Here is a 72,089-nt window from a genome sequence, read left to right as displayed (position 1 = left end):
GGGACAGTCGAGCATCTGGAACCAGGCATGGAAAGATGGTGAGGACCTGCAGCTTGATCAGAGATGGTGGTGTGACTGGTCTACTTTCACTCATGAACTTGTTCGCTCAAATGTGAGAATATCAGATTCCCCAGACAGTCTGATCTGGGCTCACGGAGAAACAGGAGATTACTCCCCCAAAGAAGGATACAAGTTTATCCAATCTAGGAAAGGTTGCGACAATCCAGAGTGGTGGGTCACTCATATTTGGAAACTCAAATGCCCTGCAAAGGCTAGACTCTTTCTATGGTGTCTCCTTAAAAGGAAAGTTCCTACCTGGGACATCCTTTAGGCTAGATTCATGCATGGTCCGGGAAGGTGTTCCCTCTGTAAAGCTGCAGAGGATTCTATAACCCATCTGTTCTTACAATGTTCAGAAACTGTCAAAATCTGGAGGGAGGCCGAAAAGCTAATGAATAAAAAGTTTCAATGGGGAAATGGGAATCTGGATGAGGCCTGGTCAAGTTGGTGGCAGCACTATCCGGATGGGAACCTAAGGAATCTCCCACCTCTCATTTGTTGGGGAGTCTGGCTGGCTAGAAACAGGTCCATTTTTCAAGACAAGGATACACAGGCCTCCAACATAGCCATCCAAGTTGTATCCATTTACGATTCAATTCCAAAACCTGAAGAAAAAAGACCACAAAACCATGACAAAACTGTCCAAATCAAAGCCGGTATCCCTTGGGCGTTTTTTGATGGTGCCTCTCAAAATAACTCAGCAGGTGCAGGAATTGTTATTCACATCAATGCTGATCATTCCCTCAAAGCTTCAATTGGTCTGGGGTCTGGCACAAACAACTTTGCTGAACTATCAGCCTTAAGGCTTCTCCTTTGTTGGCTCATTCAAAAGAACACCTTCACTATTCAGATCTTTGGAGACTCTCTCAACGTTATTAACTGGGTCAATGGAAAAAGTACTTGCAGAAATCTTTTATTGAAACCCATGCTTCAGGAAATACAGGTTTTAAAATCATCTTTTAACTCTTTCTCCATATGTCATATCTACAGGGACAACAACGATGACGCGGACAAACTTTCTAAGGAAGGTTTGCAGCAAGTTCTGGGAGGGTGGAAAATAGTTGAAGTCTGTCAAGGACAGACAGTTATCTCAGATGTTCCGCCATATATTTAAATTTTTCAGCTGCTGTTTTTTGCTTTCTGTACTATAGACTATACATATTTTTTGCACAGACTTCTTATTACACAGACTTATTTCGGTTCCAAAACTCGTGGTTTTATTTTTTGTGGGCTGTTTTCCTCTCTGTTGAGGAGGCTCAAAGGTTGTTTAGATCTTTTGCATACTTTGCTGGTTTGTACATGACGCTCGGTCGTGCTCTCCTTGGGTCTTAGCTGCTTGCAACAGCTGACTGTTACTGCTTTTCTGCTCTGATTTCTGTGTTTCATCAACAGAAAGGAGTCTTTTGTGGTTTTGTATGCTTGGTTCTGCAAGCAGCTACTTATGGAAATGCTCAGCATCTGCAATGTAACTTTTTATTCCCTTAATAAAAAGTTCGCTTTTTCTCCGGAAAAAATTCAAAAACAAACTAAATTTAATAAAAAAATAGAAAATTAACAAAAAAAAAATAAAAAACTACTAAAATTAAGATTAAAATGTTAATTACTTAAAAATATATATATATAAAAAGACAAAAAAAATAAAAAAAGATGTAAAAAAAAAAAAAAGTTATCTCATAAACCATAAAAGAATTAGGAAAAAAAGAACATTAAAAAAACTAGGAAAAAAAATTAAAAACAAAGTAGATTAAAAAAAAAAAAAAATTAACAAAAGTAAAAATAAAAAACAGGTAAAATTAACATTAAAAACATTTAAAAAAACTAAAAAAATAAAAATAAACTGAAATTAAAACAAAAAAAATCCAAAAAAAATTAAAAATATGTCTTTTCAAATTAAGAAAAAAACCAAAAAATAAAAAAAAAAAAAAATTTTTAAAGAAACATGTATTTTTCTATTTAAAAAATAAAAAAAACATTGATTAAACTTACCTTTTTTATTTAAGACACCAAAAAAAAAATTATTTTTTTTTTAAACAAATTGTTCTTTGTTTTTTTATTTAAAATTATATATATTAAAAAAATTTAAACTAATTGTTAAACAATTTTGTTTTTTTTTATTATTTAAAAAAAGGTAAATATTAAAAAATGTTAATTTTTTTAAACAAGTTTTTGTTTTTGTTTTTGTTTTGTTTTTCTTTTTGTTTTAAACAATTTTTTTAAAGCTATTTATTTGAGAAAAAAATTATTAGAAAAAAAAAAATTTGGCCCTCCTAGCCGCCCGCGGTGAAGTGGCGCCGGGCGGAGGCCTGCACACAGGACCTCCGCCCAGGGCCGCACCACCGCGGGCGGCCGGGAGGGCAGAGGGGCGATTCTAGGAATCGACCCTCCGCCCGGGGCCGCACCACCGTGGGCGGCCGGGAGGGCAGAGGGGTGATTCTCAGTGGGCGGCCGGGAGGGCAGAGGGGTGATTCTCAGTGGGCGGCCGGGAGGGTTGAAATTTTTTCTTTTTGATTATTTTTTTTTATATAATAAAAAACTTTAAAAATTTTTGTTTTAAATAAAAAAAACACTTGTTTAAAAGAATAACATTTTTTAATTTTTTGTTTTAAATAATAAAAAAACTGTTTAACAATTATTTTAAAATTTTTTAATATATATTTTTTTAAATAAAAAGAAAACAATTTGTTTAAAAGATTTTTTTAAATTTTTAAATTTTTTAAATTTATTTATTATTATTATCTTTTTTAAATAAAAAATCTAAGTTTAATCAATTTTGATCTTTACGTTTCTTTAAAAATTTTAAATGTTTTTTAATTTTTTGGTTTTTATTTTTATTTTAAAAGACATATTTATATATATATATATATATATATATATATATATATATATATATATATATATATTTTTTTTTTAATTTCAGTTTATTTTTTAGTTTTTTTAGTTTTTTTAAAATGTTTTTAATGATAATTTTACTAGTTTTTTATTTTTATTTTTGTTGATTTTCTATTTTTTTAATCTAGTTTGTTTTTATTTATTTATTTATTTATTCTTGTTTTTGTTAATGTTTTTTTTTTTTTTTTTTTTTTTTTTTTTTTTTTTTTTTGTTTTTTTTCTATTTTGACTGACTTATATATATATATATATTATGTTTATTTTTATTTTTCCAAATTCTTTTATGGTTTATGAGATAATTTTTCTTTTTATTAACAATTTTTTTGGGGTCATATATATATATATATATATATATATATATATATATATATATATATATATGAGTTTCTTGAAGTAATCAACATTTAAAGAAATAAAAGTATAACAACTTAAAAATTCGTGAAGTAATCATAATTTAAAAAAAATGGACATAATAAATTTTAAAGTGTAAAAAATAAGTCCCTCTACAAAAAAAAATGCATGCTGTATAACACGTTGCATCAACACGTTTCAAAATCAGCATAAAAATCGCTAACATTTAAAAACAAATATTTGTATTTGATACATAAGAATATTTAAATTGTCAAAAATATTGTCCAAAAAATAAGTATTTTATTCTGCATCACCACTTTTCAAAACCGGGTCACGTTTTTACTACCTTTTACTACCTCTACGAAACGGGTAATTGTATCGGTTATTTAAAGTGCAAAAAACTATGTTCTAAAAAAATATGTGTGTTCTGCATCGCCCCTTTTCAAAATTGGGTCAATTTTTTGCTATCTCTACGAAATGGGTAACAGTATCAGTTCTCTTTTCAAAGTTTACATTGTTATAGGTTTTATCATTTGAATCATCCAAGAATTGTTCATTTATGTAAGGTAAAGGAGGTTACTGCCTCGAAGAGGTTGAATTCTAAGGTGTTGATCTATCTTTTCTATCTTTTTGTGAGCTGGTTTCATAACATTTGGTATCAGAGCTTTGGATTCTAGGGTTTCGCTGCTCCAAATAGGTCATAGTGGTATTTTCGCTATAATTTCTTTTTCTGTGATGTTTCAGAAGCTAAAAAACAAAACCATTTGAGAAGAAATTGTATTGAACCTTGGGTCCAAATTTCAGAACTTTTCATGCTATATTTGCGGAGATATGATCTGAGGAAGTTGGTCTTTTTGTAGATTCCTGAATTACATTCCAAACAGGTGACTTGGGGAAAATCATCATAACTTTCTCTCTATGCATCGGATTGAAATTTGATAAGAAGTGGCAGAAAGAGGATAGGCTGTAGTTTCTTGTATATATTTCTTATAGCCAAAGGTTGAAATAGTGACTTGTGGCACGTCGTACAAGTTTGCTCTACTAAACTAGTTTATAATCAGGTCACTGTGGGAGATTTCGTATAACTCTTCCTTGGAGAATCCAATTTGGATCAGACTAGTGGCTTTGGAAAGAGGACACAAAGGGATACTACAGGTCGCAATTTCAGAACTGGATGATCTAAAAATACAGAGATACATTAGAGGCAATATGAAGCTCCTACAAAGTCGAAAAAGATGTGTAGATTTTTTTAAAATTTTTGCTTAAGCTTGGTTTGAAGATTTATTTTGAAGGAATTCAAAGGGAATAATAGAGCATTATTATCGGTAATTGATTCCCCGAGGAAAGAAAATTCAAACACCTAGTAAGCAAACTGAAAGCTCTAGCATGACTCATAAATAAGAGGAAAAAATGCTACATGATATATCAAAATTACAAGACCAAGTGCAACAAATGTCACTCTCACAAAAGCTAACAGAAGCCAAGATAAATGGTGTGGAATCTAAGATAAAGGTAGTGGAAGCTAAGATGGATGATTTGAAGATGGATTTGAAGACAGATTTGAAGAGAGACATGGTAGATTTGAAGACAAACAAGGCAGATTTGAAGACCGATTTGACAAATTTTCTATAAGAAATACTTACTAATGGTGAAAAGGTAGTCAAGGAAACTCATGATGTGGACAAAATAAATGTTTATCATGATTTCATAGACTCTAATGTGGGATCGAAGACCCACCATTTTCCAAAAGTTTATATGAGGAAGTTTGATGGCAAGGATCCCACAACATGGATATTACAGATGGAGCAATTTTTCGATCTCAATAATGTGCAAAACAAACAAAAGGTATGTATTGCAACTTTATATTTGGAACCAAATCAGTTTGTATGGTATCTGTTGACACCTAATCTTCATGATTGGGAATTTTATGTAACTAAATAAATTGGGAAGGTGAACAGTCATCGGGAGATGAACTGAACAATCACTCCCTATTGTATATAAAAATGGGTTACCTATGGAATAATACATCAATCCGTTTTTCTGCCTTTGGAGAGTTACTACCTGGCCTGACATGGTATCAGAGCCAGCTCCTTGTTTTAGCTATTATGCGCCTTGTAACTCCTCTGTCCTAACCTCTCCCTCTGCCTCTGCTTTATTCCCTTCTGTTCTGAAATAATCTGCCTCTGCCACTGCGCTTTGTCCATAACGCTTGTCTCTGACCTGCATAGGCCTGAAGCTGCGCACTTATTCTCATCAGAGAAACTGCAGGAGAAGAAATTTGCGTTGCCGCGGGAAAAGGGAGATGATCTTGTTGTTGAGCATACCTTATTATTGAGGGAGGCACTGTGTGGGTTCCAATTTGTATTAACCCATCTGGATGGTAGGCAACTGCTTATCGAATCAAGTGCGGCTGAAGTTGTCAAGCCGGGTCAGTTCAAGGTTATTAAAGATGAAGGAATACCGGTTTACCATCGGCCTTCTATGAAAGGTAAATTGTATATTCATTTCTCTGTAGATTTTCCAGATTCCTTTACTCCTGAGCAGCGGAAGGCGCTGGAAGCAGTCTTGCCTCAGACAAAGCAGTGAGAACACCTCATCAAAATAAAATCAATGTTTTTTTTGTGAAAAAAAAAAACTGTTTTAAAATATACATATTTATCTGGTCAGCCATGCTATGCTGTCTCCAATCTTGTTCTCTCTTCCCTTGTTCGTGGTGCCTTCAAACAAATGTTGCTGTTTTCAAATAAGTGTTGCCGCTGTGGCTCAATGGTGTAGCACTGTACTGGTTTAAGGTTGGCGGAATGGTGCTGCTGTTTTCAAATAAGTGCTGCTGTTGAGTTGCCCTTTTGAGTGCTGTTTTGAATGCTGCTGACATATATTTTGAATTTTTTCAAATAAATACGCTTGCTGCCTGTTTCAAATAAGTTCCAATGGTATTTTTGACATGCCTGAATGGTATACGATCAAAAGGTGTGGTGAATGGTTTCAATACATTTTGAATAGTTCGAATTTCAAATAAGTTTTGTGCGCTGGCCTCCATAACTTGGTTTAATGCTTTGCTGAAGTTGACCGCTGTAAATTACAGTTCAAAGAATGTGCATGACCATGATATTTATAGGTGAAGTTTTATGAGATTTATATAAGATTTATAAGGTGAAGTTTTATGAGGGTTATATGATGGACTTATATGAAACATTTATGAAGTTTATGTAAGGTGAATTTATACAATGATGGATTTATAGGGGTCACATTGTGGATTTGAAATCTTTTGAGTTGCCCTTTTGAGTACAACTTCATTGTATATCAACAGAAAGTTTTTTATCAGCGGAAGTTTTTTATCAGCAGAAGTTCTTTTTATCAGCAAAAGTTTTTTTTTATCAGCAGAAGTATTTTTTTTTACAGAATGCATTCAATCATCTCTATGGTAGGAATAGTTCTCACTGGCAAGGAGAACTATCCTGAATGGTCCCGGATGATAAAACACACCCTCATCTTCAATGAGTTGTGGAAAGGAGTGTGTGTCGGAGAAGGAGACAATGACCTAGTACAACCTACATTAGACAAAGAGCTCGTCATTTGGGATAACAAGAACAACAAAGCATATGCATTAATCGCAGCATCTGTAAATGAAGAAGTAAGTCGCCATATTTCATCATATTCAACTGCCTTTGAAGCTTTACAAAATCTCAAAGAACTCTATGACTCACATTCTGCACTTGAAGTTGTTCAGCTCATGATTAAACTCTTCACTCTTGAACTGAAAAATAATGATCCTCTTGCTCTTGCATCTGAAGTAAAATCCATAATGCATGATATCAAATCCACTAAGGTTGAGCTAGATATCCCTCTTATTGCTTTTCTCAAGGCACTCTATCCTACTTACTCCAATTATCTTGAGTCTTTACAATCAAATGGAAATCTTAAAGATATAACCTTTGAATCTCTTGTCAAAAAGTTTGTTGAAAGAGAGAAAGCCTTTGGAAAGAAGACAGTCCTTGAATCTTCTGAAGAGACTGTTTGCCTTGCTCATAAAGAAAAGCATCCTGCTCAAGATTCTACAAGAGGAAGAGGTGGACGAAGAGGAAGAGGAAGATACTTCAGAGGCAGGGGGCAGACATTCTCAAGGAGAAAAAGCAGATCTGCATTGCATTCACTGCAAACGAAATGGATCACATGATGCTTCTACATGCAAGCTACCATGGGACAAAATTGAGCAGAAAAGAAACCAGTAGAAAGGTAAAACTGATGATACAGACAAAGGTATTGGAGACAATCTGCTCACTATATTGAGACACAATGTAACATTGGAGTAAATGAAGATTTGTTTAATGCTTCACTTGCTTCTTTGAAAAATGATTGGTTGCTTGATTCAGGAGCAACCTGTCATATGACTCATAGGAAAGATTTTTTTGAAGATTTCACTGACAATGTTGATGGAGCAGTATACTTTGCAGATCAGTCAAAAATTAAGCCATCAGGGCTTGGCAAAATCAGGCTTAAACTGCCTGGTCTTCTAGACTTTCTTCTGGATCATGTTCTATATCTCCCACAACTCAAGAGAAACTTGTTTTCCTTGGTCCACATCCGCAAGCAAGGTCACTCCATTCATATGTTTGATGGCAAGCTTGAGGTAAGAAAAGCATCTGACCACTCACTTGTCATGAGGGGAATAGAAGAAGAAAGGCTTCTCAAACTGCAAGGAACCTCTGCTCATGCACAACATTTCTCATATATTTCTCATCATGAAGAAGGTACACTTCCATCAAGTTTATTATGGCATGCTAGATTTGGACATTTAAACTATGACAGTCTCTGCTTATTGAAGAAAAATGGTGTTGCTGGTTTGCCTACAATTCCTAGGAAACATAAGCAATGTGATGCTTGCATTCTAGGAAAGCATAGCAAACAGTCTTTTCATGATTCACATTCAAGAGCACATAGGAAGCTTGAACTCATTCATTCAGATTTATGTGGTCCAATGCCTGTTCCTTCTGCAAATGGAAATAAATATATCATGGCATTTATTGATGATTACACCAGAATGTGTTGGGTTTATTTATTGAAGAACAAATCTGATGCTTTTCAAACATTTAAGAATTTTCATAAATGGATTGAAAATGATGCACAATCTCATATTGGGTCTATTCGCACTGATAATGGAAAATAATATACATCAAATGAATTTGAAAACTATCTTCGCCAACATGGGATCAAACATCAAACAACTGTGCCTTATAATCCCCAACAGAATGGCGTAGCTGAAAGGATGAATAGAATAATCTTGAATATGGTATGATCCATGCTTTTCTTCAAAAATGTAAAGATAATGTTTTGGGCTGATGCTGTTCTATGTGCTGCATATATAAAGAATAGATGTCCATCTAATGCTATAAGAAACAAGACTCCTTATGAATTGTGGTATGGACATGTTCCTTCGGTAAAACATCTCACGATCTTTGGTTCCACCTGTTATGCTTTGATACCAAAGGTACATAGAAACAAACTTGGTGCTAGAAGTCGTAAGTGTATCTTCCTGGGGTATTCAAACACCTATAAAGCATACCGCTTCTATGATGAAGTAAATAAAAAGTTAGTTGTATCTAGAGATGTCATTTTTCTTGAATCATCCAAATCTGACAATGTTGTTGAACGACAACTTGATCGCTTGGATAGATTCGCAAAAACAAAATCATTTCAAGAATTTGATAATTAGATTCCACATCTTGAAGGGCGGATTCCTATACTAGATCAACATGTGGAATCTTCTTCTGAAGAACAATCTCCTCTGCATGAAACTCCAACAACGGATGATGCTTTAAGTGATGTAATTGATAGAATTGGGAGACTCAATCTTGATTCAGTCCCAACTCAATCAACAGAGCAGCTTGGACCATCTCAGAAAGGTCCCCCAAAGTTGTTGACAAATACACTTGAAAGTGTTCATCCTGATGAAATTGGAAAAACAGGAACCAGAAATTCAAACCGACAAAATGGAGGTGATGTAGATGACTCTAATTCACCTGTTGATATGGATGTTACTTATGATTATGAATTGAACTTGTCTACAGATTTTGAACCAACTTCCATCAAAGAAGCTGCTTCTCATTATGAATGGAAAGAAGCGATGCAAAAGGAGTATGATTCTCTCATTAAGAATGGCACTTGGAAGCTGGTTGATCCTCCATTTGGAACCAAACCAATTGGCTGCAAGTGGGTCTACAAGAACAAGTACAAAGCTGATGGCTCACTTGAAAAGCACAAAGCTAGGCTTGTGGCAAAAGGTTTTGCACAGAAGGAAGGGGTCGATTATGAGGAAACTTTTGCCCCCACAGAAAAATGGGCCACCATCCGGACACTCTTTGCACTAGCAGCTCAGAACAGTTGGAAAGTCCATCAAATGGATGTAAAAACTACCTTCTTGAATGGAGATCTAAAAGAGAATGTTTTTATGTCCCAGCCTAAAGGATTTGCTGTTTAAGGACATGAACATAAAGTATGCAAACTTGTGAAATCCTTGTATGGCCTCAAACAAGCACCGTGAGCCTGGTATGAAAAACTAACTGAGCATCTTCCGAAACTCAGCTTCAATCATTTTGATCTTGATGATGCAACTTTATTTGTCAAGAAAGTTGGCAAAATAGTTGTGTATCTTGTGGTATATGTAGATGATCTTTTAATGACAGGGAACAATGAAAGCTACCTTGCATCCATAAAGAAGGAATTGGGGAAAAGTTTTGAAATCACTGATTTGGGCTATGTTCATTACTATCTTGGCATTGAAGTAACCCAACATCCAAAATCCATATTTCTTTCTCAAAAGAAATACATTGGAGATTTGTTAAACAGATTTGGCATGACAGAGTGCAATCCTCTTTCTACTCCAATGGAACAAAACTTAAAGCTCACATCTATTGAAGGAAAGGAATTTGAGGATGCAACAAAGTATAGACAGCTTGTAGGAAGTCATATCTACCTCACTACTACCAGACCAGACATTTCATTTACTGTTGGAATCCTCTCCAGGTTCATGCAAAACCCTTGTGAGGGACATTGGTCTGCTGCAAAAAGAGTTCTAAGGTACTTGAAAGGAACTCAAGACCTTGGAATCAAGTATACACAGGTGGACGACTTCATCTTGATTGGATACTCTGATTCAGACTTCGATGGAGACAAAGAAACTGGGGTATCTACCTCAGGATATGCTATGAGTCTTGGATCAGGAGTTGTCTCCTGGAGATCATGCAAACAATCAGTTCCAGCAGATTCCACAACAGAAGCAGAATATGTGGCAGCAGCTGAAGAAACGAAAGAAATTGTGTGGCTCAGGAAAATTCTTGAAGATTTGCAGGTAAAACAATTACAATCAACTCCACTCATGATTGATAACACCTCTGCAATAAAACTGGCCAAGAACCTAAAGTTCCATGATCGAACAAAACATATCAATACTAAATATCATCTTATTTGACATCATGTTGAGGCCAAAACAATCCATCTCCGTCATTGTTCCACAAATGAGCAAATTGCAGACATCTTCACCAAAGCACTTGGAAAGGAAAAGCTTGAACGATTCAGAATGATGCTTGGACTCACCAACATCCCTTCAGATTAAGGGGGGGAATGTTGACACCTAATCTTCATGATTGGGAATTTTATGTAACTAAATAAATTGGGAAGGTGAACAGTCATCAGGAGATGAACTGAACAATCACTCCCTATTGTATATAAAAATGGGTTACCTATGGAATAATACATCAATCCATTTTTCTGCCTTTGGAGAGTTGCTGCCTGGCCTGACAGTATCAATGGCTTTGCTCTAGTAAATAAATTATCACTTGGGCAATTTTTACGGAAGAATTGACAACACATTATGAGGATACAAAAAGAAACACCTTTTTTAGCCAATTGATAAGTCTCAAACAAAGGGGTTCAATAATGGAGCACATTAAGGAGTTCCAAAAATTGAACATAAGGGTAAAAAATATTCCAAAGGAGCATACGATTGATGTTTTCATAGGGATTTTAAAGGATAATATCCAACATGATGTTTGCCTTTGGGAACCTGATTAATTAGAGAAGGCATTCAAGTTAGCAGGAAAAATGGAAAACAAAATTATAACAACCAGGAAGCATACCACTCACAACTATAAAGATGGAAGTGTTGTTGCCCCTAGTCTTCCACAACCTATAAGGTTGACATCACAACAATTGGAAGAAAAAAGAGCAAGAGGGCTTTGTTACAGTTGTGATAGCAAATACACTAAAGGTCATAAGTGTGCTGAGAAGAAATTATTCTACATAGATTGTGAAGAGGAAGAAGAAAAGGAGAAAGAAAGGTCAAAAGAAGAGGATATACACCAGGAACAAAGCCTAGATAAAGAAGAAATGAATATGACCATATTTTGTAATGCATTGGCAGGAATTACCACTCCTCAAACCATCAAGATAAAAGGAAAAATCAAGAAAAAGGTAATAGTGTTGATTAATTCAGGAAGTACCCACAATTTTATTCATTGTAAGGTAGCAAAAGAATTGAATTGATTCTTATATCCAACACCAGAGTGTCAAGTGATGGTTGCAAATGGAGGAACAATAAATTGCTCTAGAAAGTGCCATAATATCAAGCTATCCATGGGAGAATATGTATTGACTAGCCTAATTCTTTCCATTCCAATGGGAGGTGCTGATGTTGTACTAGGAGTCCAATGGCTACAATCCTTGGGTACAATAGCTTTTAATTTTCTAGAACTTTTCATGAAATTTTCTATGGAAGGAAAGGAGGTTGAATTAAGGGGTATTGTTGGGAAACTGGGAAAGATAATCAGCTCTAACGGTATGACAAAGCTTCTAAAAAAGGAACAAAGAGGTGTAATTACGCAATTATGTTCACTAGATGTTTCCACATTGGAATCATCTATTTCTCCAGATCTCCAAAAAGTCTTGGAAAATCATTCCAAGGTATTTGAGACTCCCAAAGGTCTCCCACCTATTCGTGATCATGATCATGGTATTCATCTAATTCTAAGAAGTGTTCCTCCAAACATTAGGCCATACAGATATCCCTATGCCCAAAAGAGTGAAATTGAACGTATGGTTGTAGAAATGCTAGAGGCTGGTATAATTCAAATGAGTCAAAGTTCTTTCTCTACTCCAGTAGTATTGGTGCACAAGAAGGATGGATGATGGCGCATGTGTCCGGATTATAGGGAGCTCAACAAGCTCACTATTAAAGATAAGTTTCCCATTCCTATCATTGATTAATTACTGGATGAATTGCATGGATCAATTTACTTCACCAAGTTGGATCTTTGTTCAAGATATCATCAAAAAAGAATGAAGACTAAAGACATTCCAAAAACAACATTTAGAACTCATGAGGGTCATTATGAATTTTTGGTCATGCCTTTTGGCCTTACCATTGCACCTTCAACATTTCAAGATTTGATCAATTCCATTTTCAAACCATTTCTTAGAAAATTTGTGTTGGTATTTTTTGATGATATACTAATCTACAACAAGTCTTGGAAGGATCATGTCGAACATGTTGAAAGGGTGCTACAACTGTTGGAGGAGAAACAATTATATGCAAAAAGATCCAATATTTCTTTGGAGTACAAGAGGTGGAATATCTAGGTCATATTGTATCTCAGGAAGGAGTTAAGGTAGACCCTAGCAAAATTAAAGCCATTAAGGAATGGAAAATCCCCACATCCATAAAGCATCTGTGAGGATTTCTTGGGTTGACAGGGTATTATCGCAAGTTTGTTAAGAATTTTGGGATAATAGTAGCACCTCTAACTACATTATTAAAGAAAGATGCATGTTCATGGACTCTAGAAGCAGCAAAGGCCTTCGAACATCTTAAAGAGGCAATGTGCCAAGCACCGGTCTTAGCTACATCGGACTTCACAAAAACCTTTATTGTGGAATGTGATGCTTCAGGAAATGGAATTGGTGTTGTTTTAATGCAAGATGAAAGACCCATTGCTTTTGAAAGTCGTCCAATCAAGGGAAAGTTTTTACAAAAAGCTATTTATGAGAAGGAAATGTTGGCAATACTCCATGCACTTAAGAAATGGCGACCCTACCTAATGGGAAGACACTTCAAGGTAAAAACGGATCATGATAGCCTTAAATACTTTTTAGAACAAATATTATCCTCTGAGGAGCAACAAAAGTGGGTCACAAAGATGTTGGGTTATGACTTTGAAATCATCTACAAAAAAGGGAAGCAAAATGTGGTCGTAGATGCACTCTCAAGAAAGGATGAGGATGTGGAAGCATTTTTATGTGCCATTTCTATTATCTAACTAGATTGGATAAACGAAGCAAGGGAGGAATGGAAGAATGATGAAGAAGTGTGGGCACTAATTCAAAATCTAGAACAAGATTCTAGTACGTTTGATACATTTAGCTGGAAAAATGATTCATTATGGTACAAAGATCGCTTATACCTCTGTAATAATTCCCAACTAAAACAAAAGATTCTTATGGAATTTCACACTTCTCCCTTAGGAAGGCACTCAAGATTTTTAAAAACTTACCATAGGGTTAAGAAGGATTTTTTTTGGGATGGAATTAAATCGGATATTCAAAAGTTTGTGGTGGAATGCTTGGTTTGCCACCAAAATAAAGTTTAAACAATTAAGACACCGGGTCTATTACAATCTTTATCCATTCCAAGCCAATGTTGGGAGGAGGTTTTAATGGATTTCATCACAAGTTTACCCAAGTCTGAGGGAAAGAGTGTCATCATGGTGGTAGTTGATAGACTTACCAATTATGCACACTTTTTTGCATTATAACATCCATTTAAAGCCAGTACAGTTTCTACTGCATTTATGGAAACAATTCAAAATCTACATGGAAACCCAAAGATTATTGTAAGTGACAGAGATCCCGTTTTCACTGGAAATTTTTGGACATAATTATTTTCTTGTCTTGTTACTTAGTTAGCTCATAGCTCATCTTATCATTCTCAATTTGATGGGCAAACTGAGATAGTAAACAAATGTTTGGAAGGATATCTTCGTTACTTTGTATCTGATAAACAGACACAATGGGTCAAACGGTTGCCTTTGGCTGAATGGTGACATAACACTTCCTTCCATACAACAACAAAAATGACCCCATTTATGGCACTTTATGGATATCAACCACCATCCATCACATAATATTTAAGAGAAAATTCTAAGGTTCAAGCAGTGGAACATCACATCGAACATCAACAACAAGTCTTCCAACTGTTAAAGGATAACCTCGTGTTGGCACAGAATAGAATGAAATAACAGGTAGATCAACATTGCAGCAAAAGAAGTTTTGATGTAAGTGATTGGGTATTCCTACGGCTACAACCATATAAGCAAATGTCCCTCAAGCACGCTAGGAAGGATAATAAATTATCACCAAAGTATTATGGTTCGTACAAGGTGTTGCAAAAGATTGGTACTATGGCATTCAAATTGGAGCTTCCTGCAGCTTCTTGATTGCACCCAATTTTCCATGTTTCATGTTTAAAGAAGGTTATAGGTGAAAAGCTCCCAGTTCAAACAATATTGCTAGAACTTGACGAGGAAGGAAAAATTATATTGGAACCAGAAGCAGTCATAGAAACAAGAACTCGACAGCTATGAAATCGATCAATTTTATATTATCTTATCAAGTGGAAGAACTTATCCACTGAAGATTCCACATGGGAGGATGAGAATTTTATACAGAAGCATCCAGAACTAATCAAGCGTTGAGGACAACACATTTTTGAAGGAGAGGGGCATGTTGGGTCCCTATAATACTAGTGATTACCCCATTACTATTGTAGTTGTATCCATTATTAATATTGTTGTGCCCCTATTGTCCCCATATTGTTATTACTATGCCCCATAGATTCCCTCTATTGTTATTTTTGTGGCTTTATATTATTATTGTTAGGTCGGCTGGGTTATATTGTGAGTCCTTAGACTCTTATATATAGAAAGGAGGTTTTTTCATTTGAATCATCAAAGAATTGTTCATTTATGTAATGTAAATGAGGTTTCCCCCTCGAAGAGGTTGAATTCTAAGGTGTTGATCTATCTTTTCTATCTCTTTGTGAGCTAGTTTTATAACATTGTTGATATTAAAATTTCAAGTGAAGATAAGTGCATCAGTTTGTTTTGTTCTCTGCCAGATTCATGGGATAGTCTGGTTATTGCAATAGGTAGCAATGCAAATGCCTTGCATTCTGATGAAATAGTCTCATCCTTGCTGATGGAGGAGATGAGACGGAAAATATGGAGAGCTAGAATGGTGATGCCTTGTCTGTACGAGGATGGTCCCAAAACAGAAACAAAAATAAGTCATCAAGTGGGAGATCTAAATCTAGAGGGAGATCTAAATCTCCAGGAAAACCTGTAAAGGTGGTGTGCTAGAAATGCGAAAAGGCAAGGCACTTCAAGAGGGACTGTAAATCTAAAGCTCCTAATAAAAGAAAGGGATCTGATGATGCTCCTTCTATAGAGGTGAAAACCACCTCAGATGAAGGTGGGGATGTGTACTTGGCTTCTTCAAGTACACATGCAGATCATGAGGCATGGTTGATTGACTCAGGTGCATCCTTTCACTTCACTCTCCATAGAGAGTGGTTCTGCGAGTATGAGAAATACGATGGTGGTGATGTCTTCTTGGGGGATGACAGAAAGGCTAGAATCATTGGTCGTGGAAAAGTAAAGTTGAAGTTGCAAGGTGGAAGGGTTAGAACACTTCTGGGTGTTCTGCATATTCCTGCGTTGGCCAAAAAACTAATTTTTGTAAGCAAGTTGGATGATGCATGTGTAAAAATAGTGTTCAAGAACGATACCTGCAAGATAGTTTGGGGAGCACTGGTATTGATGCAGGGAGTTCGGATTGGAACTCTGTACAAGCTGCAAGGTAGCACGGTTGTTGATGGGTGCAATAGTTCTATGGTTCCTAAAAGTGGAGGAGAAAATCTAGTGGTCTCTGGAGAGAAGACCATGCTGTGGCATCAAAGGCTTGGACATATTGGAGAGAAGGGCCTTTGAATACTTCATGGTAAAGGTATGGTAGAAGGTATGAGTAATAGCTCTTTGGATTTTGATTTCTATGAAAATTGTGTATATGGGAAGTAAAATCGGGTGAGTTTCCCCTCTGGTGGTAAGAGGGTGAAACAGATATTAGAGCTTGTGCACAGTGATGTGTTTGGACCCGTGAAGGTTCCATTGCTGGGTAAGTCTATGTACTATGTATCATTTATAGATGACTTCTCAAGGAATACATGGATATATTTCCTCAAGAAGAAATCTGAAGCCTTTGATAGGTTTAAAGAATTCAAGGCTCTGGTAAAAAAAACAGACAAAGAAGAAGATAAAGGTGCTGAGGATAGATAACGACGGAGAGTTTTGCAGTAAGGTATTTGAAGAATTCTGTAAGAAGTGTGGTATAGCACAATAGAAGACTACTCCATATACACCTCAGCAAAATGGAGTTACAGAAAGAATGAATAAGACATTTATGGAAAGGGCAAGAAGCATGCTCAATGGTGTCGGGTTAGGACAAGAATTCTAGGAAGAGGTGGTGGAGATAGCATGTTACCTTTTCAACAGATCACCTTCATCAGCGTTGGAGGATAAGACTCCACAAGAGGTATGGACTGGTAAGAAACCCTCTCTTTCACATCTGAGGGTATTTGGATGTGATGCATATGTAAATGTTCTGTAAGAGAAATGAACCAAGTTGGATAGTAAATCTGAAAAGTGCATCTTTATTGGGTATAAGGATGGTTTAAAGGGTTATAAGCTTTGAAACCTAGCAACAAGTAAGGTTGTGTACAACCAAGATGTGGTGTTCATAGAGGTGAAAGATGTTATTAAACATGAAGTCCAACCAAAGGAACCTGAGAAGATATAGTTTGAGCTAAAGGAGGAAGAATCAGACTCTATAGCAGAGGAGGAATCAGAAGATTAAGAGCTGCAAACTCCAGGCGTGAGAAGATCAGTTCAAGAAACAAGGTAGCTAGAAAGGTATATTCCATCTACTTTCTGTTCAAATTTTTCTTTGTCTGTTACTAATGATGATCCCAGAAATATGAAGGAAGTAGTACAGTCAGAGGATGGAAAACTCTCGAAGGAGGCCATGGTTGATGAAATGGCATCTTTACACAAAAATGAGGCTTGGGATCTAGTGGAGTTACCAGATGGAAGGAAATCCATTCGCAGCAAATGGGTGTTCAAGAAGAAGACAAATGCAGAAGAAAAGGTGGAGAACTACAAAGCTTGGTTGGTAGCAAAATGTTATTCCCAGGTGCCGGAAATTGATTTGGTGATATTTTTTCTCCAGTTGCCAAGGTAGCTTCTATTAGGTTACTTTTATCTGTTGCTGCTGCTTTTGATTTTGAGGTAGATCTACATGAAGAAACATGAAGGCTTTGTGGTGAAGGGTAAGAAAGAACTGGTGTGAAAGTTAAAGAAGTCTCTATATGGGTTAAAACAGTCACCAAGGATGTGGTATCATAAATTTGATACATTTATACGAGGACTTGGCTTCACCAGAAGCAAAGCAGATCACTGTGTGTATTTTAAATTAATTGGTGACTGTGTTATTTATTTGGTCTTGTATGTGGATGATATGTTGCTGGTTGGAAATGACAGAAATTTTCCAGGATTTGAAGACCCAATTGTCCTCCAAATTCGACATGAAAGATCTTGGTGCTGCAAAATATATTTTGGGCATGGAAATTAAGAGAGATCAGGCAAAGAGGAAGCTCTGGTTAAACCAGAGGAAGTATGTCGAGACAATACTGCAAAGGTTTAATATGTAGGATAATAAACTGGTGAGGGTTCCTATTCTTGTAGGTGTAAAGTTATTTGCTGAATAGTTTCTCAAGACACAAGAAGAGGAAGAGGATATGTCGCATGTTTCATATGCAAGTGCAGTCTGGAGCTTGATGTATGCAATGGTTTGTACTAGACCAGACATTGCACATGCAGTGGGAGTATTGAGTAGGTTTATGTCAAAACCAAGGAAGGAGCATTGGACAATAGTGAAGTAGGTTTTCAGGTATTTGTGTGGCACTAGTGATTATGGTTTGTGCTACCAAGGAAGACTAGGATTGGATAGAGTTTTGGATATCCATGGCTTTATTGATGTAGACTGGACTAGAGATTTGGCTTAGAGAAGATCTACAAGTGGGTATGTATTTAACCTATTTGGAGGTGCAGTCAGTTGGATGAGTAAGAAACAATCTGTAGTGGCACTATCAACTACAGAGCCAGAATACATAGTAGCCACTCATGCAAGCAAGGAAGCAGTTTGGTTGCAGAGATTGTGTTCAAATATGGGGTTAGTACAAGGAGCTATAAGGATAAACCATGATAGCCAAAGTGCAATTTTCTTCGCAAAGAACCCTGCTTATCATTCAAAGACAAAGCACAATGATGTTCAGTATCACTTTGTGAGGGATATATAGAAGACAAAAAGGTGTTGCTAGTAAAGGTGGACACTTCGAAGAATACTGCAAATGCATTGACAAAATCTGTGAACTCTGAGAATTTCTCCTGGTGTAGAGAAACAATGGGCATTTCAGGGCTGGAAAAATGACTAAGCTCTCCTGTGGCCCCCTTTGGAAAGAAAACAACAAGTGGGAGATTGTTGAGTTTTGTTATATTATTTCCATGACTAACTTGCGTAGTGAACCGGGGGGTTAGAGGAGGGGCGGAGCCCCCCCTTTGTTGCACCGATTGCACAGTGGCGGGGTCACAGGGGAGTTTGAGGGGGGCGGGTAGCCCCCCTCTATGGGGTCCATTGTTTTGGATGCGATGGTTTTTAGTCCATGATATTGGATGCTTTGGCATGTATAAATATGTATTGTAACATTGAAAGGAAAATAATGAAAAATCAAGCTGATAGTCCCGGTTTTGGGATCCAGGGGAAAATCTCTGTGTATATGTGTTTTATGTGTTATGCTCTCGCATTGTTTATTTTTCTGTGTTTTAGAATTCATATGCAGGTAATTTCTGTATGGGGTTAAAACCTACAGAAATGGGTACCTAAACATTTCCAATAGAAATAACATCATATGAATATGAAACTGAAGAATGATCAACACAATTTACCTCAGCTGTAGATTCTGAAATAGGTGATGATGGCTTCTATAAGCCCTCGTTATGTTTCAATTTTTCCAAGGCCTCTTTCATGGCTCATAACTAAAGCTGTGGTCTCTACTTCTCCTCTTTCTATTCTCATAGATGTCTCCTCAATTCAGTAGTCTCTTCTTCAAGGCTCTGACTGATTTCCTTGTCTAAATGATGAGAAGATGATGAAGAATATGAATGTACATTGTAGATGGTAGATGGGGAATCATCCTCTCCTCTTTCTTTCTCTCGTTCCTCTCTTGCCATTTTCTTCTCATAAGCTTCATACGTTATGTCCACCATTTTGAAATCTTGAGGAAGGCTTCATACATATGTCTATCATCGTCCATTTTCTTTCTTGTTGCATGTTAAATTGTTCACACTCGCAATTCAGAGCAACTAAAAGACCGCTTTGATACCAAACTTGATCTAGATCTCTTCAGCTACAAGAATTATCCAAGATCTTTTACTTTTGTGATTTTAGCAGAATTTCATGTAAAAGAGTATTGAAAAAAAACATGTGCATTATGTAAGGAATATGAAACATAACAACAACCATCAAATCAATAAACACAAACATATTTATGACGGATTTCACCCAGTGTGGGTTATGTGGAGGCCTCTCCATTTAATGTTGCAAATGATAATGATGTACATGGCATGTTCTTTGTGATTACAAGGACAAATACCCTCAACTTGAGTGTCATGTCTCTCCACGAGATTTTATCCCTATAGGTATATTCACTCAAATGGGTCCTCCATCAACATGACAAGCTAACAAATCTCACATGATGTGGAAACAAGTATCCGTCAACATAACAGTAATTAGGGATCTCAACAATAACAACATCATCTCAATAAATTAGAAGAAAAGTATGAGATAACTATATCATATGACCTCCACTTACAGTGATGGTCGAAAAATGAAAATCTCAGTTGCTGAAGTGGCATGCACCACTGAATTCCTGGTGATGAGTGGTGAAAAATCGACTATAAATTTGTACAATTCTGACACCGTCAAGTTTTGGACCCTCGAGAATCTTGAAGATTCCCCTAAAGATTCATTCCTAAAGATGGATGGAAAATATGTTTCTCAGATGAAAATTCTGAGCACACCACTACTCTCACTATGAAATTCTGTGAAAAATGACTATAAATTTGGCATCATTATGACACTGGAAAGAATAAGCCTCCAAAGGGAATCTAAAGATTCCATAAGATTCTCCAAAGATTCTTAGTTGTTGGACTACTGCATTTCCGTTGCTCAGATGGAGATTCCAACTGCACGTTTGGACTCCTAGTGAGAAAATTTGCAGAAATGACTATGAACTTGACAAATTTCAACACTAGGATATCTGGCCGTCAAGGGAATCTTTTCAGCATCTTAAGGTTCTCCAAGTTCATGGCAGGAAAGATTTTAAATATGGAAAATTATCATGAAGTTTAAAAACATTGTCAAATATCACTATCCCTTAATATGAAAACTATAAAATTTGTATTGATGTATTTGTAAAATTATTCAAATTTATAATGATTTTATATATACTCTCTATATAATGTTGGTGATTTTTAAGGTAAAATAATTTTATATTGTAAAATTTGGGTGAATCATTTTTATAAAATATGGAAATTGGCAATTATTTTTTTTGGAAAAATCATGGAAAATTAGCCAACCTGCAAATATTAGCCCCTAAAATTTTCCATGGTTCCTGGTTCCACACCCTCTTCCCTTTCCTAGTTCTGCAGTGGATTGGTTCGACCGTGCAGGGTTCTACCTCCACTCCCCTAGTCGAATGAAATGGTTGAGGTTATATGTAAATTTTGGGATAGACATACCAATGTATAAGTTGTTGGCTTAGTTGGTAAGTGCAAAGAATAGGTTGGGCATACTCGGGTTCCAACCCCGTGGCTACCCAAATGGTGGTTATAAAATTTTAAACGGTGCAATTTTTTTACAACAGCCTGTGCATTTTAGAAAGTTTGCTGGCGGTTTATTTTTGGACTAACAGTTGCAATATATGTCGCGGTATGTTGGCGCTGACAGTTGGTTTTTTGACTACTATGGTTTCAATATAATGCGTAGGTGGCATAACATCAGCGATTATGGGCATCACATTTTTTTTCATTTGAATGATATGATATAAGTGGAGGTGCCTGGGAGGTAGCCTACCCGCACTGGCCTAGTGGGTTCAACCCTGTCGCCTCTGTCTTGTGATAAGTGGAAAGGGCCTTGGGAAAGGTCCCAATTCATTCACTATATATATATATATATATATATATATATATATATATATATATATATATATATATATATATATATATATATATATATATATATATATATATATATATCTATATATATATATAACCAACTTAAGGTTGAAGCCCACTCCCCTATAATCGGTTTTAAAAATCCACTGGAAAATAAGGGTTCATAGATAAAATAACCATTCGACAATGTTTCCTGTTTGGTGGCCAGATTTCATGCCTCGGGTCTTGACCAGTTTGTTGCCTCCATAAGCTTGCCACTTGGCCATGTTTGACCTGAACATTGACCATGAATAACTCGACCATGCAAACACAAATTTGAGTGTCATTTGGACCATTTGAAGTAGGGCAATGAGTACTATGACTTGGTTCTAGTTTCACTTCAATCTTAGGACTTTGATTTTTGAGATTTTACATAACCATTGCTAGATTCTGAGTGTGTCTAGAGCCACTTGGATCATTTGAAAAATTTTGTCCAATTTCTTGAAGAAAGAGAATAAAATTTCAAGAAAGAAGTTGAAGATCTAAAAACCTAGTTGGAGGAAGCAAAAAGAACTAAAGAGGAGATTGGAAGTCAACTAAAGGACAAAAATAGCGTTTATGAAAAAAAGATTGAGGTGGTTTTAGCAAAAGAAGATGAATTAGACTCATTGATATGTGAATTAGAAAAGGCCAACAATTAGCCATCTCAATATCAAAAGTTGGAAAAAAGAACCAGAATTTTGGATGAGATTCTTATCAGTCAAAGATCTCCTCTTATCGAAACCAGATTGGTTTTTGAAGGAGAATCATGCTTTATGAAGGAAAAGGAGAAAGTAGAAGAAAATCATATTGCATAAAACCATAATTTCGTAGCCAATAAAGTCATGCAAAGGACAAGGAAGCAACATCAACAAAAACATGTAAATCATAGCCACTAAATCCAACACTTCATAAGAGAAAGGAAGAAGCCAAGCTTTTATGGTCCCAAAATCGACAATAAAAGGTATCAAAGTTTATTTTATGGTTATTTATTTTCTTGCAATAGTTTTGGACATAGAGCAATGGAATGCAAATACTTTGCAAGAAAAAAAAGATTGATGTTGAGGAATGCAAACCAAGGTAGAGTTTTTACTAATGTTGAATGTTTCAAGTTTGGTAACCTTGGCCACAAGGCATTAGCTTGCATATCTAGTAGATCAAATCATATGAAAGTGTAGATCATCCATTAAAGACAAATAAATTTTGGAGGAAAAAATATGAGGTACAAAGAACTAGTCCTCCAAAGGTCTTCAAGAAAGTACATCATGTTTTGCAAAAAGGAAAGAGGACGGAAAATGATCCACATGCTAGAGAGAAACCTCACAAGATTTGGAGGAGAAAGGAGAAGAAAAACCCTCCCACTCAAATCTAAGGCCTACATGGTCTTAGGGGGAGCATATGGCCACATTATAGTTTGCATGCAATTTATTAGGAATGTTTCCATATTATAAATGTTGCATGAACAATTTGTTGCAAGTGATTTTCTTTGATTCATAGCACTAACAACTTTTGTTGTAGGGGATTATCTAGAGATGGCACATGTGCAAGGGGAGCATCTCACATGCTTCCAATTTCTAGTGGTTTATTAATGGCATCATGATCCATGTTAGCACAAGAGGAAAAATAGTTTTTTTGAGAAAGTCATTGTTCCAATCATCTATCTAATATTGATCATTACATGAGCTATCAGAGTTTGTGGAGAATATATTTAGAGTTTGCATAACTAACATGGCTCTTCATAGTTTTTGTATCACTTAGCATGCATGTCTATGGCTCTTATATTTCTACTAGATGGTGTTATTCTTGGCCTCTATGGAGTACATGATAAAAGAATGGACATCATGATTGGCTTCTCTAGAGTTTTTGTGAAGCATAATTTATCATGACTACTATATATAGAATAGGTATGTTAGTTGTTGCTGGTTTTATTACATATGGTGTGATGTTATTTCCATCAAATATTGATTTATTGGTCACAATGTTGCATGATCTCTCACCTATATTATTTATATTAATTGATGATATTGGTTATTGCTTGTCCTATGTTACATTTAGTAGACCTCTTTATGGTTCATTATTGTTGGTCTTGCTATTGATAAATCTGCTACTACAAGTTTAGTGTTGCTCCAAGTTGAAGATTATTTGTTGCTGCTTAATTGTTGGCACTATGCATATGTGTCTTGGTGGTTACTAGTGATATGATATGTTGGTACTAGTTGGAGGATTCGCTAGCCAGGTTTGTTGTTTCATTGATCCTTGGTTTTCTTTCATAATAATTTGAGGCTTATCTTATTTGGGTTGTCTTATGATGTGAGATGTGTTAGCTTGATTTCTGCTACCTTGAGAGGATAGTTTCTTCCTACTACAAATAGTGCACATATTTTTTACATGTTTATTGTTTCTATCATATAGATGTGTTGGTTGGTGCATTATGGATGATGTGAGATGATGGTCATATGTTGTTGCTACAAGTTCATGAGCTATATTTATGTGTTAGATGTTGCTACTAGAGATTGGAGTTTTATGTTTCTCATTTGATGTCATAGTTATATGCTACTATTGCCCAATATTACATATTTAACGTTGATTGGTTATTGTTTCCATGACTTCATTTTCTACTAGAAGATGGTGCCTTGATACAAATGGATCTATCTTGTGCACGTGGATGGTTATGCATGATGATATTTATATATTGCTGGTCATTCATCTTTTTGTTGTTGATCTAAGTGTCTTGTAGTGCTGGTCAAGGAGTTTGGTTCAGTGTTATGAAGTGAGCCATCTATTTCAGCTATGTATAGGCCAATGGGTCATGTCAAGGTTGTGTTATTATGAGTTTCTAGTGTTATTCCAGCCATGTGTTGGGTTGTTGTATATCATTTTATAGTCATTTTACAGCCTTGTATCTCATTATACAACCATGTATTTACATTGTATTGAATATCATTGGTCATGGTTATGTTGGAGAGAGAGTATTGGTGTCTAGTATCCATTGATGAGGGATGAACCAACCATTCATGTGGGTTGATGGGTGTTGTCTCAATCATGTATTATATTGCATATCAATCATATTTTATTAAGTTAGTCCCTTGGTCCATGAGGTGTAGCCTTCAGCTAGAAGGTATTGGTTGCAGGTTGTTGATGATGATGCTTAGAGGGAGCAAGTCTAGTGTGTGGTTGTTGATTAGTTTTTGATATTGTGCTCCTTCCTGAGAGAGGATGAATGATTATGTTGTTGAATGGTCACCATGTATCTATTTCTATTGTATTATAGGATGTTTTTTCTGCTGCTCTTCAGTTTTCGAGAGAATGTTGTTGCTCACATTATGCTGTTGTTGTTGGTTAATAGTCGTGTTCATGGAGAGTTTACTACTGCTACTTCAGGAGAGTGAGAGTTATTGTTATTGTTTTTTGTTGTCATGCTAGCATGAGGAGTGTTGTTGTTTGTTACTGCATTATTATTTGACCCAGCTAGTGTCCTGGGGAAGTATTTTGTATTCAACTATGGTTACTTGGATGAGTTCAACACTTTGCCATTGATGTCAAAGGGGGAGTGAGGATGTTTTATTTTTTCTTTTTACAGACCAGTTGGATGGTTCAAATACGGTTTCCATCCATTCTAATGGGGGAAATTGTTGGCATTATGGCTTAGTTGTTGGCTGGCATTGATGTCAACCTAGTAGTATTAGTGTGTTGTGTTATAGTGATTGATGGTTGGCGTTGATGTCAACTTGGGCATGTTTTGTAGATGATTATGTTGCAGGTGATTTGAGTTATGATCTATGGTTTATGGCTTGTTATAGATGGATTTGTTGGTTGGTTCCACTGGTTGTAGGTGATTTGGCTAGCTTTATGTCAGATGTTTTGGAGCTGAGTTGTTTTTAGTTATGTTTAAGCATTTTCTTTGGTTTTCTTGCACGTCTTACATATTTCAAAGTAGAGTATTACCATGGTACATGTATCCTTGGTATTATTATTACCATGGTATTGGTATGTGTGTGGAATAGGTTGGTATGCGATATTACCTTGGTGTAGATAGTCTTTGTATTGACATAAGCATGGTATCTGCCCATGGTATTGTTTTTGCGATTACCATGGTATAGGATTATGTGGTATTGACATAAGCATGGAATTTAATTATGGCATTGACTTGGAGATTACCATGGTATAGGGGTTCATGATATTGGCCTAACCATGGTATTTACCTATGTTATTGACTTGGAGAATACCATAGTATATGGGTCCTCAGTATTGGCATAACCATGGTATTTACTCATGGTATTGACTTGGATACTATAATGGTACAAGTGCCCTAGGAATTGTCATAACCATTGTATTTTTCTGTCATATTTGTTTGGATATAACCATTATATAGGTGTCCTAGGTATTGGCATAACCATAATATTTTCCCGTGGTATTGGTTTGGAGATAATTGAGGATAATTTGGCATATACTAAAAAATAGAACAAATATTTTTTTTGTTATGTTTTGGTGATGGTTGAGTGAGTAAGGAAGAGTCTGTGTGAGAAGAATATTGTTTGCAGGTTGTGCAGGGAATTTTTCAGAAAATCTACAACATTTTACAACAATAGTAAATGCCAGTAGAAGAGTGATTCAGCCATAATTTTATGTAGTAGTATGGTGATGGAGTAAGTAATGATTATAGATCATTTCCTATATGATTTTTAATGATATTTTCATCATATTATATTTTGTGTGTGAAACACGTGTTATTGATAGGGTTTTTGTAGTGATTGAATGAGGTGTTGTAGAATTGTTTAGGGTGATTGTTGTATTTGTTTTGAGCCTATATTACTAGAGGTTGCTTTGTTATTCTAGTTGAGCAGTTCAGATTGACTCTAGTTTAAAAATGAATGAAATGAGGGTCACATAAAAGAGTGGAGTGGGGGCTCTGTCAAATTCAATACAAAGAACATATTTCTTCATGAGCCCAATCATAGTTGGGCAAGGCTCATTGGTCATGGTGGATTTAAGAAAATGAGGTCTATAGTGTCATGAGATGAGGAACATATTTCTTCATGAGTCCAATTAGAGTGTGGCAAGCCTCATTGGTTGTGGTGGCTTCCAGTGGATGGATGTATGTAGAGTCATGAGATGAGGATCATAGTTCTTACTGATAATAGCCATATGTATTTTCTATGTATTGAATTGCTTGATGAATAATAAAATTATTGATTAGTGTAGCAATAGCAGGGAGTTTTTTTCCCTAGAGAGTGTTTTCCACCAGAAATATCTTTTGTCCTCTTGTGCATTTTTATTTGGTTGATTTTATGGTTCACATGTGATGGTATTGGTGTAGTTGCAGATTAAAATTTATTATTTGTTGTGTTGTTTAATGTTTTATGTGATCTGATTTACTAATGGGTTAATGTATGTGTGTGTGAATCAGTAATTGGAAAAGAATTGAAAAGTTTTATAATTCATATCACTATTGATTCAGCCCCACTGGTGACCTCATTTCTAATAGAAAGAATTTGTGCTTTAATCCAAAATCAACCTATTAAGGATGATGATATTATATCTTTAAAATAAAAATGATACCCAACATAACTTTCCCCCTTAGAAAGCTCTTTCTCACCAAGTGACATTCCTAATTCAAAAGGAAAATAGAGAGAAGGATCTAAATGTGCAATTGGACTAACAATTCTGGTGAATATTGGAACCCTTAATGATCCAGGGATATTACAAGTTGGGTCCCAATGCACCAAAAAAGAGAAGGAAAATCTGGTTAAATTATTCAAATAATTCTCTGTTGTTGTTGGTGGAATTATATGTATTCTAATTCCAACATTTAATTATCAATTTGGGATCATAAGAATTATGGATGAAAGCACATGAAATCTAGGATTAAAGCATATTCTAGCCTATGCTAACAACTAATTTCATAGAACCACACTTGGGAATAAATAAAATCAAATGAAAAATCACCACAAGGCCTATCACTTGGAGATAAAAAAACTTAGTGCTATAAGGGTTCTGGATCACAATATTTCATACGTGGATGTTCATGTCATCTACTGTGAAGAGATTACTAAGGTTTTAGTGTCCTTCAATGAATTCTTGTAGCGAATTATAATCAAGTCACTAAAAATTAACACTAAGGGAATCAACACTGGATTGTGGAACAATTAATGATATAAAGACTCTAAGTTGTAATCTTTTGTGCACAAGGGTGTTCATGCAATTTTATGAAAGTAGTTCATTAGTGTCTTTAACCTTTAATGATTCTTCCCTGTAGTGGATCCACACATATGATGTAAGAAAGGAAATTAAAATAATGCAATGTAAAGGTTGCAAAGAAAACACACTTCAAATATTTTTTCTCCAGAAATGATAGACCCAAAAATGAAATCAATATTGGAGTGAGATTAGTTTTTTCTTTTTTCAAAGCCATGAAATAATTTTACAAACATACTCTTGTTAATGCTGCATTACAATACATGATGACAATGCAAAAAAAATTTGCATTTATAGCAATATATATCAACCATGAACCAGTATCACTTAGTGGAAACAACAAATGTGATATCCCTTTTCATAGAACTTATGCTTCACTATATGTATCTCCCATATGATTATTATTTAGACTTTCCAATTTTAGGGGAGACATCCAAATATATTTATAGCTCCCAATAATATTACATACAGGCTAATATTACCATATATAAGCTGTTAATGAATGAATTGATCCTATTTTGAGCTACTAAGATGTAGAAGGGGGTTTCATCAATAGGATCAAATTGCACTAGATTAGTCAGCTCTTTTTATGTATCTCTGTCACAATGGTTTGGGCATTACGCATTATAAATGGTAGAGATACGAAGAAAGATGATTACTTTTAGTTCTCCTAAAGGATTGAGCACTTCTTTTTATCCAACCATAAAGGAGGGAAAAAATGGGACCCAATAGGGGGATGAATCATTGGGAGGAGCAGAAACAGAAGAAGAATGAATCAAGATATCTGAAACTATAGTAATTATTCGCCATAAAGCAATAACGCGCATCTATTACGAAGGAAGGTCTGGCTTCAAGTTGTTCGAGATAAAATAGTGGGATAGTTGTGTTGAGTCTCTCGACCCTTTGGTAAGTTATTATTCATAAGTCAGTTCTCCTTCCAGATGAGAGTAGGGAAGGGATATAACTCAACGGTAGAGTGTCACCTTGACATGGTGGAAGTCATCAGTTCGAGCCTGATTATCCCTAAACCTAATGTAAGCCCTTCCATATTTTTTGGTCAAAGGTATAGTAGTACTTACATTATCGATCCTCATATATCGCTTCAATCATCAAAGTAGTATAATTGATAGAAAAAATTTCTATTCGATTAAACTCTTTCCTATCCATAACTTTATGGAACTTGGAAATGAAACACCGGAAGAATATTTAAAGCCTTTCACTCAAAATTGGTTGAGATTTCGGCATCTTTTACTATCTTTCCAATTGAAAAGATATTACAATCGGGATTTTGATCCCATTAGTTTAAATTCAGGATATGGCAAGAACACGAACAAGAAGGATGAGATTATCTCGAAGAATCAAGTTATACCTCTTTCCATATCGTAAGATACAGGATTGAAATCTGTATGACGAGCCAGGGTCCTGAAAGAATCACTAGAGAAATACCTCATTTAGATGCTCATTCACTTCGTCATTTGGACGAAAATGGTCTTGTAATGCTAGGATCTTGGATAGAAACAGGTGATGTTTTGGTAGGTAAATTAATGCCTCAAACAATAGAAGAATCATTATGTACCCCAGAAGGAAGATTATTACAAACCATATTTGGTATTGAGGTATCCACTGCGAGAGAAAATTGTCTCAGAGCACCTATAGGTGGAAGGGGTCGAGTTATCGACGTGAGATGGATCAATAGAGTAGATGATTCCGGTGATAATGTGGAAACAGTACACGTATATATATCACAAAAACGTAAGATACAAGTGGGTGATAAAGTAGCTGGAAGGCATGGTAATAAAGGTATTATTTCAATAGTTTTGCCCAGACAAGATATGCCCTATTTGCAAAATGGAATACCAGTTGATATGGTATTGAATCCATTAGGGGTACCTTCACGAATGAATGTAGGACAGATCTTTGAATGTTTGCCCGGTTTAGCAGGAAACCCGATGAACAAACATTATAGAATAACACCTTTTGACGAAAAATACGAGCGAGAAGCTTCGAGAAAACTAGTGTTTCCTGAACTTTACAAAGCTAGTGAGCAAACAGCTAATCCATGGGTATTCGAACCAGATCATCCTGGAAAACATAGATTAATTGATGGAAGAACAGGAGATGTTTTTGAACAACCTGTTACAATAGGAAAAGCTTATATGTCGAAATTGAGTCATCAAGTTGATGAGAAAATACATGCACGTTCGAGTGGACCTTATGCACGGGTTACACAACAACCTCTTAGAGGAAAATCCAAACGAGGGGGGCAACGAATAGGAGAAATGGAAGTTTGGGCTCTAGAAGGTTTTGGTGTTGCTTATATTTTACAAGAGATGCTTACTCTCAAATCTGACCATATTAGAACTCGTAATGAAGTACTTGGTGCCATTATCACTGGAAACAACAAATGTATATCTATGTATCCCTACAATTACACATCAAATCCTATTAACTTCTTGGGTTGTAATTGTTGTCTTATTAGGTTCAGCTACCATAGCTGTTCGAGATCCACAAACCATTCCTACCGGTGGTCAAAATTTTGTTGAATATATTCTCGAATTTTTTCGGGACTTGACCAGAACTCAGATTGGGGAGGAAGAATATGGTCCCTGGGTTCCCTTTATTGGAACTATGTTTCTATTTATCTTTGTTTCTAACTGGTCAGGTGCTCTTCTTCCTTGGGGAATTCTAAAATTACCTCAGGGGGAGTTAGCCGCACCTACAAATGATATTAATACTACGGTTGCTCTAGCTTTACTTACGTCAGTAGCATATTTCTATGCAGGTCTTACAAAGAAGGGGTTAGGTTATTTTTGTAAATATATTCAACCAACCCCAATACTTTTACCAATTAACATCTTAGAAGATTTTACAAAACCTTTATCACTTAGTTTTCGACTTTTTGGAAATATATTAGCTGACGAATTGGTAGTTGCTGTTCTTGTTTCTCCGGTACCTTTAATAGTTCCTATACCTGTAATGTTCCTGGGATTATTTACGAGCGGTATTCAAGCTCTGATCTTTGCAACTCTAGCTGCAGCTTATATAGGTGAATCCATGGAGGCTCATCATTAAATCACTGTCCAATCAGACAGAATATTTTCTAAGTATCGTACCGACGCATGAATTGATATGTATGGTAGAAGCAAATCAGATTTCTTAGTAAAAAGAGCTATGTTCTTCTCTCGATCTCTCGGAGATCTTATAGAATGGACTTTGTAAAGAACCACAATCACCAATCTTTGCATGAATAGATAATGATGCAACAAGTCCAGCATTCATTCCTTCGGACGTATCGATTGGACAAATACGCCCATAATAACTGGGATGAATATCCCGTGTCCGAAAACTAGCAGTTCGCCCTGTTAAGCCCCCAGGACCTAAATGGCTCAATTTTCGCCCATGAGCTATTTCCGTCAATGGATTAGTTTGATCCAAAAATTGGGATAAGGGGTGTGAACCAAAAAAATCTTGAAAAGTGTTTTTTAATAGAGTTGAAGTGACCAAGTTCTGAGGAGTTGATCTGCGCTTGGTTGCTCTGTGTATAGTTCTTTTAACTGCATCTTCTAAACGACCTAGAGCTAATCTAAATTGATTCTGTAATAAATCTGCTACAGAACGAATCCGTCGATTTCTGAGGTGATCTATATCATCGAGTGTACCCATTCCAAATTTCACCCCGATAAGGTAATCCACAGCAGCCAATACATCTTGTGGTAATGAAAAAATCTCGTTCTCGGGTATATCAAGGTTCAGTTTTTGGTTCAGATTTCGTCGACCAATCTTTCCCAATTCACATCTTTTTCGGAAAAAATTTTCTTGCAATTCTTTACATAGAGACTCGGAAAATACCAAATCGCCACTTATACAGTAGAGTTTTTTATAAAACTCCAGAATGGCTTTTTCCCTCGACCATAGATATTCCTCCCGCTCCCACCTCTCCTTCTTCTTCAATAAAAATAAAAATCTTTCGGGATAGCGAGTATTGTCCAGAATCTCTTTGAGATTTAAACCCATAGCTGATAATAGAACTGGAATAGATATTTTTTGTTTTCTTCTTACACGAGCCCATATCCTTTCTCTCACATCGATCTCTAATTTCGATCTTCTTCCCCAATCTGAAATCAGAGTGCTAGTATATATATAATTAATTCTATTATGGTCTAATTCCGAACGGTAATAAATACCAGGACTTATTAATATTTGATTAACTACGACTCTGTAAATCCCATTTACTACAAATGTTCCATGGGAATTCATTAAAGGAATATTTCCGAGAAATACAGTTTGTTTCTGTATCTTCCTACTATTCCTCTGAATCGATCTTGCTGGTACATATAATTCAGAGTAATATGTAAGGGACTGATATACAGCATCTCTCTCTTTGATGGAAGGTTCTACTAATTCATATTCATTACCAAAAAGCCTGAATTCAATTTCTTTATCTATATCCTCAATTTTTGGAAAATTATGAAGTTCTTCCATCAAGCCCTGATTGATAAAACGACAAAATCCTTCAAATTGTATCTTACCAAATTCAGGGATTGTAAACGCTCCCTCATTTTCATCTAATCGCATTGGAAGTTTCCCATCTGTAGAAAAATCTATTAAATTATTCCCGATTGATCTATATGGATCAATCCGACAAAAAAGATTCGGATGTATATTCAGTCTTCACTATATCCCATGAAATTCTACCCGTATCCAGATATACTTCCAATTAAAAAAAAAAAAAGGATAAGGAAGAGGTACTTACAAAAGGATTATAATAGGAAACAACAAATGTTCTAGAACAAATAATAGGTATTAGATCAAATGTTAAGAACAAACAAGTAGAAGATGGTCAAGATAAAAATGGTCAAGTAGAACATCAAGATGGTCAAGTAGAAGATCAAGATGGTCAAGATCAAGATGGTCAAGTAGAAGATGGTCAAGTAGAAGATCAACAAACTGATGGAAAGAAAAAAACTAATAAAGGTCTTTTTCAATGCAAAGTAGTAGACGTTCTAGGGAAAAAACGTTTCTTCTATCTGGCGAATATTTGCAGGGTTATGTCTGGAATGAAGGATCCGGGAACATATCTTCGGATCCAAGAGAGAAATATTGACCTGAGTCTAATGGCCTTTTGCATTGCTATTGAGAAGAATAGCAGTGCAAATAAAATATCGAAAGAACTTTCTCTTCAGAGGAATGTTCGGGGAAAGGTACGCAATGACAATGAAATAAGGGAAGATAAAAAAATAATGGTCTTCCAACCATATCATTTATCAAGCATAGTGGATGACCAATTCCTGATGTATAAAATCGTAAGTATTTCATTGAAGTTTAAAAAAAGAGCCGGAGAATGGATAGATGGAGATTTTTATGATGGATCTGTGCAACGCGGGAAAATTCTGGGGGATGAAAAAAAGATTTTTAGTTCCCTCAATTTAGAAGATATTTTGCTTCCAAAATGTCGTAGAGAATTTCGAATCTTGAATCGGTTTGATCTGGAGAACGATCATGTAGGATTTTCCAATGGAAAAGACATACAAAATGATGAAGAACTCATGGGAAGAGACCAACATCTTAGCGTAGATACAACACAAATAATTAAACGTTTTCTTTGGCCTAGTTATCGATTAGAGGATATTATTTGCATGAATAGATATTGGTTCAATACAAATGATGGGAGTCGATCCGCGATGTTGAGAATACGTATGTATCCCCTAACTGTCAATTGATAATTTTTTTGCTTCAATTCCGTTTTCGTAAAAAAAAAGAATGGATTGATTCAATGGAGTTTCAGGATATGGCAAAAATTGAACCAATCTGTTCGTTCTGTTTCATCAATGTGAAAAGATTCTACATCTCGTATCATATTTTGCCATAGGTTAAAACCAGATGTTCCTCCAAGAAGATAGGAAGAATCCGACCATTTTTTCTTAAATGGTCGGACGGAACGAATCAGAATTATTATATGAACCATGAAAAAGAATGGATCTAATTCTTTTTTCTGACTCGAAAAAAAATTAAGCCCTGGAAAAATTTGTTTTTTTTTTATGATCAATAATTTGTCCATTAGTTCATCTCTGATTCCCGATAAACAGAGAGGATCTGTTGAATCTCAGGTATTTTATTTAACCAATCGGGTCCTAAGACTTACCCAGCATCTGCAATTGCACGGAAGAGACTATTCATCCCAAAGGGGTTTGTGGAAAATTTTGAGCAAACGTAAGCAACTTCTGGTTTATCTATCCAAGAGGGATAAACTTCGTTACGATGATTTAATTGGTCAATTGGGTATCCATGGGCTAAAAACCCGTTAATTTCGAAGTTTTCAATTCCAATCCAATTTTTAGAGATCCAGGATCCAGTCGTTCTTTTTTCTTTTTATTTTTCTCATTTAGAAAACGAATCGAAGAGGGGTTACACATGATCATGCTTGCTGAAAGACCCCCTGATGGTAAGTATGGGTCCTCATTATCCATCGATACACGTTGTTCTTCGACTTATTGCTAGATGGTAAAGATTTTATTGGCTGTGAATCCTCTCATACCTACTAATTGGTGAACCTGAGATGTACTTCCCCTAGCTCCTGAGAAGGACATCACATGTACTGGATTTAAGGGATCAGTCATGCTAAAATTCGGATTCATTTCTTTTCTCAAATATTCACTGGTAGCATACCATATCTCAATCGATTGACGTAATTTTTCCACTGCGTGTACATTCCCATAATGATTCTGTTTCTCCGAAACAGAACCTTGTTGCTCCGCATCTTGGACGAGCCATCCTTTGGAAGGCGCTGTTAAAAGATCATCAATTCCTAATGAAATAGCTGTATCAGTAGCTTGTTGAAAACCCGAAGTCTTGAGTTGATCCAAGATATGTGATGTATATGTCATTCCGAAGTGATCTATTAATCTGCTAATAAGCTTTTTAATGGCAGTTTTATCCATCACTTTATTATAAAAGGGAAAATTATCAAAGGGCAATCTAGTTCGTTCCTTCATAAGGAAAAATCTCCATGATCTGATCCTTATCGGACTTACCCCGACATATTCCTAACCTAGAAAATGGAAACTCCACCAGAATACTTTCTAAAAGACTAGAAGCTATATCAATATCATGCTCAACTAATTTATCGAAAGGAATCCAATTCTCTCTATTTCGTTCTGATATAGACCAAGAATCTCGAGCCGCTGATCCGGCCAAGCAACCCAAAATATGGGGAAGTACTGTCAATTCCTTCATAGTTGTTTCAGCAATCGAAGGTTCTAAATACCATTCGGACAAATAACAAAACCTTTTCTTCCATAATTCCTTTTTTGTAGATAGAAGATTCATGGGAGAATTTCTTCTAAGCGTATTTTGTATAAAAGCCTTTCCTACTTTGTAGATAATTCTTTCGTCATTTTGACTGGATCCAACCTAATTATCCATAGATTGTAAATGAAAAATTTGCCTATAAATAGCGGATCGAATTGTATTAGTGTCTATAACTGATTTATTTCGGGTAATACTAAGTATTAAGGCTTCATCGGCCAGTGCTGCTAGATCTCGTGCAGCATAATCTATGGTTATAGATCCAAATTCATCGGGAAATTTTCCCGAGTATAATCCTTTGCTACATAAAAGAATAGGAAATTCCCTTTGTCGTTGTGGGATAACAAGAAGGATAGCCAACGAACATATCTATCCAAGGACTTAGTAGGATATATCTATGTATCTGGTTAGTTGGCTTAAGCTATGGGGAAATAATTTGACGATTACACATCAACAGTTTGTGGACGATTTGATGCTGTTTGGTGAAGCTTCGCTGAGGGAGGTCCGCAGTTTTCAGAGGGCTCTCCAACTTTTTGGGAATGCATCAGGTATGGAGATAAATAAGGATAAGTCCTGTACATTTATTTTTAATTCTCCTGAGGTTGTTAAATTACACTTAACCAGAGTCTTAGGTTTTAGGCAGGGTGTTTTACCCACGAAATATCTGGGCATGCAATTAGATATGAATCCTAAGCGTATTACAAATTGGCAGTATCTATTGGAAAAATTACGAAAACGACTAGCCAACTGGTCGTTTAGACTTTTGAATTTGGCCAGTAAGGTTGTTTTGTTGAAATCGGTTTTATCAGCTATTCCTATATACTCTTTATCATTAATGGCAGCCCCAAAAGGGATCTTTTCTGAAATTCGAGAAATCATGGGTAAATTTCTTTGGGGGGGACCGAAACAGCAACGGAAATGGACTTTAGTCTCTTGGCAGAATGTTATAAAACGAAAAGATGAAGGGGGATTGGGAGTTCGAGATCCTGAGATTGTCAACAAAACTCTAGGAGTGAAATTATGGTGGTGCTGGGTTCAGGGAGGTATGGACGTCTGGAAAAATATTTGGAATATGAAATATGGAATGCCAGAGTCTATTGAAGGATGCCTACGAACTGAAGAAGTTCCAAGAGGGTCAGCAATGTGGGATTTGGCCAGTACTAACCGGGAGCTAGTAAGGAGTCTCGCTTTCTGGGAGATCCGGGACGACAGTTTGGCCTGGTTCTGGGAGGAAAGATGGCAACAGCGGGACCACATGCAGGTTCTCCCTCAGTTGCATATAGTTCAACCAGGAGCACAAAGAGCAGGCCTGAGGTATGTAAGAGATTATTGGACTCTCGGAGCAGAAAATGACTTATGGAGAGTCTGGAAGAAACCTGAAGATTTTGATAACACTATTCCTCAAGAGGTTGGCCAACTATTCATTAAGGAGTTAGACTCTAGAAAAGTTAAAATAAGAGATGGTCACGATATTCTTAGATGGGGGAAGGAAACGAAGGGTATGTTTACAGTTAAAGAAGCGTATTACTGGGTGACAAGGGAGGAAAGAGTGGCGGATCTCGTGGAGTGGAAAAAGATTTGGCGAAACAATTGGTGGCCTAAAGTAACGTATTTTGTTTGGCTGTTGTGTAGAGGACGAGTATTGACATGGGATAATATTCAGAAGAGAGGTATGAATGGGCCATCAAAATGCTACCTTTGCAATAAGGAGGTTGAGACTCAGGAGCATATTATGAACAAATGTCTTTTCATCCGAGGGTTATGGGAGGAGATCAGGGTATTATTTGGGCAGACAAATAGGGATCCTGAGAATCATAGGAATACAGTGCTCCAGTGGGGCACGGGCAATTTTCAAAGTAAGGTGGTTCGAAGGATATGGACGTTGGCTGTGGGTTTTATAGTATGGGAAACCTGGAAAGAGCGTAATAGACGAATCTTCCAAGACAGACGAAGGGATGAAACGAGTATTTGGGAGGTAGTTTGCAGGTCAATTAAAGAAACAGTCTTATCAGAGGTTTGGGATGATCAGGATTGGCAATTGAATCCAGCAGAGCAGCGGATAATCTCGAAACTTAACCTGGATATCTCAATGATCTACCCGAATACAAGGAAGCGACCCCCAGGTGGAGTGCCGAGTCCTAAGCATTTTAGTTTGCCTAGACAGGGAAGGATCAAACTAAATTTTGATGGCGCCTCGAAAGGTAACCCTGGCCAAGCAGGCATGGGTGGTATTTTTCGGGACAGCAATGGGTCTACAAGATGGCTATATGCGGATTTCGGAGGTGATATGACGAATAATGAGGCCGAGTTGTGGGCTGTTTACCAGGGATTACGTATAGCAATTAGGAATGGATATTCGAATCTGGAGATTGTGGGTGACTCAAGGCTGGTGATTGATATGCTGAGAAAGTTAAGGGATGGTCAGTGTTGGGACCATGTTGCAAAAAGTTGGCAGACTGCAGCCATAGTTAAAGACGTAGAAGAGGTGTTACGGAGGATCGAATATACGACTATCTCCCATGTTTTACGTGAGGGCAATCGGGCGGCTAACCTTATGGCAAATTGGGGCAGCGGCGGAGGGGATAGGTGGATAGACGGTAGTTGGAGATCCGTTAAGGATGATCCCCGGTGGACAATGCTAACAGACATTCTAAACCATGATTTATATGAGGCGACGGCGTCAGTGGGGAATTCATAATTACTTTCCACTTATGGTAAGACGGGACACATGTACTATGGTGTATGATGGTGAGGAGAGCAGGCAGGATCGCGCGGATGGAATGTATATTCAACTCACTTGGAGTCATAACCATATAAACCAATTGATCATTTCAAGAAGCGGATGGGACTGGTTTCCGAGGATGAGAGGATGCAGCGTCAGCCTGATGGTAAGTGAATCCACTTACGGTAATACATTTGGAGTGAGGATTAATGAGTGTCTTAACTGGCATTGCAGCCAAAGGAACCTAAGGTGGCAGTCCGAACAAGCTTTAAAGCTTGCATGCATGCGACAGAATAGGTGGTCGGGATCATTTGTGAATTCTCAAGCGGGGAGGAGTAGACAGAGGGTTTTTGTGAGAAAGGGTATAGAGGATATGGCGGAGGGTCAGGACAGGGATGGAGGTCGCTGGTTGCAGAGCATGGAGAGCAAACGGGATACGAAGGGTAAGGGCCAGGTTGAGGAGGCCCTCCGGAAAATCATGTTGAATATTTCAGATGTCTCTGAAGAGGAGTTTGACATTCGAGACTACTTGGTGGATGATGAACCCCAGCGTAGACAGGAAGGCGGGGATAAGCATGGCAAAGCTCAAAGGCAGGAGGTCGAAGCTCGAATGGGCGAACAGGAGTTTGAGGAAGAGGCGGGCAGATATGGGGGTGGCAGACGAGGACGAAGTAGGGGAGGGTGTGTGCTGAAGAAGGAAGGGACCAGCCAGCGGGGCAGAGGGTGCGGCAGAGGGAGAGGAGGCAGAGGAGGTAGGACAGCAGCAAATGTTGAGTATGAGGAGGAAATGTGTAGTGAGGCCAGAGAGAAAAAAAGAGGTAAGAGAGATATGAAACAGAAATTACAGGAGGCTGAAGAGGCTTATCATCAGCGTACTCACCCTAATATTCGGAGGATCATTGAACATTTGGAAGAGGAGGCATTGCAGGAACAGTCAGGGTCAGAAATGGAGGATTGGGAGGCCTATCTGCCTGACCCAGGACATACAAGAGGCAGGCTGACCTTATATAAACAATCTTTGCATGTCTATTGGGGCATGAAAAGGCTCTTAGCTAAAGCACTTGAACAGGTAGCCATGGACATGGTTGAATTGGCCCAGGTAGCAATGAAGAAAGAGATGCAGAATCTCCAAGTCACCTTAATGATGCAAGACAGGAAGATGGATGTGATCCTGAAGTATCTTCAAGCCAGGGGACCGGGGGTCAAAACGGAGAAGGAGGCCAATCTGGAGGCCCATACTTAACAACATATGGAGCAGCTGAAAAGAGGTTTTTTGGATTTTAGTTTTTCGTTACAGATACATGTTTTGTATGTTTAAAGTCATAACCTGTTTTATAGTAAGTAAAGTAGAAGGATATGTAGTATGGGAGAAAAGACTGTTGGGTCTATACTTTTGGATAATCGGTTATATAGCATGGGTAGAAAGACTGAAGATATTCTATTTTTGGATGGGAATTAAGAACCTCAGGTGGTCAAGATATCCGGTTTCCCTTCGGGGCGGGTTGAGACCGGCCCATATGTGGTATGTTTTCGATGTATGATCCTTATTTTACAGTAATAGAAATGATGAATCTTGCCTTTGCTTACAAAAAAAAAAAACCATGAACCAAAACCATATAATAATATAATTAATCAATATATTAAATAACAAAATAAACAAAACGAAATGACAAATATGAATACATATATATACCTTAATGTAACAATGCATAATGTGAGGATATGTAATATAATGATGCTACATATAACAATGTAAAGCTATAAAATTACACACTAAATAATAAATGCCATTTTTGAATGAATATGAGGCATGTTAATGGTATGCATGCTTAATATATAATGGCAATACATGACTCCAAAAAAAACAACATGATAATAAAATTTACGTGGAGCACTATGCAATATGCAGTTGTAAATTGAAGAGATGTCACCATGAAGGGACTGATCTGAAAGGACAGTGGGCATAGATGGAAGCATTGGAAAAGTAAAATAGGTGTAGATGAGTAGTGAATAGATGCATGAAAGTGAAGGTGCTCAAATTTGAAGTCAAATCTCCTAAAATGAAACCATCAAATCGAAGAATTAAATAACACACCATTCAAAAATGAATTGCAAATATATACTAAGAGTGAAATGCCAGTACGCTACCCTGATCGAGGGGCCCTTCCCAACCTGGACAGTGCACCTAGAAAAATTAATTCAAACTAGAAATATGCTCAGAACATCAACAATTGAATCTTCATTACAAAAAAAAAACTTCAGCTTCTTGTTTACGAATGGAAGTTCAAATAGATTACCAAAAACCAACTCAAGGTGATAATAAAATTCCTCCCACTGTCCCTGTTTCTCTACTCATTTTTATATACAGAGGTTTTGCCTCCTTTACAGTAATACTTCTATATTCAATGGTTACAGAGATCTAAAATTAGAGTTTTTCGCTTTCGAAATTAATTCAGGATCAATGTATGGTCCTCAAAATCATTAATGGCTATGATAGATTCCAATCTAAGTTCGAAGGAGAAAGATTGTAAAGCATGCAATTGATTTTTTTTATTTTTTATTTTTAAGTGTGAAAAAGGCAGTAATTGTATTAATATCAGATGAGATTTACATAAATTTACAGAAATGTCTGGCAACCCTTTGCCAAAAAAAGATAAACAAAAGAGTACTATAAAAAGTCTCCATGAGACGTTTCCTTCTTATAATAGTGCAAGGAGGGAACAAATGTGAAAATAGATGTAGGAAATTTTTGATGTGTCTTTATATAGTCCATAAAAAACTAGAAAAATGATGATAACATCTCTGTTGAGGGTTTAAACACCATCTGCAAAGCAGAAATATCGCTTCATAGAGGACACTGTGAGGAGCCCAGTGGCCAAGCAAAAGGTGAAAACAGAACAGGGAGGAGGTAGGAAAAAGGAAACACCATCTACATAGGAGAAAAAATTGCTTCACAGAGGACACTGTGAAAAGCCCAATGTCCAAGCCGAGAGAGAAAAAAACAAAAAAAATAGGGCGAGGAGAGAAAAAGTGATTCAGATTAAGACCCTATGAGAAAAAAATACTCCATGTTATAAGTGATATTACCCAGAAGAATGTCCATGTGCCATGTACCCGGCTGCTGTGATAGCCCTTTCTTCGATAGGCTGTCAGCTTGTACATTTTGAGATCTGTCCACATGTTGGATAGAGTAATCCTTTTGCGCTTTCTAGAAAAACTAAATTCTTTCCATCCATCCTGTGAGAAGATGATTTTTTATGGAAGATTTCCTTAAAACATGGTCTATTATGATTTTAGAATCTCCATAAATGTGCAGCTTCTGTATGTTTAGGAATGTACTGAAAAATAAGAGACTTGAAAGAGCCATAGCTTCTGCTTTGTTATTTGTACCTTCCCCTCCATTCCAGTGAATCTTGAAGTTTTGATGTTCATTCATGGAAATGAAAATACCACAGGCACATATTCCATTTTGTGCTGCCCCGTCAAAGTAAGCCCTTGGGTATTCCAGATTAATATTGTTTTGTCCATTGATTTTCTTTTTGTTCTGTTTGTTCTAAGGCATGTAAAAGTTGTAGAGGGAGATGACCTTGTAGAATTTTTGCTGAAAATATTCCTGTATGTTTTGGAACAGCGCTTTGTTTCTCCATTTCCATATTGTCCATATGACAATTTGTGGAATGGATCTCCATGAGGCCTTCTATACACTCCACCATTCAAGTGAGTCTTTAAAAGAAGAATGCATAGTAAGACTGAAACCAAGTGAAGTTGATAGTTTCCTCCATACCTGAGAGATGATGCTACAATGAAGGAAGATATGATCATTGTTTTTTTCTTTAGCTTTGCAGATTAACCAAATACCCGGCCCTATCCATTGTCTCTTGTGCATATTGTCCCAAGTGAGATTTTTATTATGGAAGACTAGCCAAGAGAAAATAACGATTTTGCTAGGAACAGCTGTTTTCCATAAAGAAGAAAGAAATTGACAAGAAGAGTGAAAAAGGTTGACTCATAGATAAGGTTAGATAGGTTTCAGCAACACTTATGCTTTCCTTCCCCCTCCGCTCCCCCAAGTGAGAAAATCCTATGGTTCTGTGTGGTAGAAACCAATATTCCTTAAGATCATGAGAGTTTTGTTCCATAATATAGCCAAATGTCCTTGAAGACCCAATTCTTGTGCTTCTTTCCATATGGGAGAAGGGCCCTGCCATCCTGAAATAATCTGACCCCAAACAAAAATTCTGGAATGATGGAAGGCATTCATAATTTGTTGTGGAATATAGTAATTCTTTTTTGCTCCGGAGATGGGGTCGAAATTGATAAGCATACTGTTCCCATTCTGTAAATTCCATGTGAGATTTTGTAGGAAGAAAGACTTAATTTTATGGAAACTCTGCCAAATAGCAGAGCCATGAGAAAAACCTATTGTGCCTTTCCTGTACCAGAAAGTGAAAACTTTGTTGCCCATATACTTCCTTTTTATGGATCAACTCCATATGCTTTCACCATATATACCTCTCCATAAGGATTTGCATAATAAGGAAATTCCAAATTTCCTAAGATCCATGATCCCCCAGCCTCCTAGGTCCCTTTTTCTGCTCCGGAGATGGGGTCGAAATTGATAAGCATACTGTTCCCATTCTGTAAATTCCATGTGAGATTTTGCAGGAAGAAAGACTCAATTTTATGGAAACTCTGCCAAATAGTAGAGCCATGAGAAAAACCTATTGTGCCTTTCTTGTACGAAAAAGTGAAAACTTTGTTGCCCATATACTTCCTTTTCATGGATCTACTCCATATGATTTCACCATATATACCTCTCCATAAGGATTTGCATAATAAGGAAATTCCAAATTTCCTAAGATCCATGATCCCCCAGCCTCCTAGGTCCTTTGGAAGAGTAATGTTTGAGAGTTTCGTTAAATGAAATTTCCTTTTTTCTTTACATCCTCCCCAAATGAAATTTGTTGTCTGTCTATTCAGCATTTTTTTAATGCTAGCCAGAATATAATAAAGATGGGCCCGAAACACCGTCAATTGAGCTAAAACTGATTTTTCTAGTACATATCTTCCTCCCATGGATAGGCACTTATTTTCCCAACCTGATATCCTTTTAAAATAACGATCTATGATCCATTTCTAGTCCTTTCTAGTATAGCTAGAGGGCTTAAGGTGATATCCAAGGTATTTCATTCCATCCTTTATAGATCTTGCTTTTATGTTATACAACTCTACCATGTATTCGATGACTTCCTTATCACATTCCCCATGATAGATGAAGGATTTTCCTTCATTTATATGAAGGCTTGTAGCCTTTTCAAATTTCTTCAGTATGTTAAAAAGAAAAAATCAGGTGAGACGAAAAAGCATTCTGAAAATCAGGATATCGTCCACAAAAAGACTGTGAGAAATGTAATTTTCTTTGCTAATCATCAGAGGTCTATAGTGACCCTCTGAGACAGCCCTTTTCATATGCAAACTTAGGCAATCCATTGCCAGGATGAATAGTAGCAGTGAAAGGGAACATCCCTGTCTTAAACCTCTAGCAGCAAGGAAGAAAGAAGAAGGATGTCCATTTATAAGGATGGAAAAATTAACATTCTCGACGCAAGCCATAATCCAATTGGAGCAAGAATGATTTAGTCCAATTTTGAAGAGCACACATCTTAAAAAGCCCCAATCAAGATAGTCATAGGCCTTTTTGAGATCAATTTGAAGAATTGCAGCATCAAGTTTTTTTGTATGTAAGGAGTGCAAACTTTCCTAAGTGTTTGCAACAGCATCATGGATATTTTTGTCTTGAAGGAAACCATGTTGTTCCTGTGAGATAAAATTAGAAAGGGTACCTCTGATTTTGCCAGCAATGGTCTTAGAGATAATTTTATAAATTGCGTTGCACAAAGATATAGGTCTATAATTGGAGAAGGAAATGACTCTTTTATTTTTTTGGAATGAGGGCAATATAGGTAGATGATATATATTGATGCATTTTACCCGGCAAACTAAATTCTTAGACCATCCTCACAATATCCTTTTTTACTAGATAAAAAAAGTGGATGAAAATTTTTATAGTCCATACATGTCTCCTCTTCTACACAATAAGAATCCATCGAAAGTTAAATCCATATCCTTCTCTTGTACACATTGTGGATCAGGGTGTGGTGAAAACCTGCAATAGAAATAACAATTTTCTCTTAAAATTGGGCAGTTAACAATAAAGCCAATTTGAGATTCAATCAAAAGCATAAAACAAAGGAGCTTTACTATCAATTTAGCGAAAAAGAAAATAATTATTCCATTCATGGAATTAAATGGTATCATTTGGATATGTAGAGAATTTAACATTCCAACCACACAATTTGATTTCAATAACGATGGAAGTCTACTAGAAATTGCTTGAAATCTAGAAAATGACTCCACAAATAATGAAACATATTAGGCAAATATGGATGTTCTGGAGTTAAAATCTTGTTGGGATATGTCATGATAATTATATCACTATGCGTTGTTTGGATGTGTTTAATTTAAGTACATTTCATATGAAGCACCAAGCTTTTCTTTCTAATATTATTATGTTGGCATCACCTTCGTAATATCTTGCAAAATATAATTAAAACAAACTCAACAACATGCGGCATGAGATAACGTTGACGTGAAAAATTGCATGGTCTGGCAAGTAGTTGTTGTTGTCAACATGGGTGGACCAACCTAAAAACACTCAACACATATTTTTTTATCCGTTTAGTAATGTGATGTCATTCCTTTCTCAATGTCCACCATAAAAAACCATTAGAGATGGGAGAGATGACCACATGGCACTAGTTTGAATTTAATCCAAGTTTGGACGTAACTGAAAATCTAAACGTAACTTGCCATAGTTTTTGGTGCACAGATGCAAAATTAGATACTGAATTAGGTGTGAAATCTATGGAAAGTTCCAAACTGGTACTGAACTAAGTACCGAATTTCTAGAAAATCCCAAACTGGTATCGAATTTTAGTAGGTGGAATTTAGGTTTGATTGTAACTTTGAATAACATCTTGAGCTCCACATGTGAGCTAGGTGTGAACATAAATCCATCCATAAACATGTAGAGTCAACCCATGTCCTCTCAAGAAGTGCCAATGTGTTAACCTTTACTTAGTACCAAAACTTATATAAGTACCGAATTGTCAAATTCTAGTACTAGAAGTTATTATTTGGGCACAAAACATATTAGTAAACTTTCATTGGAAAAACACGTTAAAAACTTATTTAATAATTAAAAATACAAGAAATCATCAATAATTAACCACAAGGTAAAATGAATCCATTTAGTGAAAATTGGTAATATAATAGTTGTGGACTATTTTGTAAAGGTATGAATATGGCCTGTAAATGAAAGATTTTGATAGCCAATACAATAACATATCTGGGGACCAACACCCCCCCATGCCTAAGACTTTTCAAGCCCTCATGTAAAAAAAATATCAACTACGAAGGGATGGTGGATGATGTAAGGTGACGATGAAGATAATGGATAAATAAATATGAACTTGGAAACTTGTAAGACCATTAATTATTTTGTGGTTCTTTTCTCAGATAAGAAACAATGAATTCATACTCTTATTGAGAGATTTCAAATGATAATTTTGTTAATAATTTATGGTGTACAAGGAGAAGATGTTATAGATATTTATGTAGCACAATCATTCTTATGGTCTTACTAGAATATGCATTAATGAATTTGGAAATGGGGGTTTCATGGTAGTTTATAAAGGTGAATATTTATACAATAGGAAGTGGTTAATCATCAAGATTCCTTAAATTTTAATGAGTTAGAAAGTATTAAACATGTTTTGCCTCGGGTATACCTTTTTAATTTTGATTTGTACTACAGATTACAATGGAAGTTGTGTGGCGTTGAAGATGAGGCAAAGTAAGGTTAAGAGTCTGGAATGATGAATGTCAATCTGGTCTACTAATGATAACGATGTTGAAAAGGTCCCAATAACCACTCCCCCATGCCTGAGGTTTTTTATGTCCTCATGCAAACAAGGTGGGGTACTAAATAAGTAAGGAGGGCTACTGAGATGGCTCTAGTACAAAGGAACCCGAAAAAGAAAACAATGGAGCTAATGAGATGAATACTAAACAAAAATGAGTCATCTCAAATTTAGTAAAATGATGCTAAACTAAAACCAAGCATAAAGGAAATTTAAAATCACTCATTACATATGATTTCATCAATCATTAACAATTTTATGCTCGAGAAAAATAAATTTTCTATAAATTTAAGGTGATTTCCTTTTTGTAGAAAAGGCGGATTTTGATGATCACAACAAATTATGAACTAATGAAAAAATAGTTATTACTAAGAAAATAAAAAAGTCTTATAGTTATCAAAGTATTACAGATAAGCTTTGCAATTGAGTTTTATTAATTCTCTATGAACATAGGTCCCACTTCTAAGATGATTAAATAATAGATATAGTATCAAACACCAATGATAGAAGACTCAAGGTTACCTTAAGGCCATTCTTTGTTAGCAAATGTTGACATTATGACTAATGTGTTGTCCTTGATGGAAACCTACTTGATAAAGATGTCAATATGATGGTTATGTAGATGATACAGGAGAGACACACAAAGGAATATCAGTTTAAGGATAGAAGAATGATAAAGGTGAAGTTTAGGGAAGTATATGCAAATCCTATGAAGAGAAGCCATGTACATATCTAGGTATGATGAAGATAAGTTGCATACATTTTCCACACCATTATATTATGAATACTAGGAGTCTTTACCATGGTATTGGCCCATAGTAATGAGTGTGGTAATGGATATTTCATCCCGTAAAATAATATCATTGACATTATGAAGGGATTAGCCTAAGGTATTGGTTAGGGCTTATATTATATAAGGAGATGGAGGTCAAATTTTACATGTGCATATGTGATGAATTATTTATGAATGACTTGATCTAAAAGAGATGTGAACTAGGGAGCATGAAGATGGTGTTGTCACCTTCTGAAAAATGTGTTCCAGGTTTGAAAAAGAGTTCCAAGGAGAAAAGATTTTTTCATCCATATTCCAAGCCATAGATGCACAAAAAGCCCAAATCAGATCCTCTCTAGATGAAAGTGTTATGGACAAGATTTTCAATGGTTTGTGGAAGTCCCACAATTGAATTATGGATTAAAAGTTAGAGCAAGTTGAAATTATGCCTCGCAAAACCAGAAATCAAAGGAAAAGCATGGAAAATTTTATGTTTGAGGTTGTTTCCCTGTGTCATGCGTCAAATCAACAATCAGTGATCAAAAGTGGAAGCATATGGTACATCGAATATTTGGAAAGGAGCAAAAACAATGGTCAGAGTGGGTTTGCAATCAATGATTTTTCTGATATCTCATATCGGTGATCGAAGGTTCCAAAATACAACATAATAATGGGAAGGATTTCGTCGATTAGCAATTAGCGATCAGGCATATCGGCGAACAGTGAAATCGACAGTCATCATGGTTTGGTTCATATCACAAACCGGTAAGTAGCAAAACAGTAAAGTGGAGCATGTTGCGATGTTATAAACATTGCAATATGTGATTAAACTCCCAGTAAAAGTGCCTTTAGTGTTAAAGCACTGGGAGGATCAAAAATAATTTAACAAAGGAAATCAATCACAAAACCAGAAGAGGGTGGGCCTTTTCTCCCTCCTCTAGAGGGCCACATGGCTAAATATCATTGGTTCCAATAAAGCCATGTGGCATCTAACATCATCATGACATGGCAGCACGACGAACACCTGGCATGTAGATTCATCATTTTAGGGGGTCATAAGGGGTGACACGTGTCACCACGCACAAGGTGACACAGGGAAAAGGATGACATCATCTCACAGAATGGTGATCACGATCGTAAGCAGCATGTAAGTAGCATTCTATAAAGGAAAACATTAGGGAAACACCTGATATCGTGGGCCTAAAGTGAGGTGGATAGGTGGCATAAGGCGGGTCGTATGAATATATGTGCCTAATGTATTAAAACCAATGGTTGGGTGAAGGAGTTGATAAAGGTTTTTATAAAGTGGAGAAAGATTTTTAAAGGTTTTTATATGTTAAAAATTTCGCACTGGCCCTCCCTTATCCCCTTTCCACGTAGACCAAGCCATATCACATATCATAATCACAATTTTTGGGACAATGCAACCAAAGGAAAGGATTAGATATGCCTGATCTCCTAGCTCCAATATTCCAAAATGGGCCCTGGCGCATATGTATCGTTGTGCCATTTCTTATGCAGTGGGAGTATTTATAATGTAATTCTTCCAAGAATCGATCCCTATTCCATCCAAGGATTTAAGCCCCAAAAGGCTTTGGCCTTGAGTCCCCTAGCCTCTATCATATAGTTTCCACCTAAGTGCCTAGGGCTATGGCATAGAAGGCTAATTAGAGATTGAAGTTTTTATTTTTATCAAGTTTGTTCAGTTTGAAACCTCCGATATCTGAGCTCTGATGCAACTGTATAACTGTTCCACAGGGAATGGTTGGTTCCAATGGCCTGATAAAGAATGTAAGAAGAGACGAATGAGTTGGCAGCTCTGCTAAAAAATGTTCATCATGGGTGATCACTCCCAGATTTCGTAAAAGGAAGGATTCAATCTATTGAGATCAAAAGTGATAGGGAATTGGCCAAGAGTGTATGAGGCATAATGTTCCAGAAACCTAGCTAGATCAGAGGTTGTCTAAGGAAGTGGTGTGGAGATACTTTTACCACCATCATTCAATTTTCACATGTATTTTTATTCAGTTGTTTTGTTACTGTCATTCTTTTTTATTTTCAATAAAATAATATTTCTGTTGTATTAATTTGAGGCGATAGAGCCTACATGCTGAGTTAGCTAGTCATGCAGATAATTAGAAGCTCAGTCTTGAGATATTTTTGTAACTAATTTCAAAGTTCTCCCTCTCCTTATAAAAGGAAGGAAGAAACACTTAACAATGGTTCAGAATTTTTGGGAAAGAATTCTCTCCTATGGGACCTTTTCATATTTTCCCAAAGGCATGTCTGAAGCTTGTTGTATGCTAGTTTTCTTCAAAGATATTAATACAAAGTTCTAGGTGATTCCAACTTATTAGATTTGCAATATTCTCTTCTCTCTTTGTTTCTTCATATATGTTTAAAATTATTCACAAATTTCATGTCAAGTAGGAGCTAATTGTATTTCCCTTTAGATGAAGATTCATTTGAATCAAAACATTGATGGATAATGCTTGTTTCATGGTGGAAATTGAGTCTTTAAAAAGTGCTCCATGCATCTAAGCAATTTAGAGCACTCTCTCTCACTTGTTTCTCACTTAGTCTTGATATATAGAATTCTTAGACCTTAAGCTTTATATGATGGATTCCTCTTCTATTGTCTTCTCTTATTACCTATGTTTCAACAATTAAATTTCTACACATTCCTAATCTGACTTGGCCACCTATGAGTTCAAGAATATCTCCTGATTATTCTTGTGTACAAACCACTTCATATATTTCACCTTTATAAATGGTTCTAAATCAAACCCATTTGCATTATTTGTGGCAATCCAAAGTGTTGCAAGTCCTTAATATAAATCTTTCAATTAGTCGTTAAGATGTCCTAGGCACTAATCTCCCCCTTCAACCCAAGGTTGTCTTTAGGAAGCTTTCTTATCTACTGAAGCACTTGTACTATAGGTGCTAGAAAAAGCGACAACATATGGATCAAATATGATAGATCTCAAATGACCACATATTGAATAATTTATCTATGATTTGATAGATCTGTGATGATGATATTATTATGTGTGTCTCTAGCAGTTTGCATGCCGAGATTTAGGGTTGAAAGATGTTGTGTTCTGCAGCGAAGGTATGACTCAGTGATTACAAATCTCTACATTGTTTTTCCATTGAGAAGTCATGTGCATATACAAATCTGATTCTGGGTAGTTATGTATATATTTTGCAGTATGGACAAATCTATACATAGGTAAGGTTAATGATAAGCATGTACATATGCAGAAGTTATTTATAAGAGTCGCGTACATATGTTAGGGTTTTGCAGTATGAGCTTTTAATGATGTCTGATTAGTTCTATTACGTCTGTTGTTGTCTATTGATGGAGTCTTTGTTATGATAATCCGTGTTTGATAGTACTAGTTGGGTTGAACTAGCATTGAAATATTGACTTGAGATATGGTGATCTGTATTTGGCTCGTTAATTTGTTATGGTTTTAGCGCGTGATTGGGTGATTGATTCCATGGTACAATGATGCAAATTTAGTTATCAGTGTTTTGATATTTGTACGCAGGTATTCTTCATGGAAAGCACGTACATACACAGGTATGTCTCCTAACAATAACATATATATTCTAACATAAAGTTGGTCAACGTTTGTAGTAGCATTAGTTGGTTTATGTGATGGGTAACAACATTTGGGTTATTGATGAATATTTTTGCACTGATATGATCTATCATGATTTAGTTTGATCTATTTGTATTGATTGATTAAGATACAGTGATTTATTTGATGATTCAGTTGGTTCAGTTATTGAGTGATTTGATACAGTGATTGGTTTTAGAATTGTTATTTTCTATTGGGCCAAAATGATCATAGTGGGTTCATTATGAAAATATGATAAAAAGTGGCCTACGGGTTTGATGATGTAAGTCAGGTGGATCTAGTATGACATATTATGAAACATGGTCCAAATAGGTGCTAAGGGTTGGAACCTTTATTGAGGGAGTCGTAGCTTCCTTCCAATAATAGCTGGTAAATCTGTTCAGGGAGTACGAGCTCCCCTCTGATGGGTGTCAGCAAACGAGATCACGGGGTTGGATCTTCCTTTCACTAGGTGCTAGAGAACGAGAGAAGCTTTTATCCTTCTACAGGTTGGTGCCTTCATACTGTTATGAGTTTGTGCTAGTACAAGATTGTAAGTTGTTCTCCTTTATAATAAAACATGAAGACAAATATGATGACAATGGTGGTTTTCTCCCACATTGGGTTTGCACCTAAAAATCCTAGTGTCCTGATGTGTTGATGTGTTGCTTATGTGTGATGGTTTATTTTTTTCTTACTACTCATGGTTACTATTTAATTAAATGCTAATGAAGTATTGATACATTGGTTAGAGTAAAACAAATGATGAAATATATGAAAAGTTATTTAACTGGATATATGAGGTTTTCCTTCATCATAGTCACGTACAAACATTGGTTTACTTAATGAAAGTAGCATACAAAAGTTTGAATAAGAAATTGAAATATTTAAGTGAGTTTTGAAATATTGATTCAGCCCCCTCCACCCCCGCTCCCCCCCTCCCCCCTCTTAGTGTTTTTCCCAACAATTGGATTCAGAGAAGGTCACTTTAGTTGAAGCTTAACCGCTTTGAGTGGATCAAGGATGATGGGAAATAAGAAGATAAATCGAAGGAAGGAGTCAAAAAAATATATATCATATGTAGTGATAGTTATAGATGTTAGAAAACGATAAAGAGTGAAGAAGACGATAAAGAATGATCAGGTATGGGTTGTTGTTCTAATTGTCATCCATTTACTTGTCTATGTAATTATGACTATAGTGAATATGACAGTGAATCAAATGAGCATGCACTGATGGGTAAAAGTGAAAGTAAGCATTCTAAAGAGAAAACATATTTAAAAATGATGGCCCTAGGTGAAGAAAAACAAGGCAAGTTAGAAACAATGGACAATGAAGGTGTCCCTATGCTAAGCAATGATAATTATCAACAATGGAAAGAAAATATGAAGTCTAATCTAATGAACCTCGATGTTTGGTATTTGCTATGCAATGGCTTCACCAAAATTCCTCCATCAAATGAAGAAGTGCAAAAGAACAATTAGGCATTAAGTGGAATCGTTATTTAGCACTAAATAGGGTTATGCATTATGACATTGCAAAGGAAATATGTTTAAGCTACAAGAAATCCATGAAGAAAAATCAAAAGGAAGGTTGTTCATTAGGGTAAGTATCAAGTAATCTTATTTCTAGCAATGTGTCAAATAATGATCATGATGATAAAACAACCTTTGTTATGTCCAATGGAGTTACTGAGTCAGAAGAAGACATTTTAGTAGAAATTTTTAATCTTATAAGAAGTCATGATTTTTCTTTTAAAAATATTATTAATCTTAAAGATAAGTTGCAAGAATATGATAACAGGGATCAATGTAAATCAGTAAATTCTATAGTAGAATCTAAACAATATTGTGAAGGCCTTGAAGTAGATTGTCTCTCTAAAAGAAGATTTTGAAAATTGAAACAAGTGAAATGAAGAACTACTTCAAACCTTTGAAGAACAAGAGAATCGGCTAAAGGAAGAAATTATCAGTTTAAAGGAGAAAATGAAAGAAGGAAGAAAGGTTGAAGAAGGAATGAGAAAGAAATATCATGAAAAGGAAAAGATATAGCAAAGGATGGAGTTTGAGGTAAGCATTCAAAAAGGTAAATTAGAAGAAAGGAATAAACACTTGATATTTAAAGATAGTGCTAAGACTTTTGTTAACATACTTAGTAGTTAGAGGTCTCCTTCCATTAAATCTAGTCTTGGCTTTCATGAAAATGTTAAAGGAGGATTGACTCACAAGATAGTGCAAGGAATCTAAATGGTAATAATCTAAAACATGAAGTTCTCAATAAAGAGATAAGAAGTCAACCTGATAAACAAACAAGGAAAGTGAATCTTCAAAGGAAATCATATGCTCCTAACTATAGAAGTGTTAATAGATTCTCTCCTCTAATGAATAATGTTGAATGATTTATATGTCATAATTATGGACATGTTGCAACCAATTGTAGAAGCATATTGTTTCAAGAAAGGAATCATCTCACAAGAAGTACATCAGCTCCCAGGTACTCAAGTTTCTTCAAGGGATATTGTTTTACTCGCAACATATTTGGTCACAAAGATATTGATTGTAATAAAAGGAATATGAAACATAAATATTATGATTCCTTTGCTCTCTTTTCTAGTCATATAAGATGTTATGCTTGTAACATGTTTGGGCATGTAGTATAAGAATGCAAGAACAAATAAATGAATCTCCATTCACAACATGGCAAGAAATCAAATAAGAATATTGATAGACCTGAAAATGGCTAATTCTCCAACATTTTTTGTAATAAGAAAAAAGAAGAAGAATAGTTAAGGTGTGGTCTTTCTCTCTGCTCATTTGAAGATGAATCTGAATCATACATAGAAAATAGATGCTCTCATCACATGATTGGAGAGAAGCGTAAGATGGAGTCTTTAGGAAAAACTAAAATGGTAAGGTTATTCTTTGAAATATTGCTCTGGCATTTTTTTTCGGAAAATGTAGAGACAGAATTAATAAACAGAGAAGAGAAGATGATACTTTATTAGTTCAAGGCCTAAAGAATAATATTCTAAGTCTAGGTCAAATGGCATAGAAAGTAAATGTAATTGTGTTTACATCAACCAACTACAAGGTCATAGATCAAGAATCTGGAAAGGTCATAACAAGAGGATATAGAAATCCTGACAAATTATACGTGTTTAAAGAGATAATTTCTCACAGAAATGAGGAGGATAGTTCCTGTTATTTAGACTTAGAGTAAAAGAAGATGGTCTCTATTGTAGTACATTGCTCACTCAAAGTGTCTAGAGAAGTGATGTGAGATACATGGCCTCGTGAGGAGCAAGGGATGATTATGAGGTCCTTAGGATCAATGATGTATAATCTCAGGGGAAGCAATATGTATGCTATCTTAATGATGATTCCCATGTTGATTTGATATTCATGTTGCTTATATTACTGAAAGTGAATTTGATGTAATAATAGTGAAACAATAAAATATAGTACAGGCTCAAGGGGAGATGTGGCTACGAAAGTTCAACACTTTATTTTATGTACGCAAATCTCATGAAGGATTGTCGTGTATATACGCGAGTTTTGGTCTAGACAATTGCGTATGTTTATCTAAGATGAAGAAACTATGGTACAGACTCAAGGAGAAGTTCTGATATGCTTTAGTTAGTTATTATTTGGCTTTTTGGTTATGACATTAGTTGGTTAGATTTTGTTGATGCTCATATACTACCTAGAAGTAGTATTGTCTTATGATGGCTTATGAGTTTTTGCAATATGACATTGTTGCTTTGGCTCTTTCTATGGATTTACTGATTGATGAAGATGGATATGATCAAACCTGATAGTGAATAGTTGGCACAGGTTCAAGGGGATCATTTTCTATGCTTCTAATAGTGCATTGTTGGCATTATGATTTCTTGAGAATTCCTTGTTGCATGATGATGTTCATGATAAGTATATATATCATTGATGATGTGTAGTTGTTTCTGCTGAAGACACATATGTTGTTGTTATTCTATCATTAGTGATGATAAAGTCTTGGATAAAGTTTCACTTAGTGGAGTTAATTCTACATGAAGAGGATATGCATGCCATGGTCCTTATTGACATTAGTTGATGATGATGAGTTTCACTCACTACTTATATGTTGTTGTCATTATGTCTTCAATGATGCATAAGTTTCATATGGTGCAGTTATGGATGATGCCTATAGTGTTGTTCTTGGTTCTCACATATGTTACATGGTGATGATACATGTATATGTTATGCTACATATGGTATGTTGTTTAAGGATTGTGGCTCTTCAAATGTAGAGCATTTTTATTGCGATGATATGAAATCAAGGAGATGGGTTACCAATAAATCTTATGCCTAATTGATGATGATGAGTTCATATTGCTATCTCTATGTCATAAGTTATCAATGACAGATGGTTACTTGAGTTGCATATTCATGAAGTTGTTTATGGTGTGATAATTCTTCTTGCATGAAGATAATGGTCCAAGAGAATGATATTCCTTCATATGAATTATAATTGTTCATACATGAGGAAAAAGTAGGGTACATGAAGACAAGAGGATAGTTATTTATATATTGTTTCTATAGCTACTTGATGCTCGAAATATTTGGTCACATGGTGCTAATGAAGATTGATGTTGCATTTCCCTATCTTACTTTATGATGATATTATTTTATATATGTGGATTGCGGCGCTTAGGGAGAGAGCAAGTTGAACTTGATGAGGTCAAGGGGATGAGTTGATAACTTACCTTTAAGGAACAATGTTATGTCACTACAATTTGATAATGCTTCACACTTGGTCACAATATGATGATATTGAAGCTACATTGACTTATCTTGAATATTGATGATGAGGATGTGCATGTTGTTGCTCATGTTGTTGATATGGTATTGCTACCTCATGGTTGAAATCCTTGTCTTTGGTTATAAACGTAATATCTATCTCTTAATGTAAAGTCCATGTAAAAACCCATGGTGTAATAATTGTAATATTCAGTCATGTTTGGACTATTGGGAGTCAAGTAAATTATGTATGTAATCCCATTTTGGGAATTTGATGTAATGTTGAATCAAATATGTAACCCCACTGTATTGGGTGGTTTTTGTAAGTATGAGTCATTGGTGATAGTGAATTCCATACTTGGTTTAGACATAGAGTCATGTACTTCTTTCCAATAGATTTGCTCAGGGGGAGCATGGTCAGTATACAATGTTAACATTCAGGTGTTCATATTCAGCAGATCAGATCTACAATGCCCATCCTTCCAAAGGGAGAAATAAGTATTCATTTAACATTGGTCAACCCTTTTCGCTTGATTTCAAAGCGGGAGAGTAGCTTGGTGTTTCTTGGTTCTTAGCTTGGTGTGTTTGTAGGAAATGAAAGATGAACAAACACCAAAGTGGTTTCCATTAAGTCCAAAGGGGGAGATTGTTGGATTTATAACTAATGTGTTTTCCTTAATGGAAACCTACTTGATAAATATATCATCACTTGATAAAGATGTTAACATGATGGGTATGCAGATGCTACAGGAGATATGGACAAAGGAATATCAATTTAGAGACAAAATAATGATAAAGGTGAAGTTTAGGAAAGTATATGTGGATCCTATGAAGAGAAGTTGTGTACATATGCAGGTATCATGAAGAGGAGTCATGTATACTTTCCACACCATGGTATTATGACTAACAAGGGTCTTTACCATGGTATTGGCTAGTAGTAATGAGTGTGACCGTGGATATTTGACCCCATGAAAGAATATCATCAACATTACTAAGGGATTAGCATAAGGTATTGGCTAGGGATTATACTATATAAGGAAATAGACATCAAGTATTAAGTGTGCATATGTGATGAATTATTTATGAATGACTTGATCTGAAATAGGTGTGTAGCAGGGAGCATGAAGATGGATCATATATAGTAGATATGAAATGACCACATATTCAATAATTTGTTTATGTATTGATAGATCTGTGATGATGATATTATGATGTGTGTCTGTAACAGTTTGCATGCTGAGATTTTGGTTTGACATATGTTGTGTTGTGCAGCGAAGGTATGGCTCAGTGATTATAGATCTGTACATTCATTTTAAATTAAGAAGTCATGTACATATGTGGATATTCTTTTGGGTAGTCATGTATATATTATGGAGTATGGACATATATGTACACAGGTGTGGTGAATGATAAACACATACGCATGTGGAAGTTCTTTATAATAGTCATGTACATCTGCTAGGGTTTTGCAGTATGAGTTGTTAATGATGTCTGATCAGTTATGTTATGTTTTTTGTGGTTTTTCGATGAAGTCTCTCTTATGATAATCTTTGTTTGATAGCACTGGTTGGGTTGAACTACTTATGGATTGAAATGTTGACTTGTGATATGGTGATCTGTATTTGGCTCAGTAATCTGTGCTGGTTCCAATGTGTTATTGGGTGATTGGTTCAATGGTATAGTAATGTAGATTCAGTTAACCATGTGTTGAGATTTGTATGTAGGTATTCTTCATCGAAAATGTGTACATACACAGGTATGACTCAAAACAATACTATATATATTATGACATATGGTTGATCATGGTTTGTAGTAGCAACAATTGGTTTATGTGATGGGTCAGTGTTTGTCTTATTAATGAGTAGATGTGCATTGATATGATCTATCATTGTTTAGTTTGATCTAGTTGTATTGATTGATTAAGATTTCATGATTTCTTTGATGATTAAGTTGGTTCAGTGATTGAGTGATTTGGTACAACTATTGGTTTCAAAAATTTTATTTGGTATCGGGATAAAATGATGGTAGTGGTTCTAGTATGAAACTATGATGAAAAGTGGCCTACATGTTTGATTTTGTAAGTTAGGTGGATCCAATATGAAATATTATGAAACATGCTCTAAAAAGGTGATGAGGGTTTGAGCCTTTAGTGAGGGAGTCATAGCTTCCTTCCAGTAGTAGCTGGTAAATCTGTTCAAGGGGTAGGAGATCCCTTTTGGTGGGTGTCAATAAATGATATCAGGGGGTTGGAGCTCCCTTCCAGTGGGTGCTAAAGAATGAGAGAATGTTGTATCCTTCTACAGGTGGGTGTTGCATACTAGTATGAGTTTGCGTTAGTACAAGATAGTAAGATGTTTTCCTTTATAATAAAAGATGAATATAGAGATGACGACAACGATGGTTTTCTCCCACATTTTGTTTCCACCTAAAAATGTTGGTGGCCTCATTTATTGATGTGTTTCTTATGTGTGATAATTTATTCTATTCTTATTGCTCATGGTTACTATTTAATTAAAGGCTAATGAAGTAATGATACACTAGTTAAAGTAGAAAAAATGATGAAATATATAAAATGTTAGTTAATTGGATATGCATGATTTTCCTTCATGATAATTTCATATATATGATGGTTTACTTAATGACAATAGCGTACAAAAATATGAATAAAATGGGCCAAGAGAATGATATTCCTTCATATGAATTATAATTGTTCATACATGAGGAAAAAGTAGGGTAAATGAAGACAAGAGGATAGTTATGTTGGCATTATGATTCAAGTGTTGTCCTTGATGGCAACTCACTCAGAGGTTGGTACAGATACTCAGAAGTTGGTTCAGGTGATGGCAACTTACTCAGAAGACAGATCCTAGTACAGCTTGCCAAGGAAGTTCATACACGCAGGTTTGTTAAGCCCAAGTCGCGTGTACACGCAGGTTGGCTTCAGAAAAAGCGCGTGTATGTGGAAAAGCACCTTTGGTCCACGGCGGTTAGTCCTTGGAAGTTGTGCCTATGGTTTCGGACCATTGTATCTCGACGGGCGTGTCGATCCCTAGTTTTGAAGTTGATGGTATTGTGTTTCTATGGTTTTGGCTCTTGGTATTGAACAAGGCCTAAGGCTATATAAGGAGAAGATCACTAGGCAAAGAGTAAGTGTGTGTGGGTGTCTGACGCAGTGAGAGGATCTGGTATCGCTGGTTATCTGTTCGGGACGCTTGGCAAGGGTCGGATCTGACAGCAAAGGCAGAAGTAATCATTTCTAGATCTGCACGCGGGTTGCCTTTGGTGAAAGCGCGTATACACGCGGTTTTGGTTCAGTAAAGTAGCGTATGCATGATAAGGGTTGATATTTCAGGTTGTTGCTGATTCTGGTGGTTGTTGCAGAGTTCTAGATTCTGGTTTGGGTTCTGTGTTCTTGATGACAGGGTTTCAGTGATTCGGTATTGGGTTGTTTAATATGCAAGTATAAGTTGATGATTGTATTGCGGTAATGTTTGCTTTGTACTCTTGGATCCAGTCTGAAAATTGATGAAACGTGGTCCCTGAAGGTTGTAGGGTCAGCACCTACGTACTAGTAAATGGATCAGCTAGTACAAGAGCTGAGGGGGTTGTAGCTCCCTTCCAAAAGTAGTTGGAAAACGAGAGAGAGGGTTGTAGCCCTCTGCAGGTTGTAGCCTGCATACTGGTAAAGGACTGCACCAGTATATTGTAAAAGAAGTTTCTCATTAAAGAAGAAAGAGACGAATTGCAGCAGGTGGTTTTCACCCACATTGGGTTTCCACCTTATATCATGGTGTTCATGTGTGTGGCTCTTGTGTGATGTTCTGTTCTGTTATACTGCACCTGTTTACTGCTAAATTGCTTAATAATGTTCTGATGCATTTACTGAAGATAAGATAAACTGAATCATAAGATATCTGCATATACGCTAGTTGCTTTAGACACAGTCGCGTGTACACGCGGGTTCACTTAACTGAAGTTGCGTATATGTTTCTGAGTATGAAATTGAAAAGGTTTTATTGATCTGATAATACTGATTCACCCCCCCCTCTCAGTATTATTTCCAACAATTGGTATCGGAGCAGGTCCTTCAGAGGAAGCTTGATCGCTTGAAGGAAAAGATCCATCAAAATGGCTAATCCAGAAAGAGAGGCACACATCAGGCCACCAGTCTTTGACGGGAACAATTTTACTCACTGGAAGATAAGAACCACTGCATATTTACAGTCTCTTGGAGCAGAAGTTTGGGGACTCATAGAAGGAGGATACAAATTCCCATCAGCAACTCCTACAGATCCAGCAGAGAAAAAGCAATATGAGCTCAATGCCAAAGTAGTTAATGTCCTATTGGGTACTTTGACTCAATCAGAATTTATGAAGATCATGCATCTCAAATCAGCTAAGGAAATATGGGACAAAATCGTTACAAGCTACGAAGGAGATGATCTGGTAAAAATAGCAAAGCTTCAAACTCTCAGAATCCGGTATGAAACTCTTAAGATGCGAAGTAATGAAAGCGTAGCTAATTATTTCCTGCGTATGGATGAGATTGTGAATTGTATGAGGGATCTGGGTGAAGAATTTGAGGAAGTTGTCTTAGTTCAAAAGGTTTTGAGATCTCTGTCTACTAAATTTGATTCTAAAGTATCTGCCGTAGAAGAAAAGGAGAATGTGCGAAAACTTACCATGTCACAGCTTCACGGGATCTTAACTGCTTTTGAAATGCGACTAGAGGTACCACCAGAGGCCGCATTCGAAGTGTCAGAGGAAGAAGATGAGGTAAATTTTGTCAAGAATCTTGAACGGGGAACTGGACGGTTCAAAGATAAGCTGCCTTTCAAATGTTTTCTATGTGGTAGAGTTGGTCACTATGCTGCTAGATGTCCTCATAACAAAGAAAGGATATATGAAGAAGATGGTAGAAGCTATTATTCCCATATTAAAAGTTCATTTAATGATAGTGAAGATATTAGAAGTCTCATGGCGCACAAGAAGAAGAATGCTTCATCCAATGATAGCGAGGATATTAAAAGTCTCATGGCACATGAAGAGAAGAATGCAGAAACTGAAGAAGCTGCCAAATTAAAAGAACTATTGGAAACAGAAACCAGGGTAAGGGAGAAATTGCAGGATATAGCAAAAGATCAGAGCACAACTATTCAGAGACTTGAATCAAAGATCCTCTCTCTAAAAGAAGATCTTGAAGATCAAGAACATGAAGTGATCAAACTAAAGCGACAAGTAGAAGAAGGGAGAAAAGTTGAAGAAGACCTAAGGAAGCAGTATCTGAAAAAGGAAGAACAACATCAAGTTGAGGTAAATATCTTGAAAGGTAAACTAGAAGAAAAGGATAAGCTTTTACGATTTCAAGATAGTTCTAAAGTCTTGGATGATATTCTTAATAGTCAAAGATCTCCTGCTATCAAGACTGGTCTTGGTTTTCATGAATATGTTGAAGGTGAATCTAGTTCACAAGGTGAGACAAGAAACTCTAATGAGAAATCTGAAATGCTCAAGGAACAACCAAGAAAAGAAATTCCTCAAGGAAGATCCTTTACTCCTAACTATGGACGTGATAGACGATTATTTCCTCCGCTGAATAAAGTTGAATGTTATGTATGTCATAATCTTGGACATGTTGCAGCCAGATGCAGAAGTAGAATGGTTCAAGAAAGATCATCTCATCCCAGGTATTTCAGAAGGTATTGCTTTGCCTGTAATGCATATGGACACAAAGCAATTGATTGTGATAGAAGGAACATGAAAAATATAAGGTGTTATACATGCAACAACTATGGGCATAAAGCAAGGGAATGCAGAAGCAGATTTCAAAATTCAAGACAAGGGAACCATACATCATCACAGTTGCAGGAATTGAAGAAGACAGAGACAGAAAGGTGTGGGACAACTCAGTCAGCTGACATAACAGACACAGGGGAATCTGAAAGTGATGAGATTCAGTATTCCATCCTGCATACGCTGAGATAATGAAGACAAGTCGCGTATATACGCGAGTTACATGCTGCAAAGTCGCGTATATGGAGAAAGGGCAGCAGAACAGATGGTTATATGGAGAAAGGGCAGCAGAACAGACCCAGGTTCAGTCATGGTTGGCTCAGGCTCAGGGGAGCAGAACAGACTCAGGAAATGGTTCAGACATGGTTGGCTCACACTCAGGGGGAGAATATTCTTCAAATAATGCATTGTTGGCATTATGGTTAGAAGTTGTTGATAAAGTCTATGAAGATAAATGATACATCTTACTGTTTAGGAATGGTATTGCAGGCTGATGCTTATATCATGATGCTGTTGGTGGCTTTCATAAGTCTTGGTCTAGATATTTCGTCTCTATGTCATGTATCTCTTGTGATATCTCTTTTATGGTGTCAAGGTCATGTAACGGCCTATGTTGGTTTCCCCACTATGCCTGGGATGAATGATGAATGTATGTTGAGTCTTTTGGTGATAGGAAGGTCTTCTATAATGTATAAGTCCTTGTTCTTCTTGAAGAACATCTTTTGCAGATCTTGCCTACAGTCAAGGGGAGCATGAACAGCACAATTCAGCAAGAGCAGGATGGATAGATTGGTACACTTTGGCATACACAAAGGGGGAGCATAGTTGGAGATTTCAACAAATACTCAGGGGGAGTATGGACAGCAGAAGGTATACCAAAGAAGAAAATATCTTGGTCCGCCCTTTGCCCTTGATGTCAAAGGGGGAGAGTGACTTGGTGTAGTGGTTGCCATCAAGTCCAAAGGGGGAGATTGTTGGCATTATGATTCAAGTGTTGTCCTTGATGGCAACTCACTCAGAGGTTGGTACAGATACTCAGAAGTTGGTTCAGGTGATGGCAACTTACTCAGAAGACAGATCCTAGTACAGCTTGCCAAGGAAGTTCATACACGCAGGTTTGTTAAGCCCAAGTCGCGTGTACACGCAGGTTGGCTTCAGAAAAAGCGCGTGTATGTGGAAAAGCACCTTTGGTCCACGGCGGTTAGTCCTTGGAAGTTGTGCCTATGGTTTCGGACCATTGTATCTCGACGGGCGTGTCGATCCCTAGTTTTGAAGTTGATGGTATTGTGTTTCTATGGTTTTGGCTCTTGGTATTGAACAAGGCCTAAGGCTATATAAGGAGAAGATCACTAGGCAAAGAGTAAGTGTGTGTGGGTGTCTGACGCAGTGAGAGGATCTGGTATCGCTGGTTATCTGTTCGGGACGCTTGGCAAGGGTCGGATCTGACAGCAAAGGCAGAAGTAATCATTTCTAGATCTGCACGCGGGTTGCCTTTGGTGAAAGCGCGTATACACGCGGTTTTGGTTCAGTAAAGTAGCGTATGCATGATAAGGGTTGATATTTCAGGTTGTTGCTGATTCTGGTGGTTGTTGCAGAGTTCTAGATTCTGGTTTGGGTTCTGTGTTCTTGATGACAGGGTTTCAGTGATTCGGTATTGGGTTGTTTAATATGCAAGTATAAGTTGATGATTGTATTGCGGTAATGTTTGCTTTGTACTCTTGGATCCAGTCTGAAAATTGATGAAACGTGGTCCCTGAAGGTTGTAGGGTCAACACCTACGTACTAGTAAATGGATCAGCTAGTACAAGAGCTGAGGGGGTTGTAGCTCCCTTCCAAAAGTAGTTGGAAAACGAGAGAGAGGGTTGTAGCCCTCTGCAGGTTGTAGCCTGCATACTGGTAAAGGACTGCACCAGTATATTGTAAAAGAAGTTTCTCATTAAAGAAGAAAGAGACGAATTGCAGCAGGTGGTTTTCACCCACATTGGGTTTCCACCTTATATCATGGTGTTCATGTGTGTGGCTCTTGTGTGATGTTCTGTTCTGTTATACTGCACCTGTTTACTGCTAAATTGCTTAATAATGTTCTGATGCATTTACTGAAGATAAGATAAACTGAATCATAAGATATCTGCATATATGCTAGTTGCTTTAGACACAGTCGCGTGTACACGCGGGTTCACTTAACTGAAGTTGCGTATATGTTTCTGAGTATGAAATTGAAAAGGTTTTATTGATCTGATAATACTGATTCACCCCCCCCTCTCAGTATTATTTCCAACAAGTTATTGATATATTGTTTCTATAACTACTTGATGCTTGAAATATTTAGTCACATGTTGCTAATGAAGGTTCATGTCACCTTGTGCTATCTTACTTTATGATGATATTATTTTGTGTACCTGGATTGTGGTGCTTAGGGAAAGATAAATTTGACCCTGATGAGGTCAAGGGGATGAGTCAATAACTTATCTCTAAGGAACGATGTTATGTCACTACAATTTGGTAATGCTTCACACTTGGTCACAATATGATGATATTGAAGCTACATTAACTTATCTTGCATATTGATGATGAGAATGTGCATGTTGTTGTTCACATTGCTGCTATGCTATTTCTACCTCATGGTTTAGGTCCTTATCTTTGGTTATAAATGTAATATCTATTTCTTAATGCAAAGGCCATGTAAAAACCCATGGTGTAATAATTGTAATATTCAGTCATGTTTGGACTATTGGGAGTCAATTCAATTATTTATGTAATCCCATTTTGGGAATTTGATGTATTGTTGAATCAAATATGTAACCCCACAGTATTGGTTGATTGATGTAAGTATGAGTCCATGGTGATAGGAAATGTCACACTTGGTTGAGTCATAGAGTCATGCACTTCTTTCTAGAAGATTCAACATATGCTTAGGGGGATCATGGTCGGTATACAATGTTAATATTCAGTTGTTCATATTCAACATATCAGATCTACAGTGTTCATCCTTCCAAAGAGATAAAGAAGTCTCATTCAACATTGGTCAACCCTTTTCCCTTGATGTCAAAGGGGGAGAGTAGCTTGGTGTTTGGAGAAAAATTCTTGGTGTTTCTTGGTGCTTAGCTTGGTGTGTATGTAGGAAATGACAGATGGATAGGTGGTGGTGACCAAACACCAAAGTGGTTTCCATCAAGTCCAAAGGGGGAGATTGTTGGAATTATAGCTAATGTGTTTTCCTTGATGGAAAACTACTTGAGAAATATATCATCACTTGATAGAGATGTCAACATGATGGGTATGCAGATGCTATAGGAGACATGGATGAAGGAATATTAGCTCAGAGATAGAAGAATGATAAAGGTGAAGTTTAGGAAAGTATACGTGGATCCTGTGAAGAGAAGTCATGTACAGGTTCCACACCATGGTATTATAAATAAAAAGGGTCTTTACCATGGTATTGGCCTGTAGTAATAAGTGTGATAATGGATATTTGATCCCATCAAAGAATATCATCAACATTACTAAGGGATTAGCCTAAGGTATTGGCTAGGGATTATACTATATAAGGAGATAGACATCAAGTATTAAGTGTTCATATGTGATGAATTATTTATGAATGACTTGATTTGAAATAGGTGTGCAACAGGGAGAATGAAGATGGATCATATCTATTAGATATGAAATGAACACGTATTGAATAATTTGTTTATGTCTTGATAGATCCGTGATGATGATATTATGATGTGTCTCTGTAACAATTTTCATGCCAAGATTTCAGTTTGCCAATTGTTGTGTTGTGCAACGAAGGTATGACTCTGTGATTATAGATATGTATGTTGGTTTTAAGTTGAGAAGTCACATACATACACGAATCTACTTTTCGGTAGTCATGTATAAATTATGGGAGTATGGAAATATATGTACACAGGTGTGGTGAATGATAAAGATGTACACATGTGGAAGTTCTTTATAAGAGTCACGTACATCTACTAGGGATTTGGAGTATGATCTATTAAAAATTTCTAATCAGTTTTGTTATGTTTGTTGTGGTTTTTCGATGAAGTCTCTCTTATGATAATCTTTTTTTGATAGTACTGCTTGGGTTGAAGTGGTTATGGATTGAAATGTTGACTTGCGATATGGTGATCTGTATTTGGCTCAGTAATCTATGATGGTCTCTATTGTCCCTTAAGAAACCAATTTCTTGGCTGTGTAGAAATTGTGCTTAAGACATTAATTTTTATTATGCATGTCACTTATTTGTATAATGTATCCTCATATGAAGGGCCTGAAGGACCTGACTTTTAACCCTTAATATTTAGCTGATATGAAAATTTCAGAATGCCATGTGATGCTGAATACAAATTTTGTGTGAAGAGTGCCTTGAGAAGTTAAAGATAATATTTTGTGTTTAACAGGAACTAATATTCGTAACTTAGAAGAAATATAGAAGTAGGAACTTTAAATATAGGAGCGATCTTTTAAGGAATTTTAACTTCATTCACATAAGTAAACAAAGACCTGCAACTTCATTACCATATTCAAAGAAAGGAAGAAACATGATGACACATAACAGAGAAATTACAAAATCATACCCAAGAATGTGTGGAAAACTTCTGATTCTTTTATTAATCATCAATTTATCAAGAGTACAACAACATAGTCTCCAGGTTCTTCAAAATTCAGACCTTTTTTCTATAATTTTGCCTCTTTTTATACATCAAGGGATAGTTGGTAACTACCAAAATTGTCAAATTGCTTAACTACCTTCTAACTGTCTAAAGTAAAAGTCATTACAGAATATTAGATTAGAGGTTAAAAGACACCTCATTCTTCTCAAGAAAATAAGATAACAAGAAGTAACATAAATTAGACTATGATTGGTGATTTCTGCTCACTATTTGAATCTATGACTTGAGTAGGTGGTCTTGCTAATGCATCTTTGGTCTACTCTATCATCCATTCCTTGCACTTTCTCCATAATGGTACATTTGACTTTGGTGCTTCCTCTAACTTGTCAAGTGCTATTATGCAAGTTGTAATCCTACCATAAGTAGGCTTATCTGTAAACATAGTCTTCACCATCTAGAGAAGCTTAAAATCTTTGTTCACGTAATTCACAATGGTGGCTCCTTTTAAGATTTTTGTCTTTTCATGAGTGTAAGCAACTTTGCTTTTTGCCTCAACCAGCAAAGTCTGATGTGTTTTCTATCACAACAAGTTTCCCTGTAGACCTCAGCAAGAAGGAAGTCCAACCCTAACCCTTTTATCAAATAGGATGTTAAACTTTGAAGTTGCTTCCTTCATCTCATTTATCTTCTTCTCAGCAGTATTCCTGTAGATGTTTCTGACAATCATTTTGTTAAAATCTATTACACATGGTGTTCTATCTAGTATGTCATGCTCCTTCAATTCTGTAGTAGATTTAGAGTTAATGAAATCTATCATCGTCTTTGCAAACTTTGATCTATCTAGATATTTTTGCTTATTTTTTATGACCACCTCTTCCATATCCCAAACTAGTGTTTTCTCTTCAACTATAATCACAAGAAACTCAAAAATTCCCTTGGTAACCTTAATGACTTCATCCCATAGGATTTCTCTAGCTTGAATTAAGGACATATTGCCCTTCATTTTTTCCTTTAGCTTTTTCATTTCATCTTCAGCCCTCAGGAGATCTTCCTTGTACTTCTTTGCATTATCTTTCTCCCTTCTTGCTTCTTCTTCACTCAAATTCAGTAGCTTGCAAGCTGTTTCCAATTCTCTTTGGGATTTCTTTACATCGTGCTCAACCATTTTAACCTCTGTTCCCAACTGTAAAACCTATGCTATTGGATCATTTGTGTTGGCTGGCATTACTATTGTAAAAACATGAGTGTCAACCTATCGTTGCAACTTGTCCAAAGATTATTTAAGTAAAGAAACTTCTTCAATCTTCTGCAACACATCCTGTAGGAGCTTTTCATTTTCATTTTCTACTTCATTTGTCCCTGCAACTATGGGATGCTCACTTGTAGGTAGATTCAACTTCTTTTTCAAAACCCCAATCTCTGATTTGTCAGATTGCAATAATTTTTGAACAACAGGTTGGTCATCAGGATTGACACCTATTTTAATGATAATTTTCTTTAGCTCATCCACCTGAGCATTCAAAGATCTGGAGTTGGCTTTCTCCAACTTTAGCTACTAGATTACCTTATTTAGCATTTTTTCTGCCTTGATAATTGCTGCATTTGCCTTATGTAGATCATTTACTATCAATTGCCCAATTTTCATATGCAAATTGATCTTGTCAAGCATTGGAAGCTTGTGAGCGTCAGCAGTTAAGTTCACAGTCTTGAAATTTCTAGTAGACCCCATTGATATTTCAGTAGGATGAGGAAAAGCAATTTTATGTTGGCTCTTCTCCAAATCCATTGCAGATAGAAATATAGTTTGTTCAGGAGTTACCTGAGACTCAACTTGAGCCTCCATATTTAACTTCACCTTCTAATATTTCTTAGCTATCTGAGAAAACATAGTTTGAATTAAAGGAACTTGATCATGAACAGGCTCCCTGGAAGATGGGGAAGCTGGGGAACCTTCTGTTTCTCCTAACTAAATCACCAAACCAAGTTGTGCTGAAGACATTGCATCTTGAATCTTGGTCCTTTTTGCTTCTTTAGATTCTTCCTCCAGATCAATAACTTCCTCTCTAACCCTCTTGACTCCTCTTTCTATAATGCTAGGGGAATCAATCTCCATCCTCGTAGTGTTTTGCAAACCGCCATTTGCCAATTTTTCTGCTTCAGGTCTACTTTCATGTACAAAGGCTGAATAGCCATTCTCCAGTCTTCTCTTTGAAATAATTTGATGATGGTCATAAGCCCACTTAACCACCCGTGAAAGACACATGTCATTCAATAATATTTCAACCAACTAGGTAGCCTGTCTGGTGTTTACAATGAAGGGTCCCACTGCTTTGGGCAACTTGAAGACGAAGCCTTTCTTCATAGGAAAAAAATGAACTTGGTCTACATTTAAGCTCTGTCTGATAAATTCAAGGGCAAAAAGCCTCATTGGCACAAATTTAGGTAACCTGTAAGGCTTGAAAAAGGCTCCATAAAGCCTAATCTTTGCATGCTCTTCAAAGATGAACCAATCCCCACATCTCACATCTTTACTCAACTGAGGACACTCTTGAGCTTTAGGAAGAAAAGTTTGGGGTAGGCTTCCATCCAAAATTTTATAAGCCAATGGAAGGAATAAAGAAGTAAACTCAAATAAACTATTATCTCCTAGATTGCCCCTTACCATGTCTGTCCAGAATACCAATGACTACTTCTTTTTATTGATATCAACAACATTTAGCTCCAAATCATAAAAATGTTCAACATTCTGGTACAGAAATAAATAAGTAATGACTGAAGGAAATTTGAAGGACCCAGTAAGAGGTAAAGTCATAAATTGGGTATTGATAGTATCTACCCAAAATGCTAGAATGTCTAGTACTATCTCTGGCTTCATCATTAAGGTGGAAAATCTGAGCACAACCTTATCCACTTGCTTGGAGTCTTCTTTTCCTAGAATCTTGGGAATTACTTGCAAAACAGGTCTTATGTCTACTGCAAATATTTCTAAAGAGAATAGATTCCCATCTAGGGAGAATTGACTAGATTTAGGGGCTAGGAAAGAGGTGACATGAGAAAGTTCTTGAGGAGACATGTTATCATAATAAGAAATCAGAGATTCTTCAGTGAAGGTGGTGTAAGTTCCAGACACAGGGTAATTCAAAGATTGGTGTATTAATTGTGAGGTTACTTGAAAAACACTCTCCCCTGATTGATTCATTACAAAACATTTCTTGGGGTACATTGCTGAGGCTAGCCATTGAATAAATTCAGGGAATAAATGAGTTCTAGGGACAAAAGCAGCTAAAACACCTGACCTAACCATTGCCATGAATATGGGAGAATTTTTATGATTCAAAATGACCTCTTGATATAGTGAAAGATGTTTAATTGTATAGAGAGTATCAGAAATATCTCATTCAACATCCATTAATGGGGTATGGATAACTGATGAGGAACTTACTTGTTTTGCCATGGTGACTATAGGTGACAGTTGCTGGTGATAGTTGCTGGTGACAGTTGTTGATGATAGTTTCCGGGATAGTTGTTGACTCAGACTGCTGAACTGGATGCAAGGTTGCTTAGTACTAAAACAAAAGACTAATGCAACGAGGTTTTTCTTGTCTTTTATACATATGATAATCAAATGGACGAAAAAACCAGTAATTAATGTAACTAATTAATGGAATGGCAGATGAAGTGATGGGGTATGGTGGATGAGGTGGACAGTAATGAATGAAGGTCGGGGATGATGTGGAGGAGATGAGATAGAGTGAAGCGATGGGGGTGGCCCGCTGCGGGGGTAGGGGGTGTATGGGAGGTTCATCGAGCTTGAACCCCCACAACAATCTTAGGCCGTAGAGCTCATTCAAACACCTTGACGTCATGGTCAACTACATGGGTTGAGGCTGAGTTATAACTCGTGCTCATTGTTCCCCTACAGAGCTCTTTATCCATTTCTCGAGCCCATGCTTGCTTACATCTTGTGATACCGCTCAAAATTTAATATATAGGTGGGGGCCCCATGTTACATAGGATTTTAATGGCATCAATAACGTAAAATAAATCGCTGCTTTCAAACATTCACATTTTGTTTTGATTTTTTAAAACAAAATATTTGATTGATTTTTATTTTTATTTTTATTTTTTGTTTTAATATTAAAAGTGAAATTTAAAAAATGATGGATTCTACAACATCTAGCTCCACCTGGTATAGTGTTTTTGCCACAGAAGTGTTGGCATTATGATACATGTGTTTTCCTTGATGGCAACTCACTCAGATGAAAGCTCACAGTGCAACAGGTCAAAGAATTACATGTGAGACTACAAAGAATGAAGAAAGAGAGGTATACGTAGGTTCACATTGTCCACGCAATGTATACACACAGGTTTACTGAACAAAAGGATCGTATATGTACACACGCACTTTCACAGAAGGCAAAGTGCATATATCTTGGAAAAACAAATTTTTTAGTCTGAGGTATTTCATCCAAGGTATTGGTCCTAAGTAGTTTTGGTCCATGGTATTGAGAAAGGCCTAAAACTATATAAGGAGGAGAAGATCATTAGGCAATATGTGCAAGTACTTGAATATCTTATGAGGTGTTGGATCATATATGCAGGTTAATGAGCTTCTGATGATTTGCTTCATCTGATCTAAGGAGGCACCTATATAGCCGATGAAGGTTGATGGAACAGGATCATAAAGGCTTAAAAGTATTATCATTATGTGGTTTGATCTTGAACAGTATAGATTTGAATACTTACGCATGTTTTATTCTATAAATATGATGATCTAGGTGTGACTGGAGTCTGGAATAGTTGTGATGTTTTAAGTTATCATTTACAGATCGGTACGCAGGTTCTCTTTAGTAAAAGAGCGTATACATGCTAGTTCAGCATATCAAATTAGCGTATACATCATAAATTACAATTTTTAGATCTGTACATTGGTTCCCTTTGCTAAAAGTGTATATACATGCTGGTTCGACACATGGAAGTAGCGTATACCTTATGAAGAATGATGTTTAAAGTTTCAGTAGTTTTTGTTTGTTGCTGCAGAGTTTTGGGTTCTGCTTTGTGTTCTAGTGACTGTATTCTGGTAACAATGTTCTGAATAATTAGATTGATTAATTGTGATTTTCTTCAGTGATGATGCATTGTTAGTGATTGATTGATTCAGTTGTGGTTGATTCAGAAAGTGATGATTGAGTTTCAGTGATTGGTTGATGCAGATGTATTTGATGCTTGTATTGCAGTTATGATTTTTCGAGTTTTAATGTCGTTGATGGGTCCAGTATGAAAATTGGATGAAACGTGGCCTTCAGATTGTTGTGTTGTGTTCCAGGAGTATCCAGTCTGAAAATTCATGAAACATGGTCCCTAGTGGAAGAGTGGAGTTTCCTGTAGGCTAGAAGCTACGTACTAGTAAACATATTGGCTAGTACAAGAGCTAGGGGTTGTAGTTGCCTTCGAGTAGTACCTAGAGAAGGAGAGAAGATTGTAGCCTTCTACAGGTGGGTGCCTGCGTAGTCATATGAGTCTGCACTAGTACAAGATTGTAAACATATTTTCTTATTATTAAAAGAAGACATAGATGACAACAGTAGGTGGTTTTTACCCACATTGGGTTTCCACCTTACATCTTGGTGTTCATGTGTTTTTCTTATGTGTGATGTTTTATTCTAATTTTAATGCACTGTCTAATAAATCTCTGATATACTAGTTTAAGCTCAATACATGATAAATTGTCTAAATCAAAATTTCTTTGCATATACACTGGTTTCTTTAAGTACAGTCGCGTGTACACGCTAGTTCACTTCGCTGAAGTAGCGTATATAAATCTATTTGGGAAATAAAATTATAGATCTGATAATACTAATTCACCCCCCTCTCAGTTTTATTTCCAACAATTGGTATCAGAGAAGGTCCTTAAGAAGAAGCTTGATCGCTTGAAGGGAGATCCATCAACATGACTAATCAAGAAAGCATGGGATCCATCAGACTGCCCATCTTTGATGGGAGCAACTTTGTCTATTGGAAAATAAGAACCACAGCCTATCTACAATCACTTGGAATGGATGTCTGGGAAATTGTGGAAGGAGGATATACATTTCCAACAACAATTCCTACAGATACGATAGGTAAAAAGCAATATGAAACCAATGCCAAAGTTGTCAATACTTTATTGGGAAGTCTATCACAATTAGAGTTTGTCAAAGTCATGCAGCTCAAAATAGCCAAAGAAATATGGAAAAAAATCATTCTGAGCTACGAAGGAGACTCTCAGGTAAAATGTGCTAAGCTTCAAACTCTCAGAATTCAGTATGAAACTCTTAAGATGCATAGTAATGAAAGAATAACTAGTTGCTTCCTACGTATAGATGAGGTTTTCAATTGTAGGAATAATTTGGGTGAAGAAATTAATAAAGTTACCTTAGTTGAGAAAGTATTGAGATCCTTGTCTGCTAAATTTGAATCCAAAGTGTCTGCCATAGAAGAAAAACAGGATCTGCAGAATATCACTATGATGCAGCTTCACAGAATCTTAACTTCCTTTGAGATGAGAAAAGGAGGACCATTAGATATGAGAGAAGCCACATTCAAAGCTTCAG

This window comes from Pinus tabuliformis, chromosome 5_1, assembly GCF_031772625.1.
Source record: "Pinus tabuliformis cultivar Carrire ecotype Pingquan chromosome 5_1, CPIR1, whole genome shotgun sequence".
In the NCBI taxonomy this organism is placed as follows: Eukaryota; Viridiplantae; Streptophyta; class Pinopsida; order Pinales; family Pinaceae; genus Pinus; species Pinus tabuliformis.
Note: the sequence above shows the minus strand (reverse complement) of the source record.